The 52,425-nt window shown below is 39.6% G+C and overlaps 5 protein-coding genes across 7 annotated transcripts; 4 read left to right on the top strand and 1 right to left on the bottom strand.

The window, feature by feature from the left end:
• Nucleotides 1-1,121: 1,121 nt before the first annotated feature.
• On the top strand, nucleotides 1,122-3,088 carry LOC112560541 (alpha-crystallin A chain-like). The gene is made up of 3 exons (XM_025232458.1): nucleotides 1,122-1,549; nucleotides 1,819-1,995; nucleotides 2,529-3,088. Exons 1-3 carry the CDS (start codon nucleotides 1,283-1,285, stop codon nucleotides 2,706-2,708), a joined length of 624 nt encoding a protein of 207 aa, XP_025088243.1. The 5' UTR covers nucleotides 1,122-1,282; the 3' UTR covers nucleotides 2,709-3,088.
• A 1,958-nt stretch (nucleotides 3,089-5,046) lies between these two features.
• Nucleotides 5,047-13,541, top strand: LOC112559991 (OCIA domain-containing protein 1-like). Of its 2 annotated transcripts, none has more exons than XM_025231527.1 (8): nucleotides 5,047-5,204; nucleotides 6,832-6,907; nucleotides 8,585-8,638; nucleotides 9,125-9,172; nucleotides 9,623-9,761; nucleotides 10,236-10,393; nucleotides 11,793-12,053; nucleotides 12,825-13,541. In XM_025231527.1, the coding sequence occupies exons 1-8, from the start codon at nucleotides 5,094-5,096 to the stop codon at nucleotides 12,866-12,868; spliced, it is 891 nt and encodes a 296-aa protein (XP_025087312.1). In that variant the 5' UTR covers nucleotides 5,047-5,093; the 3' UTR covers nucleotides 12,869-13,541. The 2 variants fall into 2 exon arrangements, with proteins under 2 accessions (XP_025087312.1, XP_025087313.1); XM_025231528.1 differs by having other exon boundaries at nucleotides 5,048-5,204; nucleotides 10,236-10,387.
• A 429-nt stretch (nucleotides 13,542-13,970) lies between these two features.
• LOC112559608 (scavenger receptor class B member 1-like) lies at nucleotides 13,971-20,925 on the bottom strand. The gene is given in 15 exon segments (XM_025230943.1): nucleotides 13,971-14,126; nucleotides 14,301-14,465; nucleotides 15,000-15,051; nucleotides 15,413-15,485; nucleotides 15,603-15,722; nucleotides 15,942-16,177; nucleotides 16,421-16,489; nucleotides 16,870-16,919; nucleotides 17,355-17,446; nucleotides 17,813-18,028; nucleotides 18,366-18,533; nucleotides 18,630-18,645; nucleotides 18,853-18,904; nucleotides 18,907-19,009; nucleotides 20,785-20,925. Coding segments are annotated over 11 exon segments (1,209 nt in total). The 3' UTR covers nucleotides 13,971-14,126; nucleotides 14,301-14,465; nucleotides 15,000-15,051; nucleotides 15,413-15,485; nucleotides 15,603-15,656.
• Nucleotides 20,926-24,319: 3,394 nt separating this feature from the next.
• Nucleotides 24,320-29,153, top strand: LOC112559990. 2 transcript variants are annotated; one of them, XM_025231526.1, is made up of 5 exons: nucleotides 24,320-24,589; nucleotides 25,267-25,464; nucleotides 25,913-25,975; nucleotides 26,951-27,243; nucleotides 27,407-29,153. In XM_025231526.1, the coding sequence occupies exons 4-5, from the start codon at nucleotides 27,142-27,144 to the stop codon at nucleotides 28,379-28,381; spliced, it is 1,077 nt and encodes a 358-aa protein (XP_025087311.1). In that variant the 5' UTR covers nucleotides 24,320-24,589; nucleotides 25,267-25,464; nucleotides 25,913-25,975; nucleotides 26,951-27,141; the 3' UTR covers nucleotides 28,382-29,153. The 2 variants fall into 2 exon arrangements, with proteins under 2 accessions (XP_025087311.1, XP_025087310.1); XM_025231525.1 differs by having other exon boundaries at nucleotides 25,908-25,975.
• Nucleotides 29,154-30,364: 1,211 nt separating this feature from the next.
• On the top strand, nucleotides 30,365-36,237 carry LOC112559946. The gene is made up of 6 exons (XM_025231458.1): nucleotides 30,365-30,482; nucleotides 32,471-32,633; nucleotides 32,985-33,072; nucleotides 33,567-33,686; nucleotides 35,063-35,215; nucleotides 35,769-36,237. The coding sequence occupies exons 2-6, from the start codon at nucleotides 32,477-32,479 to the stop codon at nucleotides 35,938-35,940; spliced, it is 690 nt and encodes a 229-aa protein (XP_025087243.1). The 5' UTR covers nucleotides 30,365-30,482; nucleotides 32,471-32,476; the 3' UTR covers nucleotides 35,941-36,237.
• Nucleotides 36,238-52,425: the final 16,188 nt, after the last annotated feature.

Below are 52,425 nucleotides of genomic sequence, written 5' to 3'. Positions count from 1 at the left end.
GTATTTTCTTTTCTGTCTCCCTACCTCCACACCCACTCAGAAGTGTCTCTCCCTGTCTCTGACTCGATCGTCCGCGAGCTTTTAAATTAATTAATGAATAAATTTAAAATGACACAAGAAGTTTTTGTAGGTATTGAAGAAAGGTCGTTATATGCTACTTTCCACACGTATAATATTTAGATAATTTTGATTGTGTATACTACCAAATTAATCTTCATCGTAATCTAAATTACATTTCATTGTTTATTCATTCGGGTTTTGTTTTTTTTTGTTTTTTTTTTACTTATTCTATTTCACAAGAAATTAGTAACTTAAGAAGTTTTTTTTAAGTGTGCAAAAAATTAAAATTGTTTGTCAATTTCATTTTTTTATGTTATTCAAAACCCGTGCAAAAAAATAGTGATCTGATTATGAGAAAATTTAATTTCAGGTGTAGCGTCTGTGAATATTTTAAAAGTCACGCATTATATTGTTCATTTAATTGCTAACATATTTGTTCGAAACAGGGCAGATAGCCGTATTATAGGCGTTCCAGCAAACATGCAACAAGCAACGAATTCTAAGGACACGTTCTCATATATATATAATAATAACGAAGATGTATACAGCACATATTCACACATGGTTCACGGAGAAGCAAGTGAATTGCAAAAAATCTACAACACTTAGAAGTTATAATTCGCTAAACAACTAATTCCAAAACAGCAGGTCACTTATGTAAACGATAAACGACCAACATATGTATTTGCTCTTTTTAAGGCTAGTGTATTCAATTAAATGTTCAAGACCCTAAAAACCATCTTGCAAAAATAAACTCGCGAGACGATCGAGGGGATGTAACCACGATTAAGTTACAAATACTCTTTTTTATTTCCCCTTACAATCCAAGGCTAGTTTGCTACCAAAACGTCATTTAACACAAACATCGATCGTCTGCGCAATATACAGCATGTGTCGTTGACTAGAAACTTTTACGTCATGTAACGGTATGTTTTCAACATCTCTGATGTTGAAGATATCTCATAGAAGTTTCGAGATTGTACCAGATCACGAAAACATCCCTGACCTTTGAACGGAAGTTGCGTCCTACTTTACGCAGCCAATGAACTTCATGTCAATAAAGCAGACGACCTTTCTCGAAACTGCGCAACTATGAAGGATAAAATGAAAGCGAAACTTGCATCACATATACTTTGGCTTCCCAAGCGACGACGAAGAGGGTGTATATCAACCTCCGCAGCAGATTTCGATTAAAAGACAGAGGTACTACATTTCCGACGCGATGTTCAGCAGGAGTTTGCTTCCAGCAGTCCGCGCCTGTCGACGTGCATTGGTGCCTGCTCGACATATCTACACCAAACGAGATTTGCCAGTATTTGTCAAACGTAGACGAAATCCATGGGATGATCTCCCATTTCGTTCTTCTGGACCGTTTGGATTAATCGATGATTACATCAGAGACACGTTCAATCAGCTGGAACGCATGTTGCCGACATGGGCAGACTTCAGACCCAGTGTGGCGACTGGTCCTAATGCTGAGGTTGTGGAGGTAAACACATAATTTTCAAATAGCTTATACTTTTTTCCCTTCATCTTTTGAAAACTCTTGCAAACTGGTGTAAATAAACCGTTATAAAAAAATAAGTGCAGTTCTTTTGACGAAATTATAGAATAAAAATTACATGTGTATTGAGTTATAAATTATCAGCTATATATTTTGGTTACATTTATCAAAATAAAACAAAGGAATGAAACAGAATGATGTAGAAGGGAATCAAAGGAATACCTGTGAAAATGTAAACCATCATATGCTTGCAGGCAAAGTGTGACAAGAGGGGTTTACAGCTAAAGATTAACGTGTCTCACTATGATCCTGAAGAACTGAAGGTCAAAGTTGCTCAGGACCGCCTGGTTATCTCTGGCAAACATGAGCAGAAGGCTGATGAGCATGGATATGTCTCCAGAGAATTTACACGTGAATTCCTGCTGCCAGAGGTAAAGTAAATATCTATGAAGGTGCAAATGATCATTACGATGTTTATTTTGACAATCCCTTCTCATAATTTAACTCTCCTGGTTTCTTCAAGTGCAAAGGTTTTAGACATTGTAACCATTATTGTGTATTTCATACAATTCTTGCATTATCAGAAAGTTGAGAAACTCCTTCTCTTGGTCTTGGCCTCACACAGCTACTTGAAAACTAGCTCCTGTTAATCATGTTGCCCCTATCCCTTGTTAGGTTTCCTAAATCTGTACTTGCTGCTTTTGTTTTTGTTTTTGTTTTTTAATCAATGTCAAAATTTTATCTGTACAGACACCACACTGGGTTTTGAGTTAATTATTATAATGTTCCCAGGGTTGATCAACATTCGGGGTTTTTTCCTCCAGTGTGTTTTAATGAGTCCTAGTAAATGCAACATGAGTTGCCTGTATTTCAAAATTCTCTAGAAATAGAGTTTGGGGAAATAAGGAATTGTGAAGAAAATCATTTCACGATAATGATCTGAAAATATGTGTTCCCATTATAGGAGGTAGAGCAGGACACCATCTCCTCTCGTCTGACAGATGATGGCTACCTCATCATCCAAGGCAAGGTCAAAGGTGGAACTGAAGAACAAGGGCGCACCATTGCCATACAAAAAGAGTCGGACAGCAGTTCTAAAACTGACAAGACTGACAAAACAGACAAAACTGACAAAAGTGATTAAATTTCCATTAAAACACTACATTTTTAGAGGTTAGAAGGTGGTGGTAATTAATGCACCCATGTATCTGATTAGTTTCATTCTGATTTTTGGAATGCATGATTTTTATAAATATCCAGGAACAATATTTAGAGATGCCATCAAAATCAGGATTGAAACCAATACTGTAGTTACAATGTTAACTTGAAAATTTTAATGAATGGCTTGTTTTGTTTATAGTAGATGAGAGTTTTGACATCACTTAACAAAATGTACACTTGAATTTTTGAGTTAAGTGATTTGTGACTTACATGTTTAAATATACAGCATGCTGAGGTGTATATTTTTGAATGAGTGAGTGTTTGATAAGCTGTTTTAACAAAATAAAAAGTCAGGACACATTATGCTAGCCGATTTGTTTTATCCTTGACAAGATTGAAACAGAAAGGTTTTGTGTGAATGTGTGAGAGAGAGAATGAAATCTGGGGTTTGTGCCAATGTATTTTTATTCTTGACAGCTGGATCAACACATTGTTGGCAAATTAAAATGCAGAAAGGAAATGACTAGTTGCGCTCAAAGGCTTACTGCCCAAGAAATAAATTGATTCAATATGGTTGAGGGAAGTTGGGTACTTGACAGGCCAGATCAATTAGCCAAGAATGACTACTAGGGCAGCTGGCACTGCATGCTCCTGCTCTCTCTCCTTTAGGTTGAACTATTCCCATCGCAAGCTTCTGAAAAGTTTAGCCTTTAACAGATGTTTTGAACTCTAGGGTTGCCAAAAAGAAATTAAACTTTCATCTCAAATGTAATTCTCACGCAGTACAAGGAGCCCCTTGTGTAGTTGAGGTCATAAAAAACTATCCAGCACAAGTTAACCTCTAGTCCCATGGGGTTATCAGGATGCTGGCATTCTGGATTTGAAGATGCTCCATAAAATTTCATTACAATGATGAAAACTTGAGCAAATTGGAGAATACTGGTGACAACAATGAGGTAACACATGGTAACAAGTTTTGATCTGACAATCATTGTCGAGAAGTAATAAGACCAAAGATCTCTGTGTGTGTGTGAGAAATAGAATACCCTGGCAGAACTAAATGAATCTCCTTCTGCATCTCTTTGTATTGAGATGGTTCTACAGGAAGTAGAAATCTTACAGATCCTTGCACACAAATGAAGCCAGTCCCCAACATAAACCTTGCCCTCTCAAAGGTAGGATACAACCAAGACAAGTTTTTTTACATCCAGTAATTTATGCCTTTTTACAGCTTGCAAGCTTTCTGTGCTTATTGTAGATTGCAAGCAATAAATCGAGGTCCCATTGACCAGTTGGAAAAAGTGCTAAGGTAACCCTGCATTACCGACAGTTTTCTTGTCAAATGAATCTGCCACAAGACTGCTAACAGAGCCCAAGCATTACTATACACTTTTCATGGCCAATGGGTGTGCTGACATCATGCATTAAATTCAGTTGATGCCTTTTGTAAAATAGTATACAAATAAGCTAGCCTTCATGAATAGGCCTGAAGCTGTATTTAGATGTGACTTTTGAGTAAATGGTTCTTTTGCAACCTGAAATTTAGATTGAGCATTGATTCAAAACATTTCTCACCATTTCAGACCGACTTAATTTTGATAGTTCATGTGCCATACCTTTCCTAAGTTTCAATTGGTATAACCATCAGAATAATTTTATTATTTTTGGGAAGAATATTTATTAACAGAACAGCACATTTTGCTTGCAGCTATATCTTGTTTAATTTAGGCAACTTCGCCTTGGAATTCAAGTTTTTCCATAGAATCAAAAGGAGAAAGACTAACATCAGTCCAATAAAGGTGACGCTTCCGATGCTGTAGATGGCCATAAACTGCTTACAGTGTATCAAAAGTATCAGGAATACTTAAAAAATAGTGAACATTGTCAAAAAAGTGCATACTTTACAGCTTACTAATATAACTCTAGATACAAAGACTGTCCTTCAGGTATGTTGGAGAGGTTGACGCCATCTCAGAGAAAGAACTGACACAAATGTAAAGTCGACTGGTCACAGCAAGTTAAAACCATTTAACAATTATTAAACAGGAATTTGTGGAGGTATACAAAAAAGGATTAAATGCATACTATCTCTGAACCATACGTGTCACAAAAGAAAATTCTAATCTCGATGTAAGTGTTCAAAGGGAGACCACGTCAACTAAACACATTAAGTCGCTACAGCCGGATAGGTTCCGCATTTGTAAATTTAAAAAAGCGCATAACATAAATTTTTCAACTGCACTTTAACATAATTTTATAACTTTAATTTTAATAATTCTGGGTTGTTTTTTTTTTGTTTTTTTTCCTGTTAAAATTATTAGCCACACAAGGGGCATTCACTGACTTTCTAAGCGACTTGTAGACTAACATGGCGTCAGTTTCGTCTGATGCTGGATCTGCTGATTATTCCGGACTCCAGCAGCCACCTCAGGGTGGTCAATATTCACCTTCGCCGAGAAATAACCCTCACCTACCGCATGTAAAACATTTTACTTTATTTTACTTTTAAAGAGGGCTGTAATATGGTATTTGTTAGTGCAAGGTCATGTATATTATCGTCAGTCTATGAATAAAATATTGTAAATATCCCTCAACACTCTTGTCCTTGTCATGTTTTATGTGATTTATATATAGTGTTAAGCTTAGCAAATGGACAAGGAAAGGAAAGAAAATAAACGAAAAAGAAACTCGGTACCGAAAGAAGCACTATAATACGTAAGGCTGTCCTTAAACATTGATAAGTGTTGAACGTCTAGTTTGTCCTTTTTTGATATGGCCCATAGGCCATTGGTCATGTTTGCATACCTTTGTTACAAAATGTCTTGGTCCTCTTGTGTGAAACCTTGGTACTGTGCTGATTGCTGACCCAAGCTACAGCAAACCTGGCCACATGTGGCCTACAGAATTTCAGTAGATAAACTCTGTGTGTGTGTTTACTATGCCACTACTATATATTGCATAAAACATGACTGTTTAAGATCAATTACTAGGCTTCAGCCGTTGACATGGATCACTTTGTAATTTGTGGCCTATAAACAGTAGTATAATGCATAAAAGTAAGGTAAGATTTTCCTTTCATTTCAGGAGATATGTAACATTCACTCGCAATGAAGCTATTAAAATATATGTGCATATGTGTCTGTAGAAGAGTCTAGAAATACTTCAGAGGTGAGGTATTAGTGACGTCATTTATCTCTGGGACAGATTTTTGTTTTTCCATTTTTTTCTCCAGATCGTTATGTGGTCTGGTTCCTGCTTAACAGATGGGTCAATAGGGGAAGTTTGCTGTGCTCTATAGGTACTAAATCTGGTTTTGATTGGTATTTTCTACCTCCTCCCCTTTTAGCTCACACACTCACACAGAGAAAGAGAAACATGAAGATCTTAAGCTCTTTCTTTTACAATCTATTCCACAAGAAAAAGAAGTGTTAGGATTAAAAATTTATTTTTTATGTTTCAGCTGACTTGGAAACTAATCATTTGCAAAAACCAGTTGAAATAATCATAGCAATGATAAAGCATGCTTCATTGTGTAGAGGCAGGCTCAGCATAACATTTCTTATTGAATTTGTAATAACCACCATTGTGCTAAATATATATAGCCAGGCCTGATGAAAAGGGAGGGGAGGGTAAGGGGAAGGGGATGCTATACCTGGGCCTGTAGCTGTAAGGGGGCCCGGCCTTGGTCAGTGGATTTATTTTTTCCTTATTCTTTTTGCTTTCATTTAAAGAAAGTTTGATCTAACATTTCTTACTCTGGAGATTTTTTCTGTGTGTAAACAACTCTAAGTTCAAGTAATGATGTAGATCCTAGTGCACTTGTCCTAATATTTGCAGTCTATATTTTGTTACTGAATGAAATGTAGATGTTGACAATCGAATTGTGAGCATATTATTATATACCTGGAAAATAATTTATGATTACAATTACAAGGAGTTTGGAGAAGTCTTCCCCAGGCCCTTTAGAGGTCATCTACTGGCTCTCTGTTGGCCCTGTATGTAGCTTCTTAAATGTCAGGGGTTTTTTTATAAAGAAGAAAAGGAACAGAATGTGAATGTTTAATGTCTTTTTTCTCTCCTGTTCTTTATTTTTTTTTTCTTTGCAGCATGGAAAACCAAAGTTAACCGAAGAGGAACTGAAGGTACTTGAGGAATGTAATACAGAGAGCTTCTGGTATCGATGTGAGAACATTTTTGTTTGCTATTTGCAAATTCATGATTTCACAACTACTATAAGTCTGTTACTTATACATATGATTGTTAGTATGGTGTTTACATAACAACAATCTATACTAAATTCTATATTTAAGTTGTCATTTTGTAAAAATTTGTAAAGATACAGGGCAATATATAAAGAACTGTAAACTGTCAGCTACATGGGTCACATTTGTGCTGTCATAAGGGCTGCACACGTGTATAGTGTCTTTTGTGCAGGCTGCAAGTGTGCTTGCAAAGGGCCATGTGGGCCATATATTTGACATGCCTGATTTGTATTATCTTCCAGAATTTGTTTATAAATTTATGAATTAAGTTTAGAATTTAGTGAAGTTTTCACTGCTTCAACTCACTAGCTACTGTTAAATTTAAAAAAAAATAATGAAATAATTAATTAAGTGATGTTTGGAAGGACAGAAAACTAAATAAATTGTCAACCAGACATAGGGCAGTTGCTGGATGCTGATAGTTTTGATACTAGTTTTTATTTTTCCTTTCTTCTGTAGGTAAGTTGCTAATGAGAAGCAATAACCCATGTTATGCTTTGGGTATCTAGGTGGTGCATAAAAATATCACAGTTTGAAATTTAGCTAAATGCCCTTGTATTACTTCTAGGTTGAAGCTTGTGTAAACAAGCCACTTGCTTAGAACTAGCAGGTTGTTTTACACTAAGTTGAAAATAGTTAGGTGAAACTTCAGTATTGGATGAAGCCATTCAGGTGGTTCAACATCACAAGGGCACAAATGCAAACTATAGTCAGAGCAAAAAGTATCTATAGATAAGGTGACCAGATGTCCTGCTTTATGCGGGACAGTCCCGCTTTTGACCTTGTGTCCCGCCTGCTCATCGGGCGGGACGCCTAATGTCCTGCTTTCTGGCTTTCTGGAAAGTCCATCAAATGTCCCAGTTGTCTTTAAAAATCACTTTTTTCGGCGTTCTTTGACGGTGACGACACCATCCGTGTCCCGCTTTCGCCCCCGAAACATCTGGTCACCTTACTGTAGATGTTTTGACAATGAAGCTAGCCAAACAAGTTCACAGAGTCTCAGCACAAGAATAGGGATAATAACCATCACTAGCATCTCGTGTCAACAGTTATCAATAAATTCTATGATCGAGCAATCTTATTCAGCATGTTTATATCACTAATCTGTGTTGTATCACTAACAAGGATATTAACTCATAACAATCATCTTCCTTACAGGCAGAATGTGTCCTGAAGGTTGCCATTTTGTTTGTTTATGTTTAACTCTGTGCCAGCAACTAAGACTGTGAAGGTTGCCGCAATTTAAAATATAGATACACGTACATATTTGGAATATGACTTTGAGTCACACAGTTATAATTTATATTGTATTGAGTTTTTATTATCAAAATTAGTAAAACATCAATAAACTGTTTTTATTTTTAGGCATTGTTGATGTTTGTCTTACCTGACATACTAACATATCCTGAAATATAAAGACCATTAGAGATAAGCATTAAAGCTGTAAAGATGATAGGTATTAACTAGAAAGCAAAAACGTGCAAACATGTTTGTAAATAATTATTGTCTTGATAATTTTTGCTTAAGTCACCTGCTTTCTCAGGAAACATCTTCATGTAAACAAATTGTTTCTACAGATGCAACTTTTTTTTTTCAGGTGTTCCTTTAGGTGCAGCATTTTGTGGCGGCACCACTTACCTTGTAAAGACTGGTAAGTTTCATGTTATTCATGGGACTAACTTTGATTATGAGTACTGGTGCATTTTTAACTAGTTTTTCCCATTTAACAGATTTGTTGATGCACATTTTTTGTTTGTTTGTGTGTGTGATTGTTCTCAAGGTCAGCATTTTCTTTTCATTTCTCTCCTTTTTGTCATCACCATGTTGGGAATCTGGTACCATCTGATCCACACATGCAAACAGAAGAAAACCATTTTCCTCTAAATCTTCCCTCTCTTTTTTTTTGAGAGGGAGGAGAGGTAGGGATGGGTTGGCCTTTCTGCATTTAATAAAGAGCAGAAATGAATGCATAGAAAAGTGTTTTATTAAAAGTTTTTGCTTTACGGAGGCTTTCCTGAAGATTCTGTATTATTGTTATAAAGGCAGTGCCTAAAAAGATAATAGATTTTCATGCAAGCATTTCAGAGAACTGAATAATCTGGCGTGAAAGTCTGAAATATCTTTTTGTTTTTTTCAGGGTATTTAAAACCACATCCACGTTTTGGAGCTCTGTTTAAAAATCTGGGTAATGTTTGCTGTTACTATTAATGTGAAGATATTTATTAGTCCAAAACATATAAAGCTCTGCTTAGTTTTTATTTTTTCGTTTTTACTGTGCATGCATACTCTTCCTCCCACCCCCATTTCTTGAATGCAAGCATGCACATACATTCACAAATGCTCATATTTTTCAGAATGCATTCACATGTTCATTTCATGTATTTGTCAAAGTAATGCATATATCACTTAAAAGAAGAAACTACTCATAGTAAAATGGAAGGCAGTAGTCCTTACATCAGTCAGAATCATTGAATATTTAACTTGACAAGCCTCTGTTGTTTCTACCACCTAAATTACTGTCTTTCACTTCCAGGTACTAAACACACATTATTACTATCCTGAATGTAGGTAGCAATGACAAACAAAAGAAAATGGGGAAAAATAATCATAATAAAGCTGCTTAATTTTGCTACAGGGGCTGTTTTTGTGGCTTACATTATTGGCAAAGTTTCCTACCAAAGAGCGTGTCAACAAAAAATTCTAGAAAAGATCCCAAACAGTAACCTTGCCCAAGCAATCCGTACGAATAAGGGGTTGCGCTCACCAATTGATGCGTGAGTTCCGTTTTTGCTTTGCCTTTTTTTTTTAAATTAAGGCTGAGTAGAAGGGGGAGGTTGTGTAATTAAGACACCATTCTCATTATCTTCTTTTAATGTCGATGACTTTGCAATAAACATAATACATGAAAGGGCCATAAAGAAGTGTACACATTTTTGTTGATGCACATGTGAATTTTTTCATTGTCTATGACCAGATGCCACTTACCTGGGTTTGAGATTAAACATTCATCTGGAACAACATTCCTTTATGACTATTATTATTTCTCATACTTCTATATTATTATAGGCTGGTTAAGTAGTTTCCCAATGCATGTATTTGATTATCCGCATTTTTTATCTGGAAGGGTCATACCAGCCAGTTTCTTGTAAGAAATTGATCAAGTTGTTAATTGCATTCAACATTCTTTTACAAAACAATAAATAATATTTTATTACTGTATTAAATCTCTTGCTGCTTTGATATGCCAGGGATGGAGGTGATGACAGTACCGTGCGGACATATAGCTCACCTCGGGAGGAGAAAATGCGAGAAGTCTACAGCAGCATGGATGTCTCAGACAGCAAACCTCAAAACGTCAAAGAACTGGATGATAGCTTTCGTCCTACTATAGATAGAGATAGTATGGGTTTGTTTGTAAATTTTTGGATGTTGTTATAATAGTAATTTTCCCACATCACTGATTAAAAAATGTCAGAGCCCTTCCATTATTTTAACAATCTACATGGTTGATGTGATCGGGTGGTGGTGGTGGGGGGGTGGTGATGTTCCTGAGGAGTAATCTTCCTCCCACGCATTCAAAAAAGATGCAGGAATAGCGCCCGCAGAAATATCGCGACCTTTACTCTCCACAGTTTGACTCTCACCTCTGATGTCCAACTCGTCTCTCTTTTTACATCATTACAACTATGATGTCTCTGCCCCTTGTCTCGTCTCATCTCTGCCCTTATATACCTCTCAAAAGGCTAAACTTGCCGCAATTCTCCTGTACAGCTGGAGCAATTAGGAGCTTTAACCCTAGCCAATCACTGCCAAGTATCCTCTTTCCCCCTCAGCATGTCTCTCTAAAGACTAACCATGCCAGCTTACCAAATGCCGATTAACCGGCCCTCTACAATTATATAAGGATTTGTTTCTTTCTCTGTTCTGAAAACCACTAATTCATAATGTTGTCTCCATTGGTTTCAAGTTTAGATTTTGGGCACCAGCTGCTAACTTACAGGTTCTCCTAAAAAAAAATTTAGCTAAGTAAGCTAGACAGCCATGATTAAGATACAGATGTAGATTTATCTGCACTGTTACAAACTTAAGCTACAGCCTTGTGCTGTGGGATTCAGAATGTTAAGGGACTTTGAAATCTTTAAAACGAACAGCATGGTTATACTGTCACCTGACAAAAAAGCAGTGACTGAAGAGTCTGCCTTCTGATTTTGAATAAGAGTGTATAAGAACTTCACCTCTTTCATCATTGGCAAGATTAGCATCTGAGCTAGCTTCTGCAGGTTAGTCATGCATCCAGCGACCATTTTTTGCATCTGCTAAACCCTTGCCATTAAAAACGTGCAATTCCAGTATAATTCAGCTTGAAGAGTGGCTTTTACTGTTCTATGGAAATGAAACTGTCCTTAAGTTTTAATACCAATGGAGGGGGAAATATTTTATTCTTGATACAGGTGGCAGGTTTTCTGAAGGTTCTTAAAAAACCCTGCTTTAGGTGTTATTTGTTTTTATTCATGATGCAATTTTGAGAAACTTAGTTGTATTATTTCTAGATATGACAAAACAGTTTTCTTAAAATTGTTGACTCAAGAATAAGAAGTGTTGTAGTGTACAAAATGGTATTTATGAGTAATTGCAGAGCAAATCTGACCAGATAATGTTAAATAACACCTCCTTTGACGGAACATTATTTAAATGAATGTATATGGTTTATGAAAACAGTTTTTGATTTCAAATTATCACTATACCATTGATTTATAGCATACTAAATGAAGTTTATTTTAAGTCTGGTTACACAAACTTTACAGTCAAAGCTAAAGAAGTGTCACCAGTAGAGAGCACTCAGCCCTCTTTGTCATATGATGAGCTCCGACAGCGTAATAGACAGGAACATGAGCATGCTGTGGGTTCCTCTTCCCGCAACCCTTTTCGCCAACAGGCTTTCCGAACTCCAGAAGTGGTCCCTTCACAGGAGTCTGTTCCTGCATTTTCGTCATCTGTACAGTCTGAGACAGAAAATGCTTTCAGAGCTCCAGAAAATACTGACAGGCCTTCTGCAAGTAGTAGAGGTACATACAACTATTATAAACCTGGCACGGTGCAATTTGTGTTCTAATGACTGGGTCAAACTTGTTGCAGCATAATATTTCTTAAACTGTGTAAATACCTACTTCAGTTCCTGAGACACACCTACAAACATTACCTTACACAAAAAGAGATCAAATCCAGAGATCCTATTTTATCTACAAATCTGCCTAATGTAACAAATCCATGTCTAATCCTGAAGTTTGTGTTGTTGACCTCTGTGCATAGTAATATTTGTAGATGTGTATCTTGAGAACAGAAGGCCAATATTTTCCCAGATTTGAGGAAATAGTGTCTTGCATTAAGTTTTACCCTGTCACTAGAAAAACAAAAACAGTTGCACCTCACTAAACCTTTAAAAAAAATGAAAGAAAAATGCTTTTAAGATTAAATGCTTTAATGTTAAAAAAGGTGAAAATTTTGCATTAGAGGTTTAACAAATTCTTACCAATACTGTCATATAAGTGGTCTTTTCTAAAATTATCACCTTTTCTCTTTGATTGTTCAAGCACTTTGATTTTACATTTCCTTCCTGCTGTTTATATATGACAAAATATTCATGCTTGTGCATGCCAACTCACCGTTCTGTTTTATTTTAAAACATATCAAAACATTTTGTGATGTGGAAGATATATTTCAATCAATGGTAGGCTTTGTCTCTTTGGGAGGACAGTAAAGAAAGGCTAATTTTCATTTTATTTTGAATAATTATTTCACATAGTAATTTCTTGCTCGCCGTCTCCCTCTCTTTTCAGCTGGCAAGAAAAAGAATGCCTATGGTGATGTCTGGGAAGAATGATTCTGAAATCTTCTAAAAAATGTGACTGTGGGCAAGATAGTGTGTGGAATTTCCCAGCAGCACATTTAAATAATATATCATCTACATTTGTATTTCCTCTTCAGCTGCAAGACAAGTCCATTACTGTGTTTTGTTTCTTCTAATGTGCTGTACTTAAGAATATAGATAGTTGATAATTATAGTCGATTTAATTGTCATGCATATTTCTGTGTAATCATGTATTCAGAAATTCTTAGGGAATCAATGAAAAAAGTGTCAGTGGTAAAAATTAATCTTTGAGAAGTTAACAGATTATTAGTTTGATAGATGTTATATAGCTGTATTTTATGTACATAACTTTTTCCCATTGGAACAGTTGTGATCACAGCTTTTTCTTATCTATGTATTGAACCTTTTTCCCATATCAAGGATTATGTCATGTTTGAAGTATGGAAGAAACACTTGACAGATGCTGGTTGTATTTTTCTTAGGTAAGGCATTTCTGTTAACTGTTCATGTTTGTTTGTTACTTCATTGGGTTTCTTTGTTATTGGTCTGAGCAGCTAGTTAGGGTGCATCTGTACCATGTCAAAAAAAGAGGTTATCTTCAAACAAACGAATTTGTTCCTCATTCAAATTTGTTTTCTATGTGTTTTGTCTCTCTCTTCAATATAAGTATAACTTTATAAGACTTTTTTGGGAAATGTTTTGAGCTTTTTATAGTAACTTTGAGGAAAGAGAATTTCAAAATGAAAACAGAATTACAATTAGAGAGTGATAATGACATATTTATAAGACTCACATGTTCTTAAAGACCAACCTAAACGGTTTGCGTTTTTTCAGATATCAGTAGATATAGGAGGTATAAAACTAACCTGTGTAGGTTTATATGGTCTACACTCTACATCAACCAATATCTGCAAAAAAGCAAACCCTTCAAATCAGTCTTTAAACACAAGGATCCATTAACACATACCCATTTCACTGAGAAAACCTTCACAGTTGCACATTTGCTGTTAAACCAGAGAAGATTAATTTGCTGAAGACATTTCTTGCTTGCAAACCAGACCTCAGATGAAAATAACTTACCATACTTTCACACACCAATAACATAAAAGACTGGTTTTTAAAAACACTTTTAATATAAGAATTTATTCCAGAATGTAAAAAACGAGAAATATTTAAAACAAGGCATTAAGAAAATTGGCTAAGCTTGATCATTTAGTAGAGGTACTCTCTCCTGTTGCGTTGTGTTCAAAGAAGCTGGAACCATCTGCTTCTGAAAACAGAATTTTAAAGAAAATATTTGGCAGGGTACAAATAAAATTTTAAAAATTATCTAGAAGTGTGTTTTTGGAGGAAATTTTATCTCACCATGCCAGAGGATAATAGAAATTAAGAGTCTAGTGTTTACTACCAAAGCAAAACTAAACCTGGCAGAATCGTTACTTACCTGTCTTCTGGCGCGCATTCGTCTACCGAGGATCCACACCAGGGGCGCGAGGGCCAGCAGCGGTCCGAAGCCGTAACACGCATAATGCAGAGCAGTCACGATGGCTAGTGGTGTCTCGATCTGGTCCTTGAACATGTCTGCGATCGTATCATCCACTTCTGCCAGCTGTCGACATACCAACAGCATGCAGTCTCAACGACCCACATAAGCAAACAAACTCATCAAGAGTAATTTCACCACTCATTCGTCCACCAGCACCTCTACAGATGAATCTGCCAACTCTGTATCAGAAAAAAAGAAATTAAGGAGTGCAGTTAAAGGCGGTCTTTCTTTCTTGTATTCAGTACGGTAAAGATAGTCCCGAGACCTTACCGTTGTTGAGAAGTGAGATTTTTTTCAGTCCTCGTTTGTTTGTGAGGGTGGTACCATCGTCTCCGTTGTCTCACCTTCCTGAACCCTCTAAGGAATCAGGTACCCATCCCACACCATCAGCACTGATTACTACAATCAGTTCTATGATCATGTTTGCGCCAAGGACACGTTTGCTACTTTTATGTTGTGTTTAAGAAAGCACATTCTTATTGCACGGAGTTACAGCAATTAATTACAAGCTGTACAAAGCTCAATTCCCTGGGATAACATAGCTGGGATAAGAATGGTTAAGCTACAAATCTTTTCTGCTGTAGTTGGTAAACTTACCCCGTTAATCCATAAAACCGGTACATAGGCTAAGCTCAGACTACTGGTCTTCCTGCAAGTGAAAACAAGTCATTAATAATAGTGATTGACTGAAGCCCATTAGTAAGCGTTAAGATAGTGCAGGAACAAATTATAATAGATTTTACTCTCTAATAAATAGTAGGTGAAAGATGGAGGGACAAGTTTCGTCTGGTAGAGACACCAGGACACTTACACAAATCTGAAAAGAGGGCTAGGACAGGGTTATTACATGTATCTAACCGTGACCCAAACTTTCTACTATCACCACTTTGTATAATCCTAGCTCCCTTTTCCCGATTTTCGTTTGTGGACAAGATATTCATAGCAACCTATATCATGGCATCATGAGCCCTTCTAAACGAAGGTTTCAGGATGGATCTTAGGTTACATACCTCAGAAATGTGTAATTTTTTATTTGGATATTCAGCTGATATCGTCGTCCTGCTGACAGGCAACGCCTGTCAACTGAAAGAAAAGAGCGAAAAATCGTTCATACTTTTACTACTTTAAAGACTCGATCTTCCTCGTATCTTGTATGCATGAATCCATACACCTACCAGTCCCACACAAGATTGCTCTCACCTGGTGAAGGTGAAAATAAGGCTGATGCTTCACTCTGTCAGGACTCAGCCCACTTTACACGGTCGAAGTAGTACTGGTCGGCCCCCAGAAAGTGTGGTAAAGACACGTACAGCGGGGCTCCTATTCAAAGTACAAGACAGAAAGCAGTGACCTGCAGAAGACCTTTCGACTGTACAAGTATATATGGATATATGGATGAATTACTTAATTTGTACAATGCATGCGCAATTGAGTTATCAAAATGACATATCAAAACTACAGAGCCCAACAAAAAATCTGCTCAGTTAGTTAAGTTTTCAAATCAATCAGACCTACATTGAGAGGATGTAAAACACTTACCGTGTCCCATGGCGCTACAGTTAAGAACACCGGAGGGATGCAGAAGTTGGTATTAGGTGTACAAAAGCCAGCATTCCAGGGGTTTATGGACGCGTTGGCGAACTGATCGTCGTCCACGACAAACTTCATGGTCGGAATCCCCAACACGGAACTGTCTTCTCGATACACCATGTCGACAGACCTGGGAGTCATCGCAAAGTGAGACAGTTTACGGTAGAAATGCTTGCAGCTATCCCCTACTGGATAAAACTTTACATTAACTTACTTTGTAGAATTTATATATAAACTTATTTCTAACATTTTACACAACCACCCCCTAACCCCATCGTGACTTCGGGACGAGTGCGAGTGCGCATGTCTAGCTAAGTGTTCAACAGTCGGAAATATCATGAACATTCTTGCAAATACTCTGAACCCCCTGTTTTATTTTACACGTTGAACACACGTTGGTGTGACTGGCACGAATAAATTATTCTTACCGATAAGATTGGAGTCGTACATTTGAAGAATGCGGTCAGTTGTGACAAAGGGCGGGAAGAGTGAGCCATCTGCAAATGAAACGGTTAGACTTGCAAACTGCAAAAAAATTAAAAAAAATGGTTACTTACTGCGAATATAGCGATGAACTCTTTTAAATTATTAGCGATTATCGTTCCTCCCTGTCAAAATTTGACAACCAAATAACAAAGTACGAAAATTAATAGTCCCTGCAATCAGTCACTGACTTAATTATTCTTCACGTAAAAAGCTCACAAGAACACACCACCGAAGACTCCCATGTAACCATCAGTTATATAAAGACTGTAACTGCAGGTGAGTGGCAGTTGTGTGTGTGTTCCACCAAGCAGGAACGAAGACAGAACAGTGTCTAATGAATGTAAACCCCAAATAAACCCTCAAGATCCAGTGATTGCTGTCTGCAACTCACCTGTGCCGTTAATCATGTTGGCCATTGAGGTGCTCCAATAGTTCAGAGACCTACACAACAAGCGTCAGAGTCAACTGTGATAATACACATTCTGATTTCAAGTACGTATGACAAGATATAATACAGTTACTGTCTCATTACTCATCGAAACCAGGTCACTTTTTTGTCTATATAATCTGTTATTCTTCTACTTTTCGTGCCATTATCATCTTACCATTCATTCAGTTAATAACGGGATATTCGCTCTGGAAAAAGAAGTTACACAGCACTTGAAGACAAGTGTTACACGTTTTAAAAATAACTTACTTTCACACAGCCTTGTCTTCCACATATCCATTCTACTTTTTCATCCATTTATTCATTCTTTCTTCGTTTATTCATATCATCCATCCACTCATCCATCATTTTCTTCTATTTTTTCTCAGTAGCAATGTTATCCGCACGACAAGTGATGTATGCTGCAACAATGTTACGTGCGCTCGTACATGTTGTTGTTCCACCTGTCGATGACGAGAAAGTAGCTGAGGTCGTCTGTACCCGTGTGAACTGTATACAGGCCGTCATCGGAGCCATTACGCTAATGACAAAATTTGTTATCAGATAAACAAATCTAACATGCTTTAGTGAATCAGATATGTTTGGAGTGCATGGTACAACAACTAGTGTCACATCAGAGCAATCAAAGTTCCTTCCGTCAATATGTCAGTGTGTTTGTGAGTGCACGAGGACACACACAGTCGTTTTACAGAGAATAATAAGTAAATAAACATTTCGTTACTGCTACAGTATTAAGACACACTCTTAGACCTCATAAACAGACCGCAGCCTCATTTTCGTAACATGAATTCACTCACATTCTGAACAATTTCGGGAACTAAATCTGCTAGGACCATAAACATTAAAAAGACTACCGTCAAAATAATGTACAAGTAGACAAACTCACGCCCATGTAGTAGCCAAAGGACCCAGTGATGAGATCAGAAGTGATGTTGAAAGTGTCCAGGACGTCCTTCACCAGTTTCAGGAACTTGTCCTCGTAACCCCAGAAGATGTCGTGTACAGACACATTGACAAAGATGTCCTCCCCCAGGTCGTTCAGCAGAAACTCCACAGCTTCCTTCAATATGGAATACTCGTACTGGAGAAGGGAGGCCACCGTCTACGACAGGGAAGTAATCACGGGTAGGTATTTAATCTTGAGAATTGGTGAGCAGTTAGTCCGCAATGTGAGGTCAACAGGTCAGGAGAATCAAGTCCAAAGATGATAAATTTAATAATTAGATTATATCTTATATATATATATATAAATAATGCAATTACATCTGGAGATATCTCCTTTGTGAAATCGGGGTGTAAGATTGGTCAGTGTGTGTGTGTGTGTGTGTGGAGTGGGTGCTGAAAGAAATTTTCTGACAAAATATAGGAAAAACTAGAGTACGCTTGTTGGACACACGTGTCAGTGTGTGTGGCTTTACTTAGTATTCTAGAGTACTCACAAACAGTGGTGCGTTTACTGTTAGGAATGTGTCGTTATCAGTTCCAACAGATCTGTCACGTTGAAAGATGAACGTCTGTCTTTGACGGTAAGTGACTGTATTGTTTTTGTTGAAGGTGATGTTGAACTTCTCCAAGGGCAACCCTGGACAAATTTCGTTTACGCAGTTCTTTAGAAGTAAAAGAAATTATTGCTGCTTTAAAATGCTTTTCACTGTGACTAAGAAATATTTTTTCATATTGTAATATCCTCCAAATATTTACACCTTGAGTATGAGATTTCTAGTAAAATATATCAAAACATAGCCCAGTCTTTGCTCTATCGTGCTCCGCCACCCCGACCTTTCCCCATGGTTCATTTGCAGAGTCGTTAGCTTCTAAAAGTCACAAGCAAGTCACGTGATCCTTATATTTATGGTCTCCAGAAACATGTCTGAATCACTTTTACCTGAACTAAGGCTTACTTGACCGAGCACAGGTATGTTTTACCTGTACGTGTAGGGACCTTTCTCTACCAGCATGGGTGGGGCGCCAAGTCGGACTCATTCGGGTTGACGATGTCGAAGACATAGAGCTGAAAGTAGACTGGCACCGGGGGCGTCTCCCAGTAGCCGAAGGAATAGGATGTGGGAGTCAAAGCCAACATCTGCAAGAAGTAGAAGTGAGCGTGTCTGTTATTTGTCAATATGGCTACATGGTTGTTAATGATATCATTTCTGTAAAGAGCTCTGAGAAAATCATTTGAAAAGAGCCATATAAATCTTTATTTATTATTATTATCCTTCGTATTTTTATTTGATGCATGAATATGTGGGTGTGCGTAAACAACAACAATCTTTTGTTTTTGATTGATCTATTGTAGTTGTTTCCTTGCGTTTGTGTATGCGTACGAGGTACTTGTGTGCGTTCGAGTGCATTTCTGTGAGAGAGAAAGTGTGTGTGTGTGTGTGTGCACGCGCCTGCCTACGTATATTTTGGCGTGCGTGACTGCGTGCGTGTGTCTGTTATTAAGGACGCGCTATCCTATGTCCGAGATGATAACCGTGCGTAGGTGGAGTTCAGACTGCCATTGTCGTCTTCACAAGAGACTTGATAACAGTGTACTTTGACGTTATCATCTACATTAACGGTTCTTGCTGTGTGTGTGTAAATAATACAGTAGCTACCTCTTCACGAAAAGAAACAAGGTGTTTGTGAGCGAAGTGTTGACCTAAGTGTACACCATCAAATATTTGCTACATCCGGAGCCGACAGCACGCATCTGTCTAGAAACCGTCACATTCGTTTTTTCTCATTTCTGTCGAGTTTTAATTTTGAGCTTCAAGCTGAGCACACTTCAAAAGTTCAAACTCACCTCGCCTTTCAGTGAGCTGTTTTAGGTATGTTGTGTCTTTTGAAAAAAAAAAAAGAAACAGGGTAGGAATGGGCACACCCACTAACGACTTGAAGCATTTATCATCGAGCAGAACCAGCCAGGATCAGTGGTCACATTGAATACATTACTTCTATACATTTCTTTGATAATTGGTGTGATTTACAGTTCTAAAACAGAGAATAAAATCACTCCGCACAATTTCAGAATGTGGGTACTAAAATAAAAGTAGACCGTTTTCCGCATATTTTTATTACAGCACACTTTTGTTTCTTCTTTTTTTTTTCATTAACTCCCTATGTGGGAATTTCGCATTCACCCACTTCTCCTTAAAGTCTGAAAATGTTTATCATTAATTTTCAGTGACAATGCAATATTAAATAATTTCCAACAATTCGGCAGTTTCCAGCAAAATTTAAGTAGCAGAATAATTTTTTGTTAAATTTTGTATGAGATTTTATTGGCCAAATTAGTGGAGATAGAGGTAACTCTGGTGCTATGGGACTAATAAGCTATAGGCTATCTCCCCTAATTCAACCTATAAGAAGGGAATGGAGTCAAAAAGTAAGACGAAAAAAGATAACAAAATTGAACAGTATAGAAAATGTAAAATAAAAAAGTGAGTTAAATATTTTAAAAAAAAAAAACCACTTTTATTTGAAATGCACCAAAAAGGGTAAAAATAATTGTCCCTAGATCTTGAAATTTTGTTTAATTCATATAACTTAAATTATAAAAGTGTGAGGGGCACTTTTGGAACTTGGAACACTATTAGAACTGGAGTTGTGTGCAATGTAACTGCTGGTCGTTGTCTTTCGAATAGTTTTACATACAACTGTAGACACGACTCACCACGACTGCTGCTGCTGCTGCAGCTGCTGCTGCAGCTGCTGCTGCTGATGATGATGATGATGATGATTGATGATAATAATTTATACCCGTCAGTGTATGAAATTCCCTGAACTGACTGCATCAGCTCAGCTATTAAAACAACACAAAAGTATCCGTAACCTGCACTACAGAATTACAAGATGATATTTATAACTTACCTGCTTCATTTTGAGGTGTTCGATCTTGTCCAGGATCACATCGAACGTACAGCTGAGAACGAAGAGTGTTGTTCCCATAATACACATTGCTGTTAGGATGGCGACCTTTTTCTTGCTGAGTCTGGAGTTGCGGACTCCCATCTCCTCCCCCTGTACTGGTCATCCTACCGACTTGACTTCACAAACAAACCGTATTTGCAGACTTTCCAAAAAAGCTTGGCTTCTTCGCACAGTTAGAGATACTTTATTTCACTTAGTGTCATTTTCAGACACGAGCCTTAGACGTTACCAAGATGGACCGTTATTAAAGGTTTTAAAAAAGAAGACTTAAATAACCTTTAAAAGGTCGTACTCTTACAAGGATTCAAGGACCAAGCTTGCAGTGAACATGCCAAGTTTATCTACGGTAGCCTCGAGGTGGTTTTTTTTTTTTTAAAGTTTCTGAAGACGGGTGATACGTTTGGTCCCTGATACGGTCACAAGTTCAAACTGATGACGTGGGCAGGCTCCCCGAAAGCTGCTCCAGGTAGGAAGCGTGTGATACTGGCGCATGCTTCTTTCATCGCTGATAACAGTGATGTTCAAGGGCAGGATACAGTGACCTACGATAAAAATATATATAAAAATTGCTTTTATATAAGAGGTTGTCAGATGCACTTCCCATGTTAAAGGTCGCGTGCACTCGTGTACTGATTGTTAGACAACTATATATATATGCACGTCCATACAAGTGGTGCATGTTATTCAGCACACTCCCTCAGATTCTTCAAGTCGAATTAAAAATTATACCAAGAGTATCTGTAAGTGACCAGTGGTAGGCCACCTTGCTAATAAAGTCAAATGGTCGAGATCCTACTTCTCCACAGCTGTAGTCATGAAGCCAAAGTAAGTCGTTGTCCAGGAGCAACATCAAGAAGTATATACATTCCTCAAAGATAAAGTAACATTCGCAGGGTCTGGACACTTGCTTTGTAAGTGCATGTGTCACGGAATGTGGAGGCACCTCACCTGCCAGTTCTTTGACCTATAGTACAATGCACCCCTACAGTCTGGTACCTATGACACAGTCGTTGACACAGTCGTACCTATGACACAGTCGTTGACACAGTCGTACCTATGACACAGTCGTTGACACAGTCGTACCTATGACACAGTCGTTGACACAGTCGTACCTATGACACAGTCGTTGCTTAATTTCCTTAACTCGTCAAACCACTGTAAGTTCCGCAAGGCTGCACATCATGATATCAACTACGACTGTTGACCTCGCGTAGCGTGCAGCGCCTGTTGCTCCAGTTGACATGTTTGTTGAGACAGATATGACCTACTTGCAATGGCTAGGCCCTGTCGATGCTATGTTGACCTAAATTCACGGTCAGTGTGTTCATTTTTATTGATAATGGGCAATTCCTAAATCCCTTATATCCCCTCTCACACACCTCATCACACCCACACAGACATTGAATATTCTCTCTCTCATACACACAGATAGACATGTACACTATATACTTTCTCTCACGCACACACATTCTCTGTAGGGGTTAGGCAGCAGGAATCAGGTCAGCGCGAGAAGCTAAGCAGGTCAAGGTCCACACGTGATGCGCACATGATAAACATATGAGAGCCCCGGTCACATGCAGCTGCCGATGTGATTGTTACTTTAGCAAAATTTAGCGAAGACATATAAGATTGCAGGGAATCTAATGTCACGCTGTCTTCTTTCTGGGATATACGTGACAAAAGTCGCGCCATGAAAAAAAAAATCTTCACATAAAGCTACTTTCATAACATAAACCTCTATATAGGTCAGTTACCTGTTAGTATGTCACTCTGACCTACTGTTCACACCGTCGCGTTGCAGTCAGTTCTGTAGCCGCTGGGCCCTGATGCATGAACAGGCTTGTGGGTGAGCAATGTTCTCGATGGTTGCAGACGAAGAGAGCGGAATCGCGAAGATGCCGACGCCTGACTGTGAGTGATGCTGGGTGAGCGCCGCGCCAGCTGCTGTACGCACATCGCACTTTGTTCTCTTGCGCGGACACTCACGCAGACATGGTGTGCGCAACTTGCGCGCCAAATCGACAAGAAATAATGAATGACCTCTGCCCTGTCTCACCATACCACCCCACTCATCCACTCACTTCTTTTTGTTCAAAAAATTGCTGCATGTGCAAACACGTCGTGCGCATCATACATAACAGAATATATAAAATGTGAATATGTTTGTTGTGCCTGAAATTTATGAGTAAGGTGATCAGCTGAATGCTGCATCTGAATGTTTGTTGTAGTTATATACCTCGGGGCAAAAAGAACAAGCATTTTGTCACGCGGTGTTGAGACCCCACGGTTTTTTTGTTTTACCCCTGGTAGGTACGGCGGAGTTGCGAAGAGGTCCTGCAGTAAAGTAACATCAAGTAATATCTTCATATTCTGAAAGCCGTTTATAGTAACATACAGTACTTACGTAAGTCCTTTGCCCTTGATTTTCCCATGTAGCCTCAGGATAACGACTTACTGTCGATTCATAACTACGAGATTAGGAGAGCCTCTTTAAACCGGTTATAGTCTAAATACAGAAGATAAACTTCAAATATGTCTGCGTATTTCGACTAAAATATTGATACTTCAGAAATTAAATAAGAAACAAGAATTGTGCAATAATTTCCATATAACATTTATTATCTATTTCTTACTTCCAGTTAATAATGCATCATACTATATACTGATAATGCAGCATTCCTGCCTTTCCTGGCTAGGAATGCGATCCAAGAGATAGTTTAGGAATAGGACAAACAGAATCGTGATAGGATCCAAGATCAACGTTGCAAATCCTTGAAACTGATCAAAGGATCCGACAAGTCTGATTTCACTTTATTTACCTTAAGTTGCTAGGTTTTGTTAACCAAGTGGTTCATTTATTTACTATGGTAGTCAATGGATATCAATACAAAATTATGCTGGTGATGTATAGGTGTTACCAATAAGGTTGTGTTAGGGATCTTTTCTTTTAAAACAAAGTTATGTAACTAACTCAATCAATCAATCTTGAAGAAAAAAACTCTAAAAATGTTGATATTAAGAAAAATATTTACTGAAAATGTTAAGAGTAAGGTATTTCTACGGGGCACATTCTTCTACTGCACTTCATGGCGCACACATTGAAAGAACACTTGAACTCATGAAAAACATACTTACACACATGGGAGGACAAAAAAGGTAATTTTTAAGGAAGGGAGAGTAGTTTTATGGCCAACCTGGAGTAGAAGTATCTTCCAGAACCTGAGACAGAAAAGGAACATGGACTAAATAGAAGAAGTCAGGCCCAAGGAATCCAAAGACTGAAAGAATCAGAAGAGGAGCCGATAGGAAGAGGCGGTGTGAAGATATGAAGTGAGCTGGACATTAAGACACTTAGAAGACCTGATGTATTTTGAAAATTAATTTTAAAGAAGCAAGATTAATGTGTCCAGGTTAAAAAAAGTCAAAGCAGTTATCTCACCTTTATTTTTTCTTCTCTTCTTTTCCCTTCGTTATAGCCTCATGAAGTTAAAAGTACAAGTAAACTGGTTTCAATTGATTATCTTGTCTGCGCAGTCGGCGATAAAGTGAACAAAGGTGGTGTCACGTGCTGGAGCGTTGACACCGAGGTGCCGTTGACGTCAGGGGCAGAAACTCGGAGCATCTTGAGACACGGGGGAGAGCTTCTAGAAAACTGACATTTTATGCCTCTTTGTCTTTTTCACCTGTGACCAGATCGACTTCTCTTGGTTCAGACATAGAACTCCATCAGGACGAGGAGCGACAGGTGAGTTGTCGATAGTTTGCGTGTACTGTGTATGTTTTTGTTCACACAGCTTACATGTTTACTAAAAAAATGTGGATAGAGACCTCTCAAAAACGGATTTGAGGCTTCGATAGATGCACATAATGTTTGTTAAAGTTCGGTATGATATGACTGACTGTTCACAGTATGCTGCAAGAAAAGACAAAGAGAACAGCCTAACCTGTTTAAAGATCCTGCTTTCAGATATTATTTCTCTTTCTCTATTACACGATTGGTGTGAACAAAAGAGCATTAGTTCATTGAAAAAAATTGAATTGGAAAAGTTTTTTTTTCAAGATTTCTGTTCTTGTCGTCACGAGAGATTTGGATAAATTCATACTTTAAGGCAAAATGTTTTTCTCCGTTTCTTTTCCTTTTTCTATTTCTTTCTCTCTCTTTCGTGTGACTTTCATTATCGTGTCCTCTTACTTTAAAAGTGTTAGTAACAAAGGCATAATCTTGGATGTAGAGTTAATACTGATGTCCAGCTCACCAACGCGAGGAGACAATCTCGAAGTAACATTACCTGTTTGTCTTCCTTTCTCCGTCGAATCCCGAAAAAAAAAATTTATAATAGAATACAAGATAAGACAACAATCGACATTTTTCTGTGTAAATGATAATGTTACAAATTATCTGCCATCATAATGACTTCCTAGGAAGAGCAAAGAAGAATTGAACTCAGCTCTGCAGATGACGGAAAAGATAACACCAGACTGCTGAAATCTCGCCGTTTAACAAACACCAGGCATCAACCTCGTGCTGACCTGTCACGATGGGGTCACGTGTGTATGACAAACGCTTGAACAGAAGTTTCTTCACTTTCTTCTCGGAGTTCAACTTCCCAGTCAGTGAAGGTACAGTACATTTGTCATCTTGACTTTCATTGTCTGCTTGTCTCTGTCGGGTCTGTCATTTAGTATTCCTGATCCCAATACTCGGTTCTTCTGATTATAATTGCATCTATCTGATTCTATGGTGTATTCATTTAACCCACTATTACACACAAAAAAAAAAAGTAAAGGTAGGCACGTGACTTTTCGGTTACTTGGGACCAAACTGTTAAAGGAGTATCTAACTCTAACGTAAGCTATTAAATGTCATTACAAATCTTAAGTTTAATAACCTCTTTACTGCAACCTCATCTAAAACAAATATAAAATATTTTCCACATGTTTTATAGAAAATATACCTTTTATTTCTGCACTCTCTTCGGCCATGTCATATAATAACAACCTGTCTTCTTACTGTTTAAGCAATAAATAAAGCATTAGTATTTTTTTTCTCCCTCTCTCTCCAGGGCAGCTGGCAGCAGAGGGAGTCTACCTGTCGCTAGTCATGATTATTGGTTTTGTGGGAAACATATGGGTAAGTGGTTACAATCAAACGTCTGGTGGATGGATATTGCTTCTTATGTAGTAGGTCGCTTTGATTTCTCTCGACTTCAGGAGAAACAAAAGAAGACGTAGCAATCGACAAAGAAGAGATGAAGAAAGAACATCGGGTAGAAATAAAGAAACACGAACAGAAGAACGTGTTTTATTCTAACGCTGCCATAATATGTACTTTGACTTTTAAACTTTGATTTAAAAAAAAAAAAACGTTTCCATTGAATAAGTCATAAGCCTGTATTGAAGGGAAATTAAATACCATCCCACATCATAAATTCATTTATTGATTCAACCGTTCATTGAGTGGTACCAGTTCTATTGGTCCGCCGGGAGTCGTCGTCAGGGCAACACATAAATAGACGCTGCAGTTGACAAAGTTCATTATAAAAGATATAACAATTTTTTTATCACAGAGGGTAATTAGTAACATCTCTACAGGAAAGCAATGGTTAGAACGACAATACCCTAAGACACTCAACCCGTTCCACCCGGCAGACTTACCCTCAATACAATCATGGTTCAGACCCCATGTCATCTACATTCATTTGCAGAAAAAAAGTGTTCAGAAGCGAGTACAGGCCGTCTACAGACATCTCCAGCTGGTACTAGTGTAGCTTCAATCGTTTGCTTACAGAGAAATCAGAATATAATACTTTTGCTACTAAAGGCCACATGCTAAGGATAAGAAAGCTATCGCTGCAACAGAAACATTTTGCATGCTTGGCGTTCTGGTGATCTTTGGTTAGTTTCCATGGCAACGGGGGGAACAACAAGCAGATATCAATGTTAATCTATGACGACGGTCTTTTCGTAAAATGCCATGTGTACTTCGGGATTGATTAAATTCAAATAGTATAAGCTAAATAATAATGATGATGATGATGCATAAAGTGCATACTTCTTTCACAAGCCTCTGCTTATACTAATTTTTGCTCAAAATGTCCCCGGGCAGGTGGTTTACGAAACGTGGTGCATGAAAAAGCTGTCCTCCACGTTTGGGGTCGTGTTTGCGAACCAGGCGGCCTGCGACCTCCTGCTGCTTCTTGGTGTTCCTTTTAAGGTGACAGCACGTGTAACAGGCGGTTGGCGTCTAGGCAGCGCCCTCTGCTCCATCATAGCAAACATGGATGTCTGTCCCTGATCATGACATCACTCAGCATGACCGTGGTGGCGCTGGACCGCTACTGGTACATAGTTCACGCCTCCCGCTCAGCAGACAATCCTATCTTCAAGCACATTAGGAAGGTAATGACGGGTCACTTTTAAAGGGAGCTGAGGCAATCTGGTTATGGTAGAAGAAATTTAAAATGTGGTAGAAGTGATAGACTGTTTAAAAGTAATTGTTCAGACTACAAGTGGTTTCAGACTGAAGTAATGATTTGGATACAAATTTGTTTCTATGATTCAGGTCATGGCGATTCTTTGGATCGTCAGCATCGCATTCTGCATTCCGCTGCTGTTCTACTGGAAACAGATGTCGGTTTTCGATGGCACTAACACCTACGTGTTCTGCGGGGTGTTATGGGCGCCCACAGTCAACAACAGTACTTACATTGTTGTATCCGGAGTGCTTTTCCTCGGAATACCCTTCACCATTATCACCATCTGCTACACTCGCGTCTTTCTCACAGCCAGGGCGGCATCGCGCCGTGTCAGCCCCAACGTCCTGCACGGACCTGATCAACTTCGACACAGCCATTCTCAGAAAACGGACTCCGATGGGGTGTTCTTCACGCGAAGAAGTGGACTAGCCATGGACCATGCTCCGATCGCCGACAAGGATGCTCGGTGGGGATGTCCTTCGCGCGACGTGGCTGCAGGAAGTGGAGAGGGACAGGTCAACCAGACATTTAGACCAGATAATGTCCCATCCCCTCACGGGCCGTCAGGCATATGCTCCTCCCTTGCCTGCAACACGTTACCCCGAGTGTACAAAGCAGAAATACCGGACTCGGTTCCCTTGCGAGGCAGCGCGGAGGAAGCGAAGAATGGAGGACTGAGGGTAAAACCGGAAACGACTCAGAGTGCCTCCATTCGACCGTTGAAGTTCCCTATTCAAAACTCAGGGGTTTGCTCGATGTCTGTCAGTGCCTCCCGACAAACGCTTCTGGCGCACACTCGACAGCGCCGTCTGCTAACCTTGTTGCTCACATCGGTTGTTCTCTTCGTCCTGATGCTGATGCCGCAGTGCATTGTGGGAGCGCTGACCATCTCCGTGCCCGTGACGTCGACGCATTACATCATCGCCACAGCGTGCACGGTGACCAACACCTGCGTGAACCCCAGCCTGCTGCTGTACTTTCATCGCGACTACCGCATGGCCGCCATCAGGCGTCTCCACGCGCTGTGTCCTTGCTGCTCGAGAGTTGGGAGATGTTGGTAGTTGGACGAGTTGTCGACAAATACAGCTTCGCCGTCCTGAGGCCATAGTTGTGAGGCGAGAGTCTCTCCAGGGCTAGATGGGGAACCACAGGGAATAGCGTCTTGTGTCCGAGATTACATAGCATTGTCAAGACCTCGTGGACACTATGTTTCTTGATCCGAGGGCACCTCTGCTACCACTTTATAACTATACGGCTCGAGGGGGAAACCAACATCTGCGAGATCTAGACATCGTCTTATAACTTTGGAAACAGGATGCTTGTCTTTAAATTCTCACATTTCCGAAGAGCATCGACTACCTTCATAACTACTGTCCCTGAAGTTGCCGTCCTGAAATTTTAGTACGAGTCAAAACACACACACACACACACCTGTATATCATTGTTCTTCAGAGAGAAGACAATAAACCGCTACCTATCAAGGTAATGGCATACATCGTAAATTCTAAGCATATTCTCTATTTTTGTTGACAGCAGCTATCACTGTGGAAGTACACCTGTTATTTTAAAGCTGCATTTCTTACCTGTTTGACTTGCCGCCATCAGTATTTCCCTCCCACACTCGCAGCTCCACTGGCAATATAAGGAATCCGTCCGAGTTTCAAGAATATCTTACACAAAACTTAATCAGCAAGATTTTCATATTTATTTTTTTCCCGTACTGTCATTTTAATTTTAATTTCCGGTCTTGTGTTTCCTTTTTAAAATGCGAGTCATATTGTGAGATAAGTGATTTTAGTGATGGAATGTCCCTTATACTTTCCCTTAATAAAGTTTGCTGTATTCATTTGATCTCCTTACTGCTTGTTTTCCATCTTACCGTGTGATTTATATAGCACATGATCATGTTCCCGAAGTGCTCTCAGAGTGACAAGTAGGAGACATAGACAGCATATGAAGGATAGAAAGAGAAACATCAGTGCAGACAAGCAGCAAAATACAAACATAAAAGACACAAACAGGGATCAAAGTGAGGATGGTGATGGTCATAAATGCGCTCATTTGTATTTGGAGAGTTCCACCGAGGTTTAGCACTAAACTAACTGTTACTAACATAACTTTTTTTCATGCAGTTTGAGTCTTTAACTTGGACCATGCAGATGTATACGCAAGCAGACTGGTGCAGGGGAGATAAGCTCGCTTCAACCAGCTCAGTCTCCAGTGCAGAGTTATCGTTTCGTGGTAACATTCAACATCATGCTGACAATACTACTAACAAAGTTGATTTGCATTGCGCGTTTCCCCACCATTAAAAGCGGGCTCAAAGTGCTTTACTAAAGATTACTAAAGAGAAAAATACACAAACACAATGATAATATTAGATGCTGGTCTCAAAAACAATGTTTCTGTGATCTTATTATTTACGCTGACTGACTTGCTGCCAGCACCAGACTTTGAAGTTGATCTTGAAGTGGATTGTGGTCGGGATCTGGGAGGGTTTAAACAGCGCATCTGGCAGAGGAATGTCCCGATTGCTGGAAATGAACCATTCAGTGACCTTTGGCATTATACAAGATGAATGAACAGCGCACCTAGCAACCTCCTCGATCTTCACGGGACATGCCAGAAAAATGTAGGCTGCACTGGACACAACTAGGTTGCACTAATTACACTGTCAGAAGTTGCTGCCTGTTAATGGCTGACACCAAGGTAGTAACTAAGACCACCACATACATGACTTGTGCCAGAGGTGAGATTTGAATCCACGATCTTTGTTGCCTTGGTGACAATTACCGCTTACTTCTGCGCCTTCGGACAACACATAGATATGTACAAATTGGACTCGGAGCAAATGTCACCTAGTAACAGACATACTCCCCGACCGGAGGTGTAAAGGTAGTAATTGCTCTCCCCTCACTCTTTCGTCGGCTCTGTCCCTTCCCAGCCTCTGAAGTAAAGGATGAGGACACAAAGGGAGGAGGCTCTCTCTCTCTCTTTTTTTCTTTTTCTTATGAGGGGGATGGGGGAATGGGGACAGCCGGTGTACGTGACGCAAGCATTACCTTAAGGTCACGTGCTCTTGGTCTGGTGGGCTTTTTCACTGTTGTAGCTGTTCTCATCTCTTCAGGCAGTCTTGAGGCAAGCACCGACAACAAAGAAAAGGCAAGTATTTCAAAATGCATATTTTTTTTTTTTTTTTTAAATTTCACCTACACCTATTTTTTCAGCAGACTGAATGCCTTTACTTGGTGCCACTGTACATCAAACTTCACTCGTGTTGCAAAAGACTATTGCTGCAGTATATTTAAGTAATTGTCGTAGGATGCTCACAAAAAGTCCTCAAAATAGACATAAACCGTCTGAGCAAGGAATTTTTTCCCACCCCTCGTTATCTTTCTGTTCTATTAATGTCTTACTATCACAATTTTATTTTCTGTAAATTAAGACAAATAGCAAAAGTTCCGTAAACTAATGGCAAATTTTCTCATAATCAGTTTACTCACTGATAAAATTGCAGTTTAACACCCAAGAAATCATTTTAATTCTACTATTATTTTTTCTGTGCTCGTTTCCGAATTTCAGACATCAGTTGTAGAGTTGTGTCAGCAGAAATCAGAGTTTTAGAATGGATTTATGCTTTAGGTTTCTTTTTACTTAGATTTTAATATTTTTTATTTCTGTTCTCTTTTCTTGATTTTTCTTCATTTTTCTACGCCTTCTTACTAAATGATTATTCCTGTGGGAAAACTCAGAACAGAACATTTTGGTGTTTCAAAACTAACAAATGCTCTCCAGAATCACATTGTACTTGAGGTGCAAAATTCTAGAAAAATATTCATTAAAAATAATAGACGCTATTTTCTGCAAGTGTGTAAGTTTATCCACCTGAGTACATTAATTAGTTATCAAAAGGTAAAGTGGTGGCATGAATGAGGAGAGATGAAAATAAAAATGTTTTTTTTTTCAACGAATGCGACAGTAAAAATGTTTTTGTTAGTTTATATATAGCAACAAAAGACAAACAACTTTGGAACATTTTTTTTTTTTCTCAGCGACTTTAATAATCTTCGTAATGTCCTTGATTCTAATATTAATGACAAACGCAAATCAGGACGAGAAGCACCCTCCTTTATCCCTTCTCTCCCACCCACTTTAAAATACTGTTACATGTATAAACAAACTCTCGGCTCTTTGTGTCTGACAGCATGTTAGTAATGACAGTCTAGTACTAATCGTCGCAGGCACTTTTTTCTGTTGATTGCGATTCTCACACCAGTTCATTTATACCTTCTCTCAAAATTTCGAGGGGGCATAAAGTTGGTTTTCACTTACCAGCTTGATAATGTCAAAGACAAGAATGCACAGAAGATGCAATTCCCAGCCAAGAGCTTTGCCCGCTGACATTTCTCTACCAATATTGAGTTTGAAAATAATTCGTTTTCTGACATTTGATTTACAGTCTGCTGTGTACAGTGGTGTTAATCGAGTTACATTAAAAGTCTGGGAGTTAATGTTTGAGGAAAAACAAGTAAGGCCGAGGCGTTCCAGATTAAATAACAAGGGCTTGGTGAAGGGTAAACAACCTTAGAAGTAAAGGGAGGGAATGATTATGGACGTGTAAGTTCTGGCTGCGTACCATGGGTACAGGTTGACAGAAAAGTAGGTACCCAGGCAGGCAGACAGATTTGTAGACGAACGGAGGTATTTTGAAAATACTGAAAAAGCGCTGAGGCCATTAAAGAACATGTGAAGCAGCAGACATTCACGATTTCAGAGGATAGCTTTTTTTTTTTTTTTTTTTGTCCTCTCTTTCTGTCTCTGATCCCTCCCGCTGGATTCCTCCGTCGCCCACCGACTGATAAGGTCACGCGGGTCAGAGCAATTTAAATGTGTCAATTTGTTGTAGCCTGTGTGTGAGAGAGAAGCAAAGACAATTGACAATTCCAAATATTTTGTTTCATTTTTTGGAAGAAAGGAAAAAGCTCTTTTGGAGAATAAAAGACTTTGCTGTACGAAAGTTATTCACTCCTTCTTGATCTTCTATCATTTCATATGGAGACAGCATAGAGGGACATACGCAGACAGAAAGATTGCTTGAAGTTTGTGACCAGGCCATTACAGTGTGTGATTTATCAACAAAATGTTTGCAGTTGTAGATGGCGCGGCAGTGGATTCTGCTCACAGCGTTGGTGTGTCTCACGCTCCACGGTTCCCTTACAGGAGGGCAAGGGGGGTACAGCTACCTGGACGGGCCCTCCTTTAAAGTAGACCTGGCACCTGGATCATATGATGGTGTCTACGACAGGGAGGATGGTATGCAACACCAACTATCATTTTCCGAGCCCTCGAAGATCTGTCAAATTATTATTTTTCATCTATACATTCTACTCCTATTTTTCTTCATTTTGTTAGTTCAGCCTTGCTATTTTGGTTTTAAAACTGCAGATTTGTTCAGTTGATTACAGAAGTATAACAATTCTAGTTTCTTCACAAGATCAACAAACAAATAAAAACAACAAAACATTACAAACATTGTGATTAGTTTTTCTCGTATCGATAAAATTTTATAGAAGATATTTTAGATAGTTATTTGTAGACTGTATATAGGTAGATGATTAATAATTTATAAAAATAAAATTTATTTTTTCCCCACAAAATACGCAGAGGGAAGAATAGGAGGGGGTTACCAATGCTACAAACCTCCTGAATCATACAAATACAATATATCAGAACTGTCTTACTTCTATCCCAGGTATGTATATATCTATATCTGCCTGCTTAATATTATTGAGTAAAATACTCCTTATTCCATAATTTCCTGTTAGTTTTGGCTTTCTTTCATTAAGTGAGCAGAGTTTTCCGCAATATTAGATTGTTTGTAGAAAACTAAAAAAGAGGCAAGTGACAAAGCAAAGAACAATGGGTCTAAATTTATTTTATTACCTGGAGACACATGAAACGTGTTGGTGTGGAGCGTCGTGCAAATGAACACTTAAGAGGAAAATTAAATTAAAAAAATTAATGAAAGAATCTGAAACTCTAGTGACCACAATAAAAAAAATGTGTAGAAAAATGAACATGGAAGTTTATCATGAGAATGACGACTACAACGACGACGACAACACTGATGCTGCTGCTTGTGATGATGATGATGATGATGATGATGATGATGATGATGATGATGATGATGATGATGATGATGATGATGATGAGATGATGATGATGATGATGATGATGATGATGCAGAGATGATATATACCTAGAACTACACGAACGCAAGGACGTTCTGGAACAAATCTTCAAAGATGGGGTCCCCGCCACCAGCCCGGCCACAGAAAAAGATATTCTCCACAACATTTTGGATAAGTAAGAACTGTCGATATACTGTCAAATCTCTTCATTTTTGATACATTACGCGCTGAAATCTTGTCTCATAATGTCTTTAATGTCTGTACATTTTGTTACCCGCTGCTTCGTTGTATGAATGTTGATTGTTACTGTTACATTACTGAACTCTGGATTGGACCACCATCATTTTAATATCACCTTACTACATTATTATGCGGAGTAGTCTGCCTCTTCTGTCCCTTTTAAACAAAGAAGTATCTGTATGGGAACAATGAAACCGTAGTCTTCTTCACTGATAAGAAGCAGTGGCCCAAACTGCAGTCTTATCATGTTTTGGCCCATGTAACAAAAACCTAGTTCCCTCTCTGTCTTCCCTAATGGCCTTCGTAACTGAACAAATGTGGACAAACAATGTTTGACCAAGTTTTTACCTAACGATTATGTGAAAACTTTGCCGAACTTGGCCAAATTTTTATATATGTCAGTTTAGCAGGGCTTTTATGTCGGTTGGCAACGTCACTCGCACAGACGTCCACAAGTTATTCCCTCGCTTTACTGCTAAGGTTGCTTCCCCTTCGCCAAGCTCAAAGTGTCAAATCGACTTGGTCTGCGGCGACAAACAAATTAAATATTATCCCTCGTCTTGTACACCGTTTCACTCTTGTTACAATTGTCCTTAGTGTTAAATAGTGACGATATTGCAATTACCATTGACTAAGGACTTAAAATACACCGCGAAGAAAAACATTTTTTGGAGTGAAAAAGAGAATCCATTGACAATCGTTCTGACATTTAGTACTGAGTGCAACAATCTTGGGTTTCGATGTAAAGACATAGTGCGCACTTAATCCACCTCCTTCCGATTTCAACTACAACGGATCGTCTTGTTGACAGGACAAAAAAGATAATCATCAGGAAATACTCAAGACTTTTTCCTCCGGACTCGTTGCTAAAATAGAAACGATAGATTCAGGTTGCACATAATACTGCAGGAGATCGAAGTGTTTTTACAGAAAGCTTGTTTGTTTTTACAAATCAGATAAATGCAGTTCGAAGATGTTAGGTGGCCAAGTATCTCTATTTCGGAAGTACTGCAGTAACATTAGGGTATGCTCTGGTGTTTGCAATCATATTCTATTTCCCCGAGCTTTCCTAAAAATAGTGAGAATATACTGACTACTGATTTCTGTGTGTGTGTTGGCGCGCGTGTGTGAGTGCGTTCGTGAATATTCTGTGTATTTGTGATACTCTCTGTATATCGACCTTCAGCCCACAGTTACTTCCCTCGACGGCAGAAATTAGTGCCTGGACTTGGAAATTTTTTTTCCCCAGAGGGGTCCAGTAAATTTAGTGATGTTGAATGGCGAAGCTCTGGGTGGTTTCTGTGTCTCCAGAGACCTGCAGTCCAACGTCGGAGAAGCCGTTAGTGTAGACCCCGTTGGTGGTTGCATTGGCTACACCCTCCTTCTTCGCAGCTTTGATGCTTATGGCGGTCATTGCTGGCTAGTCTACCCCCTTCATCAAGCCATCCGCTTCGTTTCTTGTGGGTACGTAACAACTTTGCAAAGGCTTTAGTTTCGTGTTGTTGTTTACTGCTCAGTTTTAACCCTTTCATGTGAATTTTACTGAAAAGATTTAGGAGGGCTTTGTCCTATTGTCAAAAACCTTCATTAAACCTTTCCACGGTATCAAGTTTCTAGTACAGTATGGAGATCAAAGCGAATCACTTTGATCATTGCACGGAGTGCCCTTTCATCTTTAGGACCGGTCTGGGTTTCATGAATGTTCGTTTTCGCTTTGCATACGTAAAATATGCCGTATATATCTAAGAATAAACGAGCACCTTTAATGTACAAATCAGATATCCCAAGCTTAATAAAATAAGCGCGTGTGATTGATTAATGTGCATAAAATGAAGCTTTGAAAGCTCTTTCCAGAGTTTCACATCCTGGAATCTGTAATCTAGATTGCAGTTTCCTTTTGCCGAGCCAAGGATAAATTTATTTGCAGCTACGAATGTGTAGATGATTTGCAATTTACCAATGTGAAAGCTTCATCAACGTCTTTTATGTGCCTGTGTGTGTTATTCCCCCTTTTCAGCCATTCACAGTGTAAGGGGCATAACGCGTACGCTGGTTACCGCCCTTGCATACCGGAAGACGTGCCGCGCGAGATGTGGGTGTACTGTGACGTACTGGAGCCTGGGAGGCGCATCGTGAAGACAACCATCCCGGTGCCAGTGTCGTGCAAGTGTCTGGCGTATGACTGCTGACCCAGTGTAAACACCAGATATTCATACACCAAAACGTCCTACCTTTGAGTATGTTACACTTGTGTCAAATATTCCCTGAGGATTACAACATTCCAGAAGCGGGTAACACTGGGTACGGTTTCATTCGGTCTCGAGGGAGATGGTGAACATATATTTTTCCGTTAAATTTAAATGTGCGTGCTGTAATAATGCTGTACGTCTGTGAGCAGTGGTCCTTGGCGTTTCTATTGAATCAATGCACTTTTGAGATGCGTGTGAAAAGCAGTAGAACGCAGACAACAGAGAAAATAAACAAGTGCTCAGAAACAAGTTCAGGAGTTCGTTTTTACAGTTGGATGTTTAGTGAGGAAGAGTGTGTGGAAAAGAGAGCAATGAAGAAGACGGGGGATACGCAGAGAGGGAAAGAGAGACGGATTGATGGTTGGACGGATGGCTGGATGGTTGGATGCATAAAGAACAAATATGAGATACACTGAGATGATAGATAAGAAGTGAGGAGGAGAGAGATGTTATCTGAAAGCTAATATTAAATTAATCACAACATAACAGGAACAGTAACACGTTCCATGAAGAACAATATTTTTATTCTACAACTACCACGATATCTACAATTATCATGATAGCTACAACTACTATTATATCTACAATTATTATGACATTGTTTTAGTAACAGAACCCGCTGGATCTACTGTCTCAACACTTCAGACAGAACAGTTCTGTTGGGCATTTGAAGACATGTAAAACAGCATTTGAACTGTTGCAAAAGAAAAGAAGAATATGAAATATATTTCACTAGTTGCTCGAAGGTTTCGTGTGAAACGTTTAATTTACAGCATCAAATAAATTGTGCATCACCTACGCGTGCAGTGTTCTTGTTGCCGTCGATAAGCTGTGGCGTGGATCTCCAGGAGGACGAGAGTTAACGAGAAACCACTAAATGGCGGACATTGTAGTTGCTTAATGGGAGACACAGGTGTTTAGGTGTAGCGGCCAATGTCCGGTTCATTTCCCGTGGAGCAAAATAAAAAATAAAAGACGAATTAATTTTACTGCGTAGGGTCGACGTCTCTGAAGGTAAAATCGATGTGCTAATGACTGCGTGAACGAAACAGGAAGTGAAGGATGCGTGCGTGCACGCACGCGCACACACAGATTCACAAAGGGTCAGAGAAAGTGCGGAGTGAAGAGAGATTTGTAAAATAAGGAAGGAAAGACACACCACAGAGGAGGCGGAGGAGAAGAAACAGGAGGAGGAGGAGGAAAAGGGGGTGAGGAGGAGGAGGATGAGATAGTGTAAATAAATGCCAGTTGTTGTAACCTCAACATACACTTCTCAGCTTGTGGCAGTTCGAACTCCTACTGTTGGAGTGAAGAGGGATAAATAACAGGGTATAACGAGCGACAAATAGCAAAGAGGTGGAGGGGAGGACAAATGTTGAATTCTAAAAGAAGAAATCAATGATTGCAGCGGGAACAGAATATTTACAATTAAGTCTTCTCCATTTTTGTGCGACTGAGACCGTACTAAGGACAGAGGGTCTGAGGCTGGGACTAGTCTTTCACTAATTTGAAAACTTGTTTTTCCTCGCGTCGTTTTCTTCACAAGGGGGAGAACTTTTTGTTTTCTCGTCTCGACTGACAAGTTTAGAGTTGTGTCTCTTTGGCACGTTAAAAAAAATGTGATAGCTCAAGGTAAGATGACTTTTATTTTAAATCTAAGCATCTAGTATTAACTACTTGAGTTATTGAGCTTGGTAATATAAGGAAAGTATTCATAATAAACTCAAAATAATTAAAAAAGTCATAATAGAGTTTACGCTAATTGCACATTAAATAATTAAAATAATTGTCGTGTCTTTCTCATTACCCCTCATTGATGTGCACAATGCACACTTTCACACACACTTTCACACATTCTCATTTTTTTATATATAAAGTACACAATTCTAATCTTTTGTACCTTTATTTCAAAAAATCAAGACACACGCGTTAGCTTCATTCGTGTAAACAACAATAAATAATGCGTTTTAAATGCACCTAAAAGAGATGAAAGAAATAAAGTAATTATCAATTAATCATCAGTCATTTCGTCATTGGTGGACTAACAGACATCTTTAATAATTCCACCAGCGACATCAAGAAGTAGAAGAAGAAGAAGATGTAAACTAATGACAATGCTTATATCATGATCTATAATGACCAGTGCTGTAGCCAGTGCTATCAAACCGCAAGCAGTTTAAGTTCTCCATCTCTCCATCAAACAAACAAGACCTTGGCCAAATGGCATGAAACGCCTCCAGGCCTTTGATAAACCGCCAAGCGAGTCTGAGCTTCAGTGCAAATAGCAAGAATTCATCTTTGGAAGAGGATTCCGCTGTGTTCTGCGCCGGTGGATCCGTCTGGTTTCAAACGTTCCGGCGTTTTGCTGGATGCTCCGCCAGGTTGCAGATGAACTATCGATCTGATGGAGAGACCGTGTGCTCGTCCACAAGGTCAGCAACATTTCTATTTTCTTATTTGTCCGTCAACTACACCTACACAGTAGATCAAGGACAAGAAGAAGAAGAACAGCTGGTATCCGTTATCCCCTTTAACTGGGAGAACTTAATGGTGAAATGGATGGAAGGTTTAGATGGGAAGGTAAACTTCGAGCCTGCGCGAGGACGATATACACATATTGTTACACCCATCAACTTTTGCGTTATATAGTTGCACCCAGGGCCGTGCTTAGGGGCAGGCAGACGAGGCATCTGCCTAGGGCCCCGCACATTTCATTAAATAACAACCATGGCGATCGTCGTGTCAAGGGCCCCGCACATACCCTATGCCTCGGGCCCCGCGGGGGGTAAGAACGGGCCTGGTTGCACCCATTCCATTTTGCAATACACAAACAAATTAAAGTGATAGGGTGAGAAATACTCTGTAACACATGTTTCTACACACCTTTCTCTCACCGTTGCGTATTCACATTCACAAACACCTGAATACTCACATCCACATATTTGCATATATACAAACACGAGCAAAGCACACAAGTCGTGAAATCTTGCAGTTCATAAAGACTATTTTATTTCCTTTTGTTATCTTTCCATAGACTTGTTATCTTAGTTCTTCTCACATTCTTGCTTTAATTTTTTATTTTTTTTTGGTTCCTTTCTGGCCTTTGTAATACCTTCAGGTCATGAGCTGCTGTAAATGCTGGAGTTATACACCTGATGGAGACATTAATGAGTTCCCTGTATGGTCGGACGAATGGATGGTCTGTTGTTGATTGGTTGGCTTTATGTCTGTTACATCTTCATAACCCCACGTTGTCCACGCACGTGCGTTGAAAATTCGCTGCTTGACAAAGGGATTCTTTTTTAAAGACCAGACTGAGCTAGATATGAAATGAAACCCAAAGTTTATGGCAGACGAACAAAACAAGGCAGTGTCGTAAGTTTTCAATAACAGAAAATGTTACACCTTTTAAAAATATTTTATGTGTACTGATTTAAACTCTAACTTCTGGCGTCACCGATGATTCCAGTCAATCCCAGAGCTCCAAGTACATGCTAACAAGACATGTCTGTTGCCATAACAACGAGTCGGTTTTTGTAACGTGTCTGGAAATGCGGTGTTGGCCAATTGCAACAACAGGTGAAAATGCGATTTTTAAGCTTGCCTCTCGCGAACAGAAGAGTCAACAGCTAACTCCTGGAGATGAAGTCTCTTGACAATAAAATATCCACACACATACACCGAGGTATAACAGGCCAACGCGGTCCTTCACTTGAATGCGCGCATCTTCCCATAAACCCCCGCCGTCATCATCCCACTTCCTCCCTACCCTCATAACCCAGGGCGTGGAGAGCTTAACCTCCCCGTTTTATGGGGGTCCGTACTAGCTGACTAGTCATTTCTACAGGTGGGGATAGCAAGTGTTGCCGTAAAGCCAGCCATCAGCTTCGCTTGATCAGCAGGGATGAGAAAATCCTACACGGCATCGGGTTTTATTGTGAGGACCGGCCACACACAACACAGACGCTGCTCCGTTCCCCCCGACTGTTTTCATACAGGCAGGAGAAACACTGATGGTCACGTGACAAGTCGATATGAGTAGAGAGAACGGAGAGAGAGAGAATGTCGACATTTAATTATAAATAGGCAGAAGCACTATACGACCTGCCGAGGTCAAATTAGAGAATAGCGGGCTTCAACGCGGAGCTGGGGAGCAGGATATATTGCACAAAAATAATAATAAGTAAATAAGATAAAGAATCTGGGAAAAGTAGTTGGAACTGATTTCAGACATGTCTTGTTATTACTTTTTAGAACTCCTTTGTGATTATAGCTCGTAAGAAACTGTAGATCATGTGAAGTTCTGAGTTTGTTCTTACAGGAATCACACGATTTGTATTGAGAAGGAGCTGTCTGGAGCAGAAAAAAATGGTAATAATCATAGTCCCATATGAAATCCCATCTCACCGTTTATTTTATTCTTCGTGTTACAAAGCCGCTGCTGCTGAATACTTATATGACAAAGTACATTAGCAAACGTGAGAAAGTAAGAACTGGAAAGTAAAGACAACCAATGTATGTATATGTATGTAGATTCTTTGACCACCTTCACGTATTTTTTTAAACATCAATAAATCCATTACTAAACCTTGTGCTGGCAAATTATGTGTCCGCGGGTGTGTTTGCTGTATGAGCGAGAAGGCAACGGGTTTGGGAAAAATACTGACAAGAAAGAGTAATAGATAATGAAAGTATTTATAAAGAAGTAAATGTTTAACAAGACCATATTCATACTGAGGAATTCGGAAGTTTTAAACATTATGGTCTGAAGTCAACATCAATCTATTGGCATTGTCAAGAGGACATTGAGCTATACATGCTGGTGACGATGATTTATAATGAACTAGCATTAATCTGAGTGGAGTAATTTAAAAATTAAACATGAGTGTTTGAAATAAAATTAAAAATGATAACCATTTAAACTCCTTGCTGACTGACCAATGTAAGATCACAAAGTGGTTCACGTATTTCTCATTACAATACAAATAAACTTCAGCGCTTGATAGTCTACATAATGCAACTAACAACACAGCTTTAGTAATTAATTTTTATAGCCTAAATAATATAAATATAAAAGCTATATGATGTAGCGGCGTATTCATTACAGAGTGTGTGAGTGCGCGTGTGTGTTCTTACATGAATATAGTACAAACAATCTATTTCACTAAGAAACTCACATTCAAACAATTCCTAGAAGCAGACAATTTTTCACAGTTTTAGCGATCTGTTTTCCATCCTACTATACATCCAGAAGATTATCTGGCTCCAGCTAGCCTTTTACTTGACATTCACTTCATTAATGGCACAACGATGCCTCACCCATCTTGTCGGATTCATATGATAATACTGCTTCTGCTTCCTGATGCTTTTAGTTTTGGTTTATTGCTGGCTGACACGCTGACTGCAATGTGTTTTAATGTAATACATCAAGAAGCAAATATAAACCATAGATGCATATTAAAATCTACTGTTTTACACCTAAATTACAAATTTCTGTATAGAACAGTGTTCGATATTTCGTACTCCAATCCCTGTACAGAAAATTTTATTTCTGAGGGACCTGCTTGTTTCATGAAGTTCCCACCAGCTCTCTGGCCGGTGGGCACTGTACAAGAACTCTGGTCTAGGGAAAGCAGTCCAATTCTGACTAAGCATTTTAAATAAGTGTAAAATTTTATAAATAATGTTGTAAAATGTTATAAATAATGCAAAAGTGTCATCAAAAACCATATATATATTTGACACAAATCCACTGACAGCAGGCCATGCCATGAGAGTCATGGCGACTTCTACCTTACCGATCTCTTCGTTTATCTACTATTTCCGTTTCTGAAACTGTTCTCAAAGTCTGTAGTTGAGGAGTGTCTCATTAGCATCTCATTAAACGCACTTCTTCCACATCTACACAGCAAGCACCTTAACTACACCTTGTCATTGAGAGGATGGCGGCTAACGACAGGAAGAGAACGGTATGTGTTTTCAATTTCACAAAATGCTTTCATTCACAAAAGACAGATATTAAAATGACAGCAATCAGCACGAAAACACAAGATTGCTCGTTGTTTCCGGTTCTATGGCAGGTGCACTTTAATTTTCGTGATTATTTTTCAAGGGAGGACGCTTGACTTTTTGTGTGCAATTATAATTATCTTGAACTCAGCATTGGCAAATGCTTTATATTTAGTAACCTTTCCTTCCACAGAGAGACAAAGACACCAACACACTCGTACATGCAGAAGCAAAAAAATTGACCCACCTTCCCCTCAAAAAATTACTTTCAATTTGATATAGTGTCCATGGTAGCAGACACATCGAAGACGCCCAATGTCACATGCTTTAACAGACCAATGAAATTAGGGCTGACATCCTCTCCCTATTCTCATGTACTCAAAGGTGCTAGCAGCAGCGGTAGCCGGGACTTGCTGGGTCACGTGACCCAGATACGTCAGCAGGAGACCGGCGAGAGCCTCCTTCAGGAGCGTGCAAGGAAGGGAGGCGACTGAGCTTGACTAGCTGTGCGAATGCCAACGAAAATCGGATGCCAGTCGGTCAGTGGAGGAACGTGGCCAGACAGGGGAAATAGGAGAGTAAGGGTGGAGATGGGGAATTGGGGAGTTGGGGAACAAAAGACCTCGCATGCCATGGAAATATTAAACTTTTCTGTTTCTGACATTCGACGAATACACGATTGTACTTTTTTTTCCCCTCCCATCCATCCTTGTAAGATAAGCAGAAGAGATTTTTTTAAGCTGCCGCAACAAATGACTGGACGTCGTTGGTTCCTGGAGCTCGTATGAGATCAATGTCTGCATAACGGTTACTATGTGCTTTATGGTTGTGTGTGTGTGTGAGTTCGTGCATGTATGTGTGAAGACAAGTTGATGAATTTAGGGAGGACAAATAGATGGCAGACAAGTGGATGAATATAAGAAGGATTGCAGGAATATACGTGAAAAGGAAAGAGAAATGGAGGAGTATACAAGAAAGAGATTACATATTTAGATGAAGCATTATAGTACAAACTAACACACACACTTGAATGCGTGCAAGGAGCCAGCAGGAGGAGCAGCAGCAAGGAAGCAGAGAGGACGGGTGTGGAAGGCAGCTGGTGCGGACAGCTGCTGTCGGAAATAGTTGGACGCGAAGCCAGAGCTTGGTCACGACACGCTGTGGAAGCATTCTACATCCAGGTCTACAGCTGTCGGGACTGGCTACACCTTTCGTTTGGATCCCACCTCAACAGAGAATAGTTTAGTTGGTGACTGCTTTTTTTTTTTTAAGATTCAAAGAACCTCCATCGCCGAACGACATTTTCACATCCGAGAATGTGAATGCCCTCTACAGAGGAAACATTTTATTGTCTTAACCCTTCTTCCTGAAAATTAAAAGCAGCATTTATGCGAAATGAAATACCATCAACAAAGGTTTTTATTACTTTTCGCTAACACGTGATTGGAAATTCTAACTCATTTGCACAGAAATATATGGCTGTATAAAAATGTCGATTGTTTTGATTCTTTTGTTTCTGTAATGGCTCCCAGCACCACAGCAAGGAATGTCCTGGCTTCAACTCTCGTCTCAGCCATTTGTTCTATTCATTGTTTACAGAGCTTTCAGTTTGTCACGATATTGCATGAGTTCCTGCATTCATCCTATCTTCCATCTCCTGCACCCTTATCCATCCGCTACCTATCTATGCAAAGAACAGAACCATGTTGATATTGTATTAATCTGTTCCCGTCTGACCTGTTGTAGACCTGCTTTATACGCATGACTTAGTTCAACGGATGACAAACAAATCAGGAACATCATTTGCATTGCCCTTTGGCTGATATTGTGTTATTGTGTCTTCGTTGATATAGCCTACGGCACGAAACCAACCAACCAACGGAATTATACTTTTAGATACAAAGCCTGCTGACACTCCATTTCAGGTCCTGTTAACAGAAGGGTCAGCTTTAACTGAAAGATGCCCGAGGCTGAATAAAAAAAAATATTCTAGTTTATCCATATTAATTTGCTATACGCATTAAGACAAAAATGTAGTCTACTCAAGGTTGCTCAATGTACGACAAAGAATATAGGCATTGACTGGAAATGGAAATATCAAGGGTAAATTAGCCCAAAAAAATATTTCAACGTGTACAGGCTAGAACAGAAGCTGCATGATTGCGATAAAAGTTGCAAAGTTGTCTTCAAAACAAGAAATGAAGCAAAATGAAACAAACCACAAAGGAGAGATAGGGGGAGGGGAGGAGAGACAGGGGAGGGGAGGAGAGACAGGGGAGGGGAGGAGAGAAGGAGGTAGGGAGAGCTAAATAGTTCCTCTAAATGCTGCCTCCGCAACACACTCGTAAGAAAGTAAACAGGTTGGCGCTTCAATGGCTTTAAAAGCAAACATCAGCCGTTAGGGCATCAGGCTGACTTCCATGCCAGATATTTTCATTCGTCATTTTGCTTTGTGTGCGCGTGTGTGTCTTACCCGCATATAAAGACTCCATATTGAAACATACCCGTTATGATTATTGGCCCGGGAACGAAAATCATAATGACAACCAGCAATCAAAGAGTGTGAACAAGAAAGGGAGGCAGAAAAGGGGAAGAGGTCACGTGATGTGACGAGTAGGATGACAATGGTTGCATGCTCAGATTACCGCAGTTCGCCCACCCGGCCCCATCATGCACGAGGCTGGGTGCGCAGTGGAGGCTGCGGTGGCACGTGCCAAATTGCCTCGCGAGCCACGCGGCCGTGTAATTGAATGAGGGCGCCTCCCTGCGGAGCCACTTCCGGTGCTGAGGATGGGGGGATGGAAGCTGCGCGGCTGTCGGCAGCGGTGACATGGCGGCACGCGGAGAGATCAGCCCTTGGGATGCGCGGGCAGCTCTCGAGCGGAAATCATCCTTTCAACTCATCAGCGCACTGACATCGTTCTGTCCGCTTGTTGAACTGAGTGTCACTGCTCTACTCCCATCTCCTCCCCCCACCACAACACATCCCCCTCATCATCCGTTCCTCACTAGATGACGGAGACTTTTCTACCCACTCGGTGTGTGTGTCGTTTCTGGCTTCTTTATGGGAGGTTGTTGGTAGGGTAGGGGAGTAAAAAAGTGAGGGATAGCCAAGTCGAAGATGGATCGGCAGTTGAGAGATCACTATCTACGAGGCAAAAGGAGGAGCCATCCAATTGGAAGCACCCCGACAGCCGTTACAAGAAAACCCATTGTCGTCAATCTTAATCTGCCGATTAGAGGACGGGAGGGGAAAAAAAAGGTGCTCGGGGGCGTCCTGCGTTCCACAAGCACCCGTCTCCCGCAGGACTCGCCGACTTTTATTTTTAGGGAGGGAGGTCCACGGATGCTGGGCATGCGCAGTCGCTACTGTTTTCACGCTGTCCTACAGCCGAGGACAGACAGAGGACGGCTGGAAGCTGTGTGCTTCAGTGATGCTACAGGATCCTGGGTCAGTTAGACAAGCCCACAGATGTCCCTCTGGTCTTATTTCATTTTTTCTCTTGATGTAGGTATATAGCTGGTATATCCTCTGTAGGAAGCTACTAAAGAGACAGTTTTTAGTTTTTAGTTTTTTTTGGACTAAGGGCCACGTTCAAGAAGTGAGAGTGAGCTGTTCCCTGTGGGCAAGACATGGAAACCAAGGAGAAATTCCTTGTCTCCATAGTTACGAAACACTGTCAAGACCCCTCTGATGCTACTTTATGTCACTTGGAACCTTTCCGTCCGCTTTATAACAAGGGTCCCAGGGTTAAACATGGACGCCGCTTGATAACTATGAAGACAAGGCTCTTGCCCTTGATTTATTTACCTTTGAAATATAAATACGTATCTCAGACCCACAATACTAGCATATGATGGCCGCCAGTATACTCTTATACTCTAATATACTCTTCTTGAGTGCGCGGTAACCAGCTAAGAAAGTTGACACCACCAACACAGAAAGGTCAATTTTTTAGGTCAAAGAAAGTAATTACCATTTGAGAGTTAAAAAAAGGGAGAAATCTTGAAAAGGCAGACAACCTTCTCTGCCTTTTGGACTAAATATCATTGACTGGCGTGCAGGTCAAAAAAATATTCGGAACTACATTTTTAATGAGAGCTGGCAACTGGTACTCGGAATGGTCCAACGTGTTTTGTGAAGCAGTAAGCGAAACGGGATGAAAGTGGGAAGGGGGAGTGGTAGGCGCAGGCCGGGGGATTATTGGTGTTGAGGTAAAGCAGTGATGTCTGGGGCTCTGACAGAAAAATACGCCTTTTATCGGAAATGGAAAAGGTAGGAGAGAAAGAGAGATAAAAAAAATACCTCGCCGATATTCCAAATGAGTTCAATGGGAGACTTACGGAGGCTCCAATTTAATTTGTCTAAAATTTCATTAAGCAGACTGATACAGCTGTGCAAAGGTATAGATGGTAGACGAAGCAACTAAAGCACCTTGCTTCAACACTGTTGGCAATCTCTCGAGCCGATCTACTGGTGGTATACGACTGTTTGATGACTTGTCTACACCACAGGTGTCTCATTTGCTTGACAACAACAAGTTACTATTCAGGTACTAGTCATAACTGTTTACTACTAGTCCTTAATAATTCCTTTTTAAAAATATTTTCAATGGAGGTCAGGGAGAATTTCCACCTTTTAGCACTCTCATTTCTTGGGCAAGAGATGTTATATCTCTGAAATGTTAAATATATTTTGAAGAATAGCAGTAGTAAACAGTTCTAAATATTGTTTCTAAAAGGGTTTAGAAAGTCCGACTTTCTCGGCAATTGATGGACTAAAAATAGCTGGACAATTAATTGTGTGTCTCTTTAAGTGTTTATGATAATTTGGGGTCATTGCCCCTTTATTTTTAAAATCTTGTAATCTGTAAATGGCTGCGCGATTTGTACGGATGGGTTGTATAAGTGCATTTCAATATCTACTCAGGTGAAAAATTGTGAAACCTCTTCGTGAATCTCAACTCTTTTGCGACATCCTCGTGGCTTAAATACTAAATCTGTCTGGGTAAATGAATGCCTGGCTTTTCTTTTGTACTTTTCTGTCCATTAATGATTGTCTCTCTTTCATACACAGAATCAAAATTCTTTCAAAATTTTCTTCAAATGAACAATATTCATGTACCAAAATAGATATCAGCCATTAACTCAATCTCACAGCAAAAAAAATGTCTGGCATGACCACTATGTGGATTGGAGAATGATGAATGACTACAGAAGCTATTCCCTTATTGGCTATTATTGCTTTTCTTTTTCACTTAAGTGAGTTTGTTCAACTTCTGATAGCATTTTCCTGCACTACAACTGATTCTTGCGTTTATCTGCAAGGAGGAGCCACTTATTGTTCCCTCCATGACAGCCCGACATATCTTTCGGCGGAAATGACTTCCCTGAAGAACATGTCTCTTTTAGGTCTTATCTAAATGGAAATTTTCTGAGTGAGGACTCACAAGACTAAGAATTGATCTGATTGGGAACTGACAAGACTGGGAGCTTCAGTGATTGAAGGCGTACAAAGAATAAGAACTTATCCGATTGAGGATTTACTAGACCTCAAGCTTATCTGATTTCGAAGCATCCAGGCGGGATTTTTAATCACCCATTTTCTCTACCAGAAGTCTATCAACAGTTCGGCTTCGTGGATCGGTTCTTCAAACAGTCTCTTTTCAGAATCAGACGCCAAAAGAACTGCATGGATATGTAGAAACCAGAATCTCCCTGGGTTCATACCCTGCAAAGTGCAATGTTCTTTTTCAAATAATTGTAAGAGGTGACTGTCTGGATCTTCCGGCGAGAGAGGAGGGAGGTTGGCAACATCCTCTCTCAGCTGGTTCGCCTCTATGTGCATTCTTCTTGTATCTCCCACTTTGCCAGGCGTCTTTCTAATGCTTTTTTTCTAAGACCTCTCCATCATGCGAAGCAGCCTCTGGGCAAGGTTTTTTTAATCTCGTGATCGGAAATAACTAGGACTGTCCTTGAGTTATGTCCAGCAGACCGTCGCGGACAGTTCGGTTCCCACGGGAGCTCGCATCCATTCACTGAATGTGGACTGATAAAGGGACAACGGAAAGAGATGGACCTTTGAGTTTTGCTTTTGTATGAGGCCTCTTCTAGCAAAGTAGAGATCAGAAGTCACTCTAATTAACACTGTGTCAGCGGGGACGTAAGAACCCTCGTCTTTAGACCTTCGGGCACGAAATTAACTTGTGATGAAGGTGTATGTTTAATGTGGTCTTCAAGTAGAATTCAATGGAAAGCCAACAACTTACATAATACAAACAGAAGGGTAGCTTGTATTTTCACAGAGCGAGGAAGACAGGCAAATTCAGACTCAGAACTGAACGAAGATTCTGGCTACTTGGAACAATGAACTGTAGGATCCAACCACCTGTTTGACTATCTCTTGTCTCTCTAAGGTTTTCACATACTAAGAGAGAGAGGGACTAACTGAGAGCTCAATGGTGGAATTGTCTGCCTCCATGTTGTCTCATGCCCTACCTTGTTTGTTCGCCGTCGGGAGAGAGTGGAACCAGCGTTCACGGAATAAGATCGTCCAATAAACGGTTACTGACCATCGTCCACGGTGTACAAATTCTTAGTTCTGAGGATTGGTCTCGTTTATGTACGTCAAGCTGTCTGACAACTCATTTATTCAAGACTAGTCGATGATGGCATCATTATTACTGAGGACAAACATGCGAAAGAACTTGAAAGAAAAGCAAAATGATCTGTGTGCAATTTGGAGTTGTTTTTTTAGTTACTAACAACGAAAATTCTTATTGTGTTAATTCAAAGACAGCAAATTTTCTCAAGGAAATGAAAGTGTTTTTATGATGTTAACACCCCTAGAGGCAATGTTAAAATAAAGGTAAAATACTTCATTGTTTAGAGGCTGAGTGAACATAAGTGGTTCAGCGGGTATAGGATATGGCAGGCTAAGAAGGGAAGACAACCCTGCTGAGTTTTAATTCCTCAAATAGATATCCGCTTCAACGGGTACAGAATAAGGATGGACAGCAGGGAAGGCAGAACAAACCTCATTCACTGCAAAACCAACAAAAACCGGCCTCTCCAGCAGCAATGTTAATGAGGGAAGAAAAAATATAGACAATAAATATTCTCTGTGTACAAAATGAAGCCTTATTTATTTTTTTACAAGGAAATAGCACCGATGTATGTGTGCGTGTGCAAAATGTGTATCATACATACGAGACATTACAATGTGTACATATTATAGTATGTTCTAGGAATGATGTGAAATATATACAAGATAAATCCATGGAATACAATCTATATGCAATAATTTTCGTGTAAAGTGTTTTTTCATCTATGTACGTTTGTATGACAACGAGGGCAGAAATCTCTCCGTAATCTCTGGTTTCCATATGCACTTTGCGATTTTACACGCTTTGTGCGCAGGTCTCTGAGGTCCACAGAGACCCGGTGATCCTCCACCCTGCCTGTAAAAAACTCTTCTTGGCATCTCTTGGATGTTGTCTGCACCGAAGGCGAGAAATAATGACTGACCCGCAAACAAAAAGCTCGGGCCCTACAACGTTACACAATTTACGCAAGAGTCGGGTAATTCCAATCTCCCGCCCCACGTGGTCCATAGGGCAGTGGCGCCCTCCCCAGTGTGAATATTGACCATAACCCACGCTAAAAACAAACGAGACTCATTCCCAGCAGCAAATGGTCCGTTGCCAGAGATGAGGGGGATGCTAGTAGGTTCACATGGTCGTGATGATGATGTTATCATTTATCGTGGCGATATTCATTCGCTGTCCGTTTTCACCAAGGCTTGCGCAGTTTGCTGGCTGTTGTGTTCTGGGCGTCGTCAAGGCTCGATACACAAGCTGTTCTTGAGTCGTAACGGCTCATCCAGATGACTGTAACTGTGACAATAGCCTTTGGGAAAATTGTATTGAAATAAGGAAGACAGGTTTAAGTACACGCAGACAGAATGCTTGAAGGGATGAACAGGGCGTAAGCAAAGAGGCCAATGAAACATGTAGCCATGCAAATAACAAACACCAAACTAAGTTCTCATGTTTTGAAAGTCTCTCTCTCTCTCCACACATCACACACACAATTACATCACATCCGCACGCACGCCAATAACACACACACACACACACACACACACATTCATTGATGGACGAATGGATAAAAGGAATAAATATTTAGTCTCAACACGTGAAGAACAAGACCATTAAGAACTTCTTTGTGATTTTTTATATATTACATACAAACATCTTTGGTGCACTACACTTGTTCTAAGTAGTTTCATGTTCTACACACTACAACAGAGTATTGTTATTTGCTCTCTCTCTCTCCCTGGTCTGTTGCCGTTGCCAGTGAATCTTCTGTCCAGGACTTTGTGCCATGAGCACGCCAGCAGGCCTGCGAGTCAATCTGCGTGAGAGCACATAATGAATTTTTGAGGAACCGTTTTTTATTTCCTCCGGATACTGTTTGAATAGCGACAGAAGGGTAGGTCCCTTGTGAATGCGGGAAGCGGGCAGAAGAGAGAGCCTTCGTGAGCATAGATGCATCAGCGTGTTGTTCTTTTCTCTCCTTTTTTTATTTTTAGTTGTTTCTTTAGTATTATTCATTCTCTATCTCTCTGAAAATCTTCCAGGGATGGCAGTCTATCTTTTGGTATCAGAGGTGATCTCTCTGTGTGTGATGTGCGTCATGCCTTTGTTAAGATTGTGAGTGTGAGGTGATCGCGAGAGAAAACACAAGTGAATTTGGTGACAAAGAAATTTCATCAATCAATGTGAATTATATATAGATTTATATATATAGATACTGATTAATAATGAATAATTAACAAGTTATTTATTTGTTGTAGACTAATACAACGCCGGAGAAATAATCGAGGATATAATCAAATCGAACAGATTAAAACGTGTGAATACTTTTGTGGTATTCTTTTGACCTATGAACAGCCTAAAACTGAATGCAGAATGAAATATAAATAAATACTCCATAGTTTTATAACTCTGTCTATGTGTTCGTTTGTGGTGTATAAGTGTAATATAAAAAGGCACGCTTGTTGTGTTGGGCATGCGCGACTACTCGCTCTGATCTTCCTCTATCATCGGTCCTCATCCCTGACTCCAGTGAACCCTGGTCGACCGCGAGCGGCCTCCTGCCAGTTGCGGTAATGCATTCTGCACATTGGACAAATATCATAATTCGTGGAATTGATTCGACACACAGTCCCCTAGTGATGAGTGGGTCCATTAGCTCTAATGCGGCGTCGCTGTATTGAGCTGTTGACGAAGCTTTCTGAATTCGCTCTCTGAATATGCTGCTAAAAGAAAGACAGAGAGAACGCCGTGTGTATCTCAAACATTTACAGTCATCATTTGTTTTGCAAGTAAATTCGGATGTTTTTGATATGATGTGGGTAATATTTGCTAGTAAATAGGTCAGTAACTATCAGGTTTTGGTCTGCTAATATAGCTTAATTATTTTTTCACGGAAAAGGTTTTGTTTTACATTTGATTGCGATAAAGAATATTAGAGAAAATTAGAAATTTTTCTCTGTTGTGGTTTTAACACATGCAGCGCGAACAGACTCATAAACAATAGTTATATATTAATCTTCACACAAGAATGCACAGTCGAAGCATGTACTCACAGACAAACACACAAACGATCAATGTTCTGGCGCACCTGTCCGTCGTCATGTTAAGTACACGAAACAAGGGTTATATCTATGGGAACTTGCATAGCTTAGATACATGCTACAATTATAGGTCCAATTGCACGATGTTAGATCATTCCAAATATATAGTACGACATGATGAATTAAAAGTAAAACCAGCACTAAGTATAGAAACTTATCTAATACGCTTTAGAACTGCTGCGAATTAAAGAAAATCAAGCAGACGACTAGTATAATAGAGAATTAAGCGTATACTATGGAAACAATCTCTATAAAACACATTTCGAAGCTCTATCGATTCGCGAGTAAAACGAGAAATATTTGTTAAAGAATGAAAGATGTAGTGACTCAGATTTAAAAAGTTCTTTACAGACACAAAAAATTTTGAAAACCCTAAAACCTCTACAAATGACAAAAAATTTTTTTGCATGCCATCAGAAGCTGAAATACAAAAAGTTCCCAAATGATATCAGACTGAACAATGAAAGCAACATTTACACAAAACGTTAATGAAAATTGCTCTGGACACAATCAAGAAAACTTGGAATGTCAGCGTGAGTACTCATCATGGAACCCAGCCATTTCCTCTTCTCTCACATCACTCATCATGAATGTCTCTTGACCTCGCCCTAGTCATCAGTGTTAAAGTAATAGTTTAATAAGGAAGGCGCCTTAATAGACTATCCTCCCTTAAAACCTCCAGGACACCTTGGGGAGAAGCAAGTGTAGACTGGCAG

This window comes from Pomacea canaliculata, linkage group LG3 (genome assembly GCF_003073045.1).
Source record: "Pomacea canaliculata isolate SZHN2017 linkage group LG3, ASM307304v1, whole genome shotgun sequence".
In the NCBI taxonomy this organism is placed as follows: Eukaryota; Metazoa; Mollusca; class Gastropoda; order Architaenioglossa; family Ampullariidae; genus Pomacea; species Pomacea canaliculata.
This window is presented reverse-complemented; position numbering and strand designations above follow the sequence as displayed.

What these genes read in the sequence shown, in the direction of transcription:
- LOC112559990 (XM_025231526.1), top strand. Translation starts at nt 27,142, where the DNA reads ATGACATCACTCAGCATGACCGTGGTGGCGCTGGACCGCTACTGGTAC. An exon ending in TCTTCAAGCACATTAGGAAG is followed by an intron (nt 27,244 to 27,406) that starts GTAATGACGGGT and finishes TCTATGATTCAG; the next exon opens with GTCATGGCGATTCTTTGGAT.
- LOC112560541 (XM_025232458.1), top strand. Translation starts at nt 1,283, where the DNA reads ATGTTCAGCAGGAGTTTGCTTCCAGCAGTCCGCGCCTGTCGACGTGCA. An exon ending in CTAATGCTGAGGTTGTGGAG is followed by an intron (nt 1,550 to 1,818) that starts GTAAACACATAA and finishes ATATGCTTGCAG; the next exon opens with GCAAAGTGTGACAAGAGGGG. An exon ending in GTGAATTCCTGCTGCCAGAG is followed by an intron (nt 1,996 to 2,528) that starts GTAAAGTAAATA and finishes TTCCCATTATAG; the next exon opens with GAGGTAGAGCAGGACACCAT.
- LOC112559946 (XM_025231458.1), top strand. Translation starts at nt 32,477, where the DNA reads ATGGCGCGGCAGTGGATTCTGCTCACAGCGTTGGTGTGTCTCACGCTC. An exon ending in TGTCTACGACAGGGAGGATG is followed by an intron (nt 32,634 to 32,984) that starts GTATGCAACACC and finishes CAAAATACGCAG; the next exon opens with AGGGAAGAATAGGAGGGGGT. An exon ending in CTCCACAACATTTTGGATAA is followed by an intron (nt 33,687 to 35,062) that starts GTAAGAACTGTC and finishes CTGTGTCTCCAG; the next exon opens with AGACCTGCAGTCCAACGTCG.
- LOC112559991 (XM_025231527.1), top strand. Translation starts at nt 5,094, where the DNA reads ATGGCGTCAGTTTCGTCTGATGCTGGATCTGCTGATTATTCCGGACTC. An exon ending in AGAGAGCTTCTGGTATCGAT is followed by an intron (nt 6,908 to 8,584) that starts GTGAGAACATTT and finishes TTTTTTTTTCAG; the next exon opens with GTGTTCCTTTAGGTGCAGCA. An exon ending in AGCTCTGTTTAAAAATCTGG is followed by an intron (nt 9,173 to 9,622) that starts GTAATGTTTGCT and finishes ATTTTGCTACAG; the next exon opens with GGGCTGTTTTTGTGGCTTAC.